Source organism: Pinus tabuliformis, chromosome 8 (genome assembly GCF_031772625.1).
Source record: "Pinus tabuliformis cultivar Carrire ecotype Pingquan chromosome 8, CPIR1, whole genome shotgun sequence".
NCBI lineage: Eukaryota > Viridiplantae > Streptophyta > Pinopsida > Pinales > Pinaceae > Pinus > Pinus tabuliformis.
The window spans coordinates 286,939,332-287,011,420 of NC_142294.1; the positions used below are offsets into that span (position 1 = coordinate 286,939,332).

The following is a 72,089-nucleotide window of genomic DNA, read 5'->3' on the forward strand; positions in this document are numbered from 1 at the left end:
AACAAAGACGGTGTTTTTCTATCACAAACCAAGTATCTCAAGCAGATCTTGAAGAAATATGGGATGGAGGATTCAAAACCAGTATGTACCCCTATGGTGACAGGATGCAACCTCAGCGCGAATGATGAATCGGCAGCAGTACATCAACCAACCTATAGATCCATGATTGGTAGTCTACTCTATCTAACAGGTACCCGACCAAACATTATGCATGCAGTGGGAATAGTTGGAAGGTTTCAGGCAAATCCAAAGGAAACTCATCTTCAGGCAGTTAAGAGAATCTTCAAGTATCTTCAACGAACTCAAAGCTATGGCTTATGGTATCCTAATGGTACAGATCTCACACTTCATGCATACACAGATGCGGATTGGGCAGGGAGCGTGGATGACAGGAAAAGCACTAGTGGTGGTGCATTCTTCCTGGGTCCTAGATTAGTATCTTGGCTCAGCAAGAAACAAAGCTCTATTGCATTATCTATAGCTGAAGCATAATATGTAGCTGCTTCATCTTGCTGCACACAACTCCTTTGGATTATGCAAACATTACAAGACATGCAAAACACTTGTACTCCACCTATCTCCATCTTCTGTGATAATACAAGTGCAATCAGTATTTCAAAAAGCCCAGTCATGCACTCAAAGACCAAACATATACCTATCAAATATCATTTTCTTCAGGAACAAGTGCTAGAACAAAAGGTCAAGTTGGAGTATGTTCCTTCTAAGGAACAAGTTGCTGATATACTCACCAAACCGCTGCCCAGGGAGACCTTTGAATACCTCAGGCAAAGGCTGGGGGTAGTTGATGCATCCTCTTGCTGTTGAATCTTGCCTGTTTCAGAAATTGTTGGTTGTATGCGAGTTTCATATGGGGTATACGCGTACATTCGGTGGTTTATGGATTGGTCAAAGACCAAATGGCGCAGGTTCAGGGGGAGCATATATTCTTCTAATAATGCATTGTTGGAATTATTGTAGAAGATCTTGGAGGAGCAAGTACAAAATGAGAACATGGATGCTGATCTAAATATTGTTGCTAATGTTTTGTCTCTATGTCTTATATTTCTTTTGTGAAGGTCATATAATGGCCTATGTCTGGGATGAATGATATAATGTACTTGGTTGTCATATGTAAATTTCTGATATAACCCCACTTGGTTGGGAGGATGATCCCCACTTGGTTGGGTGATGAATGTATGTATAGAGGCTTTTGGTGATAGGAAGGTCATTTATGGTGTATGGTGGATTATGGTTCTTCTTGAAGAAAATTTCTTTTGCAGATCTGGCCTACAGTCAGGGGGAGCACGATCAGTACAGTAGAGCAAAGTTTTCAGCATATTCTCAGGGGGAGCATAACCCTTTTCCCTTGATGACAAAGGGGGAGAATGACTTTGAGGATCTTGGGGTTGCCATCAAGTCCAAAGGGGGAGATTGTTGGCATTATGACTCAGGTTTGGCGCTATGGCACAAGTATTGTCCTTGATGGCAACTCACTCAAGTGGAAAATCATTGTTCAGGCTCTCATATAATAGAAAATGAGATACCCGCAGGTGAGCCTAACAAAAGTTGCGGACCCGCAGGTGCCCCGAACAAGAAATGTGGGCATACCCGTAGGTTCTTCGAACAAAAGGTGCGGACGTCAAATTCACTCACTTCAATGTAGAGAAGCACGCGCACGTGGGAATTTTTATGATTGATCCATGGTATTTAGTCCAACGTGTTTGATCCTATGGTTTTGGTCCGTGGTATAGCATCTAAAATATTGAACCCCGGTTTTGGGTCCCTTGTATTGGATTTCTATGGTTTTGATCCATGGTTTGTGTAAGGGCTTGCCTATAAAAAGGAAAGGAGATCATTTGGCTAGGCACTTATGTGTTGAATATCTTAAGAGGAACAAGATCTGAAATACTTGTAATCGGTTGATGAGATAAAATTAAACCTGAGCATGAGAAGATTGATCAATTGAGGGGTCGTGATCTCTTTGGCGCATGATCAGATCTGTGGATTTGACAGTCTGGGGTACAATTGAGGACTGATAAAGTGTTTATATCCAGAGGTCCGCAAGCGGGATACGGCTCAGTTGCGTAGTCCAGTAAACGACGCAGGTGCGGAGGTCCGCAGTCTAGTAGACGGCGCAGGTGCGGAGGTCCTCAGTCCAGTAGACGGTGCAGGTGCGGAGGTTCGCAGTCCAGTAGACGACGCAGGTGCGGAGGTCCGTAGTTCAGTAGAAGGCGTAGGTGCGGAGGTCCGCAGTTCAGTAGAAGGCGCAGGTGTAGAGGTGCGCAGTCCAATAGAAGGTGCAGGTGCGGAGGTGCGCAGTCCAGTAGACAGATTAGGTGCGGAGCTGCGTAGGTTAGACACAGCAGAAGTGCAGATATTCGCAGGTTTCTATTGGTGAAGTTGCAGACTTTTCTTGAAATATTTGTTGGCTGCCTTTTGTCTATTGCTGCAAAGTTCTGGGTTTCGATTACTGGTATTTCTTGTCTGGTTACTGCATTCTGAGAGGCTATTGGTTGATTCATTAGTTGATTGTAAAAGGAGATTGGTTGATTCACATGTACTTGATGATTATTTGATGTTCATGGATCCAGTCTGAAAATTGAAGAAAAGAAGTAGGTCAGCACCTATGTACTAGTAGCTCAGCTAGTACAAGAGCTAAGGGGGTTGTAGCTCCCTTCCAGGAGAGTCTGGAAAACGAGAGAGGGTTGTAGCTCTCTACAGGTTGCAGCTTGCGTACTGGTAAAGGACTGCACCAGTACAGAATCATTGTAAAAGAATTTTCTAATTGAAAGAAGATAGAGACACATTACAGCAGGTGGTTTTCACCCACATTGGGTTTCCACCTTATATTTGGTGTTCTTTGGTGTGACTGTCTGTTTTTCTTGTTCCTGTTCATTATTATATGGTACTGACATTCAAATTAATGGTCAACATCTGAAGAATAAATTAAATTATAAATCTAGAGGGAATATTGAAAAGAATTTGATAATACTGATTCACCCCCCCACCCCTCTGAGTATTATTTCAACATATATGAATGTTTTCAACAATTCTAGGTTTAACTAAAATGTCAATAGGAACCGTTCGAGAAATATTTCCCAAATTTAATTCAGAATCAGGATTTTGCAATGGATTCTGTGGTTCTTTGACATAATCAGTAGTAAAAATAGATGAAAAGTCATTTTCAAAATGATCAATCTCAGGTAAGAATGAAGATCTATGATGAAGATCTTCCCATGATAAATCATCAATAGACAAAATTTCACGAATTTGCTCATTAGTATGAACAAGCTTGGAAACATTTGTTGAATCTGAGGTTGATATTGAAAGTGATTCTCCATGGACCACATTCATTAGATCAATTTTGGTTGAACCAAGGTCGGAAAATGACTGTACAGCCTGATACGCAATTTCATAGGGACTCAAAGGGATAGCATCACCAAATGAATCCACCTCTGATTTGGAAGGTACAATCCAAGGATCATCCAAAACAATAGTGTTTAATGAAATCATATGAATGGTTGTAGTAGAAGGCGATACGTTAGGAGGAGGAAAAGAAAAAGTTCCTAGTAAACCAGAATCTTTAACTAATCCTACCGCAACATCTTTATAAGGGATAGTTGTTTTGCCGACATGCTGGATACTTTCAGAAGAGGTTGGGTTGGATGAAAAGTAATTTAGTTGGTCTATAGTTACGATCTTTCCATTATGAGGAAAATTTATAAGCCGAAAGACTGATGAAACAACAGCAGTCATAGCGTAAGACCAACTACGACCCAAGAGAAGGTTGTAATCTAGAGGGTAATCAACCACTTCCACATCTAGATTAACAGTTTTGCCTTCAACCCCTATAGGTAAATCCTGTAGAATGCCAAAAGGATGGAACCCATGGCAATCAAAAGCCTTTAGAATCATTGGGGATTGATTGAGTGTAGGAGAACCAAGCGATCTCCAACACTGAATCGACATAATACATGTAGAAGCTCCCTCATCAATTACAATCCTAAAGCAAGGTCTATTTTTTATTAACACTGGAATCTAGAAAGCCATTTGATGAGGTAAGTGAGGTGTACTATTTTCTAAATCGAAGATTATAAGGTTTGAGTCCTAAATATCAACAGCTCCTATAGCCGACAATAGCAATTTACGTTGTGCTGGACATGATTGCAGCACCTCCAAAGCCGACATTGCTGAAGGGGAGATAGTTAAGTCTTCAACAATGTTATAGTTCTGAGCAGCTCTTGCATGTAGATTGAAAGCTGACTTCTGAAGTATACCTTTAGCAGGCGGTTTGATTACTAAGTCTGGGTTAGGTTTCTCGATCTGTAGCGGATCAGAACCAAGAGTTGAAGTTGATGGGTTTGAATTAGAAGATTCTGCTTCCTTACCACCAACAGGACTTTTACTTCCATAATCTTGTGATCGTGTCGCAATCCTAACATGAGACATCATCATTATGGGTTCTTCTGAGGCATTTGAGGAAAAATCGATCATCTTACTATCTTGACTAGGAAAAGGATCCTTCAAGACAGTAGGCGTTTGAGAACCTTGATGATTTTCGCAACCTCAGCGCGATGAGGGCAGCCTCTTGTAAAATGCTCTTCGTCACAAATGAGACAAGGATAGTGAGGTTTACGTTTCTCGTCAGTAGATTCAGTTTTATTTGATTTCTCTTTCGAATTTTGTTTATTTTTCTTCTTCCCCTTCTTTTTACCGCTGGATTTTGATTTGGCCGTAGATGATTCTACGACATGAATATCGGCAGGAATTTCAGCAGAAGAGTCTCCTGTCAGGGAATCTGGTAAAGTTATGATAGGAGAAGAATTCTTTGAAGATTTCTTCTTACTTTTGGTGTTAATTGAACCAATCATACCGTCAGTGGCATGAGACCCTAAAGGAGCTGCAGTTATTTGATTTTGTTTTGGAAGGTAGGGGATTTTTTCGTGTAAAGTACCCAACTGCGTATAAACGAGGTCAAGGTACTGAGCTTGAGCAATTACTTGCTCTTCAGTAACAACTCCTGCCTTAGCTACATCCTTAGTGATTTTAGGTAATAATGATTTAACAAACCATTCTGCTAAGATTTGATCCGGAATAAAAACTTTCACTAAATGCCATCGACGTCGCCATTCATGAATATGATCTGAAATATATGTGGACGTTGACTGTTTTAATGAACTTAATAATTTCGTACCATTGTCATATCTGAAAGGCAACTGAAAATGAGTTAAGAACGAAGTGGCTAACTGACTAAAATTATAAAAAGAGGCTCACGGTAACTCAATGTACCACTTGGCCGCAAGACCAATCAGAGTGCATTGAAAAAGACGTAAACGAATTGAATCATCTATAATGGAGTTAGACGCACACCAGAGGTGATGAGCCATCACATGGTTTGACGGATCCTCTCCTGATTTACCTTCAAACTTTGGGATATCACTGGGCAACTTATTCAGCATTGGTGGCCAAAACGGAAGATAATTAATCGGATCATTCGTAAGGCGCGACAAATCAGGCAAGTCCAAAGTTGCAATGAATGGTAACTGACGGTTAGGGTCTCGAAAACCCTGGGTCATAAGACCAGCCCTAGGAGGAGGATATCTAGGATAACTTGGAATTGGAATTACATTTGGGATATTATATCCTCCTGGAAAACCAGGATTAACCGGACCGTACTGGGGTTGTTGAGGTTGCTGATAAGTATATCCAGGGTACGGTTGATACTGGTAGACTGGGCTTTGAACAGCAAGACCGAATTGGTACTGTCCCTGGTATGGTTGATAAGTAAATTGAGGTTTACTTGTGACAACCGTAATTGGACCAGGTTGTCCTATAGGCATCTAAACCGAAGTCTAAATTGTGGGTCCAGACTGAGGTAAAGATGCTTGAGGAGTTGATGCAGGAATAGTAGAAATCGGAGCTGCCGATATTCCAGAAGTAGGTGGGGTAGATTGAAAAAAATTTGCAGTAGTTGCAGCAGTCGTTTGAGGCGGAGTTCAAGGCGAACTAGGCCCAGACTAATGAGCTACACCAGGTGCAGAAGTTTGAATAGTAGGCCGGACAGGTTGCTGGGTTGAACTGGAAACCAAAGGTTGTCCAGATTGAGATGACAACTGCACATTAGGTTGCAAGATCTGTTGAGATTGAGATGGATCCTACACCATGTTCATTCCGGGGTATGGACCCATAGAAGGTTGAGCATATTGAGGACCATAATCGGGTTGAGGGTAGGGTTGATAATTCAAAGGTACATTTCCAACTCCTTGGACAAATGATTGACCTGAAGGTGGTTGGAAACCTTGGGTTGGGTACTAAGCCTGAGGTTGATAACCTTGAGGCACGTACTGAAACTGGGGTTGACCTTGAGGTATATATTGATACTGGGGTTGACCTTGAGGTGTATATTGAGTCTGGGGTTGACCTGGAGGAATGTATTGTCCCAAAGGAATGTACTGTCCTTGAGGTTGCCCCCCAGGCAGTAACTGAATACCTTGAGGTTGCCCCCCAGGTGGTAATTGAGTACCTTGAGGTTGCCCCCCAGGCGGTAACTCACTACCTTGAGGTTGCGGATTTGGAATAGTACTAGACATCATAAGAATTTCTTCTACACTCAGCAGTTATTACCAGTTGATAACCCATGTTCAATGGGTTGAGGAGATGCTCCTGAAAAAGTACCAGTGAGTGACTGATACCCAGAAGGAACAGAAGGACTGCCATACAAAAATGTTTCCGGTGATTGGGAAAACATGGATGACTGTCTCGACATATTCAAAGGAGGATAATAACCTCTAGGTGTTGGATGAAAAGGAACTCGAGGTGGTGAAAAACTAAGACCCAGATTTTCTAAAAAGTTGGTCAATGAAAGATACCAAGCATCCCTCCTAGGTGGACTGTAGAAAATTGATTCACGCTCCCTAAGTTCTAAAGTTGGTTGATTTTCAGGGATAGTTATACCTTCTTCCGGACTAACAAGTTCTTCAATAGAAATGAGTCTAGAAGGAAGATTTTGGGTAATGATCCTTCCTACCCTGGGTGAACCAGGACCACTGGAAGTTGTAGAAGCAAATCCTGAAGATGTAGTAGCAGTAGATTCAGTTTCAGGCTCAGAAATTTCAGGTTCTTCAGCTAATTCACTAGTAGAAGAAACACTACCAGTAACTTCAGAAAATGAAATTGGTTCGGAAATATACTCTGTTGCTTGAACTTGATAATCAGGATGAACAACTAAAGAAGATTCTCTTTCTTCTGGTGACCCAAATCTACTGTCACTAGGAGTTACAAGAGCTCGTAGCCCTTCAAGCTAGCTTGGTGAATACTCGGGAGGTTGCCCCTGAAGTCTACGGGATTGTCTCGGTAATTCAACCACGATTAAATATTTTAATTACTTCACATGCAAATAAAGAAAATCTCAATAAAACCACCTAAAGTCTCTAAAGAACCAAACAATTTGAATCACACGCCTAAAAAATCTAGGAGTTCAAACCACACACAAACAGTGACTTTTCGTACCGAAAACACTAGTTAGTGATGAAATCCAACGTCGTAGAATTCAATACAGAAAGAGCGGTTGGAATAGTTACCCCGACAACCTACTTAATGAAACAGACTGGCACAAGTTTCTTCACTAAACCGTCTCGAGTGAAGAGAACCCCCCAGAGAGTCCAAGTGAATCTAGTCGACGTCTGCTCCAGGTACAGTGGGATCTTCCCTCCACCGTCACTTTAGGAAAGAATCCTATAGATTATGGTCACTATGGTTACCAACAGAAACAAATATACCTAGGGGAACAGTCTGTGATCCGATACACACGCAAGGGCAGAGTAACAAAGCTCAATCCCCTTGAAAGCTCCTTGACATAATCCAAGGTTTACCAACAAGTGACCCCAAGCTCCTCGACAATGGTCAATCCAAGGTTTACCGTTTTTAATACGTGTATATCTTCTATCATTCCCAATGAGGAAGGATTGATTACCCCACTGGTTCATATATGATCTCGTGCTTGACTCCTTTAAGAGGAGCTTCCCATAACATAGATGTAACAATTGGAATTTATCTTCTACCGCAAGATATAGCTACTTGTTTGTTTTAACTATCTTGGAGAGTTAATTACTCCCTACTCCAAGATACTAGCCTAAGCTATGTTGGTGATAAAGAGCCTTAGAAATAAAAAGATTGCTATATAAATTTTACTTTAAGCGTTATTTTATGGTTGTTTCTTAAGTCAAAAGGTATGGAGATGAAACTTTATGGTGTGAAGACTCGACTCCAAAACACTAAAAATGCACCTAAGATGATAAACAATTCTTTTTCTTCAATGAATTTCTAGCTAAAGAAAGAGTTGAGAATGCAATTGCTTGAAAAACAAATCTTTCCTTAACATATAAATGAAAAGAAAAACTTTTTTGTCTTTTCCAATAAACTCAAAACGAGACTACTAATTATGCTCACGAAAAAATCCTTTTGCTTTTTCCACACTCAAAAACTACAAAAACAAATTCTTTCAAAAGAGATTCTAAAATTTCTAGAAAACACTCAAAACTATGAAAAATCTAATCTTGAGATCTACAACTTCTAAAAACCTAATTGAAGCAAAAGCTTAAAAAATTTCTTTTTGAGGACGTTTTACTTAGTTATTCAGCAAACTAAGGACTAATTCGTTCAGAATAACAAATTAATCGAAAAACACCCAGCTATGTTTTCTTTTTAAAAATGAAATTCAAAACTTTCAAACAAGTTCTTTCAAAGCTTTGCAAAGAGAAAATGAGATCTATTTCTCACCAAGGGCAGATTTCACAAATCGGTCAAACTCATTAAGAAGACCAAAAAGACCAGGGTAATCTAAGGTTTTTTAGGCTTCTAATCTCTGAGTTACTACAAAGACCAAACGAAAATCAAACCAGGCACGCAAAACTTCTAGAAGATCACCTAAAACCAAAATGCCAATGGAACTCACCTACAAGAAGTTTCTGACAAGACACATGCAGATCTGGGTAGAGGATAAAAAACGTAAACAAATCCTAATTTTAACTAGATGAAAAGACTTTAGGTTTTTCAAAAATTTGACAGGGTCCGTAGGCTTCTGGTATAACTAGATCCAGTACCGCTCTATGTAGTAAAGCAACAGTGCGAAGATGTCTGCACTGTGTTACAAACAGAACATGCGGTCCTCTTTCAAAAGCGTGAAAAACAAAAAAAATTCAGAATCTAAAAAACTACCCAATCCCACACACATCAAGCAAAAACCAGAAACAGAGAAAAAGTTTCTCAAGTCAAAGTAAAAGTAAAGGCAAAAAACCAAAATTCAAGTCCCCAGTAGAGTCGCCATTTTGTCGGCCGGATAAATCATTCTTGTGGACAAGACCGATCTCCCTAGTATCAACTGATATCTAGCGACAAGCAGAACAAGCAAATCTACCTTTCTCTAAATATTGCAATTTATAAATAAAAACCAAGAGGTGTTTTAGACCCTACCTTAAGTCCAACGCTAGTTTATGGCAGCCACGCTTCGACCATCCGAATGAGTTTCCTTTTGAGAACCTGCAAACACAAACAAGCACACATCAAATAACACCTGCATAGCCAATATAATAAATCATATTCATCATGGTGATCAAGGAATCCATGAAATAAACTATAGAAGATAGTTTATTGAGAAAAATAAACTTGATTGTATTAACTTTGAACAAAGAATAACTTTACAACCTTTGGTGCCTTAATGTTGTACAAGCTCCTCCCAGGGTCCAAGCAAGAATCTCCTCTACTTTGACAAGCCTCACACTCTTCCCAATGAGATCAAAAGGTATATAATCTCTCCTCTCAAGCTCAATTAGGAAGTCTAAAGTCCAACAGCATTTACCCTAAAAAATATTCAGCTTTCAACCTCCTTAGTAACCAGCCCAATGCCTCATTTTATAGTGCAGAGGAAGGAAGTTACAGGTCCACCTATGAAGGGATAGAGTCCTCCTTCAAAGGGATAAGCTTCTCACATCAAGGGGTTAGCTCCTTTAGGTATGGGATGCATGAACCTCAAAGGAGCGAACTTGCCACCTCAAGATTCCCTTTAGAAGCTTCCAGAAATAACCCAAAGTGAGTTTTTAAGAATATACTTGCGCCTTTTTTACTTTTACAGGGGTTCGCATCCATTACACAGAAACAGAGCGGGCAGGTCCGCAGGGGACATGACCAGTAGGTGCGGGACCACAGGTAATGCTAAGAGAAAGTGCGGAACCAGAGTTTTAGATATTTTTAAGGGCTTTTTCTCATTTTTCAAGGCTTGACATGAAGAGCTGAGCTTTAAGACTTGCATAGGAGGAAAGTATGAGTGGTGATAGACTCACACTGACCGCAGAATGTCATGGTGACAATATTTTGTGTAATAGTTGGGTAACCTATCAATACCCTAATTTCTAATGATTGGTTGGTTGATTGCACTGAGAGGTGTATTCTATAGCCCAATATGACCCCGATGTGTAAGTATGTCACGTTTTCAAAAAATAATGAAAATAATTTTCACTAATGTCGACTTATATATATAACTTTTTAACTTTATTAATGGACTAACATTAATTATTAAAATATAACTATGTATTTGAATGGATAGTAAATTATCTCATACTTTTAATATTTCCTTTATTATATACGTGAACTCAATGGATCATAAATTTATCTTTAACAAAAAAAAAATGCCACATTAAAATTCCAAATTAAGTGAAATTTTAAACATTTTTACTCTTTACTAAAGCCAATGCCATTTTTTAAATCAAAAGGAAAATGTTAATTCAATACAAAGAATCAAAAATCTTGCTCCAAAATATTTTAATATTTCTTTTAACTAAACATTTTTAAAATGAATCTTTAAAAGGAAAAACTATATCCTAGGGATATATAAAAATATTTAAAGACGTAAATATTTCCATATCAAAATTGTAATATTTGAAAATATTAACTTGATGTAGTTTTATTATAAATTTTGTTATCATGCCATGTAAAAAAACATCACTAAATTTAATATTAATATTATTAAATTTAATAACTTTGGATTAATGCAATATTAAATTTAATATAATATTAAATTTGTTATATTATAATATAATATATCATAATATATATTAAATCTAGATATATATGGAGGGAAGAACAAAGATATAGAGTGATAGAGATGGAGAGAGAGGGGGAGTGACAAGGAAGAGGAGGAAATACAATGAAGGAGATGAAAGAGGAGTGAAGAGATAGAGAAAGATAGGAGTGAGAGAGGGAGAGAAGGGTAAGAGAGAGAGGGGGGAAACACAAAGATGGAAGGGGGAGAGATATTGTCAAGGTCGAAGGGAAGATAGAGAGGGAGAAAGAGGGGGGGTGTTAGGGGAGATAGTGACAAGGTTAGAGAGAGAGAGGAGAAGGAACAAAGAGAGGACTTGAGAGAGAGGAGGAGAGACGAAGGGACAGAGAGATGGAGTTGGAGGGGGAAAGAGAGGGTGAACCAAAAAAACATAGAGATAGAGAGAGAGGGAGTGACAAGGGAGAGATGGAGAGAGAGTGTGTATGTTTTGGGGTGAGATAGAGAGACAAAGAAGGAGAGATGGAAGGAAGGGGGGAGAGAAGGAGAGAGGGAGGGATATAATGACAGAGTTGGAGGGCGAAGAGAGAGAGGGGGGAGGGAGATAGAGTGAGGTGGGATAGAAAGGAATAGAGAGGAAGGAAGAGAGAGAGGACATGACAGAGAGGGAGTTGGAGGGGGAGAAAGAGGTAGGTAAGAAGAAAGACATATAGAGATAAAAGTGGATAGAGAGAGATGGATGGAGTGATAAGGCAGAGAGAGGGGGGGAGAGAGGAGAGTAGGAGGGAAGATAAATAGAAGGGGGAGAGAGGGAGAGGGAGAGTAAGAGGGAGGGAGAGATAGATAGATATGGAGAAAGAGTGTGTATGTTTTGGGGGTGATATAGAGAGACAAAGGAGAGGCAAAGGGAGATAGAGATATAGATGGGAGGTGAAGAGAGGGATAGAGGGAGGAGGGAAGGAGGGAGATATAGAGATATATGGAGAGAGAGAGAGCATGTGTGTTTTGGGGGTGGTGATATAGAGAGAAAAAGAAGGAGAGACAAGGAAGAATATTTCTTGCACAAGGTGCATTGATTTCAGTGTAGACGATGATTTGTAATCCTATTTGATTGCTTGCACTAGATGCATTGATTTCAGTGTAGATGTTTATTTTTAATCCTATTTGATTGCTTGTTCTATATGCATTGATTTCAGTGTAGACAATGATTTCTAATCTTATTTGATTGGTTTCACTACATGCATTGATTTCAATGTAGAGGTTGATTTCTAATTATATTTGATTGCTTGCACTAGATGCATTGATTTCAGTGTAGATGTTGATTTCTAATATTATTTGATTGCTTGCATTAGATGCATTAATTTTAGTGTAGATGTTGTTTTCTAATCTTATTTGATTTCTCGCATTAGATGGATTGGATGTTGTTAATCTTGAGACTGTAAATTATTAAAAATAATTTTCAAGATTAGATGAAGGGGGGAGAGAGGGAAGAATATTTATTGCACTAGATGCATTGATTTCAATGTAGATGATGTTTTCTTAGAATTCTATTCAATTTGCTTGCACTAGATGCATTGATTTAAGTGTATATATTGATTTCTAATCATATTTGATTGTTTGCTCTAGATGCATTGATTTCAATGTAGATGTTGATTTTTAATCTTTTTATATTGTTTGCACTAGATGTATTTATTTTAGTGTAGATTTGGATTTCTAATCATATTTAATTGCTTTCACTGGATGCATTGATTTTAGTGTAGATGTTGATTTCTAATCTCATTTGATTTCTTGCATTAGATGCATTGATTTCAGTGTAGATGTTGTTTTCTAATCTTATTTGATTTTTTGCATTAGATGTTCTTAATCTTGGCGCTATATATTATTAAGAAAAAATATTTTCAAGATATATAGTAATACCTAAAAGGACATTATTAAGAATTAATTAATTGTGAAAAGTTGGGATACCTAGAATTAAAATGAAATAGATGTGCATAATCAATCCTCCTGCAAAGTGCAAATTAATCCTTGATAAGATCATCTCCCTTCTACATCACCAACTAATTACTAATAGACAATTACATATATTGAAAATATATTCAAATTACTAATAGATACTTACATATAATAATGTATTCATAATATTTATAAACATTCAAAACAAATCAAAATATTCTTGAAGGAAATGTGATAATTATTTGGAGAAACAAATAATGTAAATATTTTACAATTCTAGCCACTAATTAAAAAAATAAAAAATACATTATTTCTTGACTTTGCTGAATATACTATAGATAAAAAATCATCAAAATATTCTTGAAGGAAATAAATTATTTCAATCATTAGCAAAGAAAAAAATTATTTCAAGAGTAGTCTTGACACAATAAATTATTAAAACTACTCTTCAAGATATATTTAGTCATATCTGTAGGGACACTATTGAGAATTAATTAGTTGTTATAAGTTGTGATACCTAAAATTAAATGAAATAGATGTGCAGTATGAATCCTCCTGCAAACTATTGACAAGATTGTCTCCCTTCATCACCAATTAATTACTAATAGACAATTACATACACGTATAAAAATATAACACAACAACTATAACACTCAAAACATTATCATCCAAATCCAAACACATAAATACACAAACCACTCAAAGCGTCCAAACAAAGATGTAGAAGCCATAGGCAAGCAACACAAACTAAATTAAAGAAGAGAATGATATGGTCATGCCAAACAAAGAAAACATAATGCGAATTTTGAAGTTAATCTCAAACATATACACAATAATGATAATCTAAAAATGTGACATTGTTGTCCTCAACTGGAACTAGCTTAGATCCATCTAACATGGATCTGTCATGTGCCGAGAGGGATCAAATCTCTCGAGGTGCAAACCTTTCCTCAAATTCTACACTCCAAAAAGAAAGTTTGCACCTCGAGGGACTTGATCCCTCTTGGTGCATGATAGATCCAGTGTTAAAATGGATCTAAGCTAGTGATTATACCATCTCTTGGTATATGGTAAATATTTCAATATGTATTATTATATAAATTAAACATTACAACTTTCTTTATTCTTTTAGTATTAACCAAGTTTTCTACCTATGCCTTCATTATGATTATACCATCTCTTGATATATAGTAGATGTTTCATTGTATATTATTATATATTATATATTTAGATACGTACTTACATTTTTATGAGTTTTATTGAGATTTAGAGCGAGTGAGCTTACTCTTCATAAAAGCTCAGATTATTCTAGACCTAGATCTAAGATCTATAACTATGAGAAGAAAAGAAACGCCATGCCGCAGAATTTTACACCTTCAAATCACCATCACTTAGATATTTGAGATGAGTGAAAGTAGCTCTCCCTCACAAAAATGAAACATTACCCATTATGATTTCCTCACCATTGCTAGTCATACTAACACAATATACATCAATTCATCGCATTACTTATCATACTGTCAATTCATCACCCCACTGTTTAGATAAGCTCCAAAGCTCATCACCCCCACTGCTTAGATAAGCTCCAAAGCTCTCCACAAAGCAATAAGCCTGCAAAATTCATTTTCACAGTCCAAAAGCTCCAACAATATTCCAATCCACAATTGACAGGCATATTATCCTTCTTGTATTTATTCAGTTTAAGGTATATTATCCTGGTTGTATTTATCCAATTTAATAAAATATTTTGATGTTCTCCTTGATTGCAGCTATTTGGGGTCGGTTGAACATGGTTTCAACTAACAATCTTGAAATCAATGTGACATGTTACAGTGAAATAGATTTGAAAATTTGTATACAAGTGTAACAGATATGCCTCGAACTCTGAACTTGTCCAATATATACATGTAAATTAACTCTGAACTTGTACAATATATACATGTAAATTAGCAGATTGCATCCATGCTGCCCACTCTCTGTAGCTTTCACATTGCGCACACTCGTAGATGCCTACATCCATTAGCGTATTATGCCCTTCCAAGACTGGCAATTTTGCCAATCATGCTTTCCTAGTCTCAACCGCGTTACCAGATTCCAAGTCACTTATAGATTTGACGGAAGGCAGAGATGAAGAAGCTGCCGTTGTTGAGTCGTCCCCAGAAATTTGGGAAAACTGAACATCATTTGCTGCAACACTCTCGTTTCTTCCAGTAACATCCATTCGGGCACTTTCCTCTGGCTGGGGGATCCCTGACGGTTTCTTCGACAATGGGCAAAGGAGAGAGTGTCGACATGTAGGACAAGAAGCATTCGAAAGCAGCCATGTGTCTATGCAATCTGCGTGGAAACTGTGACAACATTCTGGTAATACTCTCACCTTTTCTCCTTCCATGAATTCTGCCAGGCAAATGGGGCAATCCAGGGCTCTGAAGGGGTGCCCTCTGTGGTAAACCGTGGCTGGAAGTGCTTCTAAATCCTCTTTCTCGATGCCAGATTGAGCTCTTTGGATATCCATGCGCCGTCGCCTGTGGAGCAGTATACAGCGGAGCAGGGCATTGAACCCCAAAACCCACAGTATTGAGAGGAACAAGGCCGCCATGAGGACGCCTAAGCTTGAGCCGAGTCTTGCCCTAGCAAAGTCGGGAGATACCTCTGTCATAGGAGCGGATGAATGCGATTCCTCGCTATCTTGCAACAATTTCCTGCCCTGAACAGACAATGAAAATGAAGACATACTCTGCATTTTTCTGGAAACGAGTTCCAATCACAGCGAACCTCGAAGGGGGTCAGGCACAATGGCTTCAGAAACCATAAAATTTTCAGTAATTCAACATGGGGACTGCCAATCCAAGAATATGACAACTGGGGACTGCAAATCCAAGAATATGACAAAAGCTAAAGCAAAGCCTGAGAATTGAGGAAGATTCAGTGCGTATGACGCACTCGAACGGGGATTTCTTAAATGGTACATAACTCCAGGTGTAGCTCGTATTCCACGAACAGATAAAGACCGGACGGAGGCGCCCACAGAAACCCAACGGACCCAGAAACCCTCCCACTCCGGATACGGCAAGACCCAGAATACTCTTCAAGTCGCTACCTGCTACAAACAAATGGATATTGTTTTTTAGTAGAGTTATTAAATATGTTTTGTATATGAGAGTCCAGATATAAAATTGTTTTATCTCAGCCTTGTCAGATTGAGCATATCCAAAAAAACCTTCCCTTATCTTCTCAGTGAATTGATATTTAAACTCTGATTAGAGAAAAGAGACTGAACATTTTTTCCCTAAACTATTCAACTTCCATATATTTCTCTCCTTAGACACACGGTGAATAATAAGATAAGTGAAGCTTCCATATTTCTCTCCTTAGACACACGGTGAATCATAAGATGAGTGAAGCTTTTAACTTCTTTTAAAACATAATCTATAAATACATGGTAACATCGTTGTTCATGTTTGATTTAAGAATCACCCAATATAGTTAATATATATATATATTTATTTATTTTTTCATTTACCAATAACAATATTATTAATTTTAGACTAATCAATTATATATAATTATTTAAACTTTTTAAATTTAATCAATTATACATAATTATTTAAATTATTTAAATTTAATTTAAATTTAATACATAATTCTTTGACCCTTCTCCCAATTTGGTTTAAATTTAATGAAATGATTATTTGAAAAAACTAAAATCTCTCTCCCTTCCCATATAACAAGATTCCCTTTTAAAGCCTTATCAAAAAAGCCCAAAGAGAGCTCTTGCTGCATCAAAAAATCCGAAAAAATCTCTTAGCAATTTGTTCCGGAAACACCTACCCTAATTAATTTTTCTCCCTTATCCTAAGGGAAATGATTCAGTATGTTGAACGGATGGTTTCATACTTCTTCGATGCCATTATTAATACATGAGTATTATAAGTCTTTGTTCTTAGATTCTTTACTCAATTTCTTAAATCTACTTCAACTGAATGTCATCCCAAGACATTTTTTAATTATATTACTATTTTTTTCCCAATCACACCTTTATCAATAAATAGTTATATTTATAAATTTAAATTAATTTATTAGTTATTTGATATAATTTATTATTATTATGATGATGATGATGGTTAATGTCCACTGAGACCAAATTTTGGTCTATAGGACCTAAAGTAATGAATTATTTAGTTTGATTTAAAATCTTATTCCTATGCTCAAAAAGCTTGGAGAGAAGCCTCCTAAGCTTACTATAATTTTAACATCGTAAGAGGCTAGGAAGGTTAGTATTGCAACAAAGATTATGACACTGAGATCTAATGTGGTTGTACACGAGGCACTCTAAGAGGAAGTGATTTTCATCCTTGATGTTCATATTGTCACAGAGATGACATATCCTTTTCATCGATGGTGTTTTAGGAACTGCCCAATGACCCGTTTCACTATGGCGCTCATGAGAGTTCGTTCTCATCTTGGCTATATTAATTTTCTTCTTTGAGCTAGTTAAAACTTATACTTTTGATCTTCTAGGGTGGGGTTTATGACCTCCTTATAATATCTTAATTTTCTTTTAGCTGCTAAATCTTTCCCACACCACATTTTTTCTTTGCACTTAGAAGTAAAAATATTTTTAATTTTATTAATGTTTTGTAATACAACATTCTCGTCGATCTCCCAATGGTTTAACCAAGCCCTGGTGTCTTTATACCAACCTCGTTTGAGCCTTAGGTGGTTTTGGCCAGAATTTAAAGCTAGCTTTAGGAAGTCTATGGTCTCCTATGTTATTGAGTTTGTGCTTGTACAACAGAAGCCTAGTCATAGCTAGGCTCTTGATAGGGGAAAGACCCACTTCTATAAGGATAATAGGATAGGGTGTATTGCTTTTAATTTTGAGGTTATACGTTATAAAACGATTCTGGATTTGCCCAATCTTGCTCCAAGATTCTTTAGAGATGCTGCAACCCCAAATCTCACATCTATATAAGATAATAGGAGCGACTAAAGTTTCAAAGAGGAAATTCTTTTTATCCCACATTATGAGGTTTTCCGTTTTGCAATTATTTTCAAGACCAAACAAGCTTTCCACCCCCATTAATCCTTTTCTCAATGCTATAGTTCCAGTTGAGCTTGTGATGAATATCAATTCCTAGGTACTTGTAAGACGACACTTCCTCCAAGTTACTATTGTCATACATAAAATTAGCGTAAGTGTCCTTCTTGGATTTGATAATCATAATTTTTGTTTTGTCAGTGTTACCAGTCATACCCATGGTAGAGCAGAAATCCTTAAGAAGTCTAAGTTGCTTATCAAGATCAAATGGGCACCTTGTGAGAAGAACAATATCGACAGCATAGAGAAGATGGATAATGACTATCCCAGCTAAGATCATGCCAGCACAATCTGCTTCCTCTAAACAACCTTCTAGCTTGTTGATGTAAATGCCAAATAGGGTAGGGGAGAGGAGGCAACCTTGTTTAACTATGATATTACACTTAATATCTTTCGACCACCCCTCATTGCTCTTTAACTTGGCAATTACATTCTTGTATAACCTTATAGCGGCAGCTCTCAACTCGAAAGGAACCTTTAGCTCTTCTAATCTATTCCACAGGTTGTTTCTAGGAACTGTATTGAAAGCCTTTCTAAAATCCACAAAGCAACAAAAGAGATTGGATTCATCATTGCGGCATTCCTCCAGAATGATCCTAAGCATAACGAGGTGGTCTGTTGTTGAGTGCTGCCTTCTAAAACCACTTGGCCTTTAGCCCGCTTACCTTCACTTTCAAGCCATATGCTCAACTTCTTTTCCAAAATAATACCATATAACTTGGATAAGAGAGGGTTGATCATAATTGTCCAATAATTAGAGGGGTTATTTGTATCCCCACTTTTAAAGATAGGGATAATGAGGCTTTGAGTCCATGGTTTAGGGAACTCTTTCTTGACCGCTTGATTGAAAAGATTGTGGATGTGGGGGATGAGGACAAGGCCTCCAATTTTTAAGATTTCTGCCTAGTAACCTTCAATATCCTTAGCTTTCCCATTTGCCAGGCGTTTATCCCAAAATCGATGTCTTCTAATGAGAAAACTTCTTTCGTAGTGAGCAAGGTTTCAAAGTTATCTGTGACATTTGAAGATTCATAAAGCTTTTTAAGATAGGAATTCCAGTTGTGTAAAGCAATTTTATTATTATCTTTACCTTTCCTAGTTAGGATCTGCCTCCAGAATTTCTTAGGAGCTACCTTAGAGAGGTGTAAGAGATTCTCTTGTCTTTTATAGATATACTGCCTTTTTTTCTTTTAGTTAGGGCTTTGTATGTTTTTATCTTGCCAGTTTTAAGAGATTCATCAACAACTTCCTTAATTACTCTCCTCGCACTTTTACAATCTTTGTCATACCATGATTTGGTTTTGCTATTTAATTTATTACTTGAAACTTCAATTGAGAACTTGTTAATAGAATATGAGAGGGTTGTAGTAAAATTATGATAGAGGTGTTCTAGGTTGTCTATACTAGATAAAGGAAGCAAATTAGTTTTTAATTCATATATAAAAATGAAAAAATTTCAATTTAACATATTTTTTAATTTTTAATACATAAGTAATTTTAAATTTTACTTTAAAATTAATCAATATTTTTAATAAAAAATAATATAAAAAATCAAGTTCTCTTTTTTGTTTGTTTGTCAAGTTGGTTGGTTTCACACTTCTTTGATGCCACTATTAATACACAAATATTACAAGTCTTTGTTTGTAGATTCCTTACCCAATTCCTCAAATCTACTTTAACTAAATGTCATCACAAGACATTTTTCAATCATATTATTACTTTCTTTTCTACCATACCTCTATCAATGAATAGTTATATTTATAAATTTAAATTAATTCATTTATTATTTGATATAATTTATTAGTACTATATAAAAAATGAAAAATTTTCAATTTAACATATTTTTTTATTTTTAATACATTTAAAGTAATTTTAAATTTTACTTTAAAATTAATCAATATTTTTAATAAAAAATAATATAAAAAATCAAGCTCTCTTTTTTGTTTGTTTGTCAAGTTAGTTTCTTTCACACTTCTTGAATGCCACTATTAATACATGAGTATTATAAGTCTTTGTTTATGGATTCCTTACCTAATTCCTCAAATCTACTTTAATTAAAGGTCATCACAAGGCATTTTTCAATCATATTATTACTTTCTTTTCTAGCCACATCTCTATCGATGAATAGTTATATTTATAAATTTAAATTAATTCATTAGTTATTTGATATAGTTTGTTAATATTATATAAAAATGAAAAATTTTCAATTTAAAATATTTTTTATTTTTAATACATCTAAAGTAATTTTAATTTTACTTTAAAATTAATCAATATTTTTAATAAAAAATAATATAAAAAATCAAGTTCTCTTTTTTGTTTGTTTGTCAAATTGTTTGTGATTCTCTAAGTTTGACCTGTGGCTTGAGGAGCCTTGACCCATGGGCATTTAAGTTGTCAAATCACCCAGGGATCGCCCCAACCTGAGTCACACCAACCCTTAGCTGACTCGAGGATCGCACCCGGCTTGGGCCACACCAACCCTTAGCTGACTGGATTTTTAGCACGTCTTCTCCCCCTAGCACAAGGCACAAACAACCTCGTGAGATTTGATCCCGGTTCACCTTTTTAAGAAGGCCCATCCTCAACAGATTGTGCTAATAAAACTTAACAACAAATCAATCTCTCTTATAGTCACTATTAAAACTATTTATAACAAATATAGATGCAAGAGTAGATGAGTCGATGCTACCAGCTATTTGAAGAAAAAGAAAGTAGGGGATCATCTCTCCTGTTTCAGAGTTTAAGCCAGGGGCAGGATGGAACGCCTCCTGTTCACATTGAACTGTTCAAACACAAAGAACTACCACCTCATTCTTGTTCACGTGGTAATGAAATAGGCACAAAAAACTCATCCTCCTTCCATGGTAACGTACTGAACTATTCATGCACAAAAACTTCCTTTTGTGTACGGGGTATCAACGACAGGTCATGTATAACTAGGTCTGAGGAATGTGGTAAACCAGCAAGTAGTCCCCTGAGCTATCCAAGACCAAATAATAGATCACACCTGACCCAAGCAAGTGAGCCTACTTTAAGACTTAATGATGTTGTTATTATGCTCTTGAAAGCTAGCAGTAAGTAAGGCTAGCAAGAAGCAAGCTCTAACTTATAGCGAATGAAAGAAGGTAGCGAATGAACGCAAGTAGTTTATGTTTTAATTTATATTTTAATCTTCTCATACACTTACATCAACGAGAATTGCAAAAGCAACAGTCCTTGGATTTCCATCAACTTTAACACTTAGTTAAATTGGCAAGCGATCAGAACCTCACGCCACTGGAAGTTTCAAATCCCACATTTGACACCTATGGAATTGCAACAATATTCATGAAACACATTGTTTAAATCTTAATAAAATAACTTGATAGGAAATTGATAATTTGACAAATTCCTGTAACAAAGCATAGATGTTTTATAGCGAAAAGTGGCAAATCTCACACTACACACCTATGGAATTGCAAAAACATCCTTAAATTTGACACGTAAGTACTTGCAACAATATCCATAAATCAGAGTATCGAATTTTAATGAAAGAACTTTGTATGATTTGATATATAGTTATGTGAACAATGTTTAGTCACTTAAAGAGATTTTTTCCTTTATTATGGTAAAATAAAGAGATTTTTTTTTCCCTTATTATAGTAAAATAAAGAGATTTTTTTTCATGCAGCAGCAATTGTTTGACTTTCTCCGAGTCGTTTCTAATAGCGTAGCCCATTAATGTTTTCAAATTCCAGTATTATATATAATGGGTCCTTTTATGTATTGGAGGTGTGCCGGATTATATATAAATGGTCCTTTTATGTATCGGAGGTGTGCCGGAATAGAGGCAAACACTTCTCCAAATACCAAAACAACCAAGTAACACTTGCAATGACATTTATTAATTGAACTGGAACACAACCACATTTTGATTATTTTCCATGCAAATATTTTCATGGTCGACTTTGGCCACCGTATCTCACCGCAGAAACGCAACAAGAATTGGAAGGATGGTTCTGCAGCCTGTCGATTTGGGGTGGGGGAACCACTACGCCTAATGATATTTTCGAATTGCAAGGATGGTTTTGCAGCCTATGGATTTGGAGTAAGGGAAACACTGTTGTTAGATGCTTGTTTTGATGCTAGTTTTGAGACCTCTACCTCTGTTACTGCTGTTGGGTAAACTACTACTGGCGCTGGATCAACGGATGTTTCAATGGCTGCTTTATGTACGGAAGAAACTGGATCAACTTAGTCGACTGGACCAACTGTTGCTATGATTGGGTCAATAGGTTAATGGACGACTGAAGCCACTAGGTCATAGGCTAACTTCACATATAGAGAATCAAATTGCAAGAATACGCATAGGAATGCAGAATGAAATAATACCTTAATGAATGTGCCAAAGTGAGAGAGATCCTGATGGAGGGCCTCAAGTAGCCTACTAAGGAAATCAGAGAGATCTAGGAAAGCCATGCAATGGCAGGTTAGTCTCGCTTCTGGATTTATTATGCAAACTATTTTTGTTGACCCTGCTTCTTGCTAATCTTCTGGATTTATTATGCAAATTATTTTTGTTGGCCCTTCTTCTTGCCAAGAATAGGAGCGATGTTTCATAATTGACTTAGTTCATCAGTATATTATTCTTTGCCGAACTGATTTTTGATCCTTAACTCTGTTGCCTTCCTAATCCCTTAACTCTATTGCCTCCATAATCCCTTAATGACGGGCAATAGTTGTAGCTAAGTAAATCCGACAATTAATTCTGGAAATTTCTTCATATTGTGCTTTGCCGAACTGATTTTTCTATGTTTTCGAAGCATTATTGTCTTTGAAATTTTATTTTTCTGATCTTATTTGATATTGAGATATACAGAAATTTTAATTTTCTGATCTTATTTGATATTGAGATATACAGAAATTTTAATATTTTATCAGAGTTTCCTGTAATATGTTTAATAGTTTACTTGGTGAAGATGAGATGAGATGGCGGGCCGAAGATAAGAAGAGTTGGCTGAACCAGAAAAGCTATTAATGGAATTACTGAAAGCTATTAATGGAATTACTGAAACTTGAATTACAAAATTGCACATAATTGAAATTTGAATTACAAAATTGCACAGAATTCAATCATATATGCTATTAAATGATAAATGATAATTGACCGTTCAAGATTGAATTCCCATTCAATCATAAATGAAAATTTATTGTGCAATAAATCATAGCAAAAGATAGCTATTAATGGAATTACTGAAAGCTACAGGAAAAGATACAGAAAATCATAATAAAGGATGCTAGTTGTTTTTTACCAGCAAGATTGGTCGTTGTTTCTTACTTGCAGGATTGGTTGTCCATTGTTCTTCCCTCTATTCCCAGTGCAGATGGTGCAATAGCGATAGGATGGGGCAATGAACATAGGCATGAAGCGGGTTGGTGCAATAGGATGGGGCAATGAACAAAGGCATGAAGCAGCTGCCCCAATAGGATGGGGCAATGAATAGAGGCATGCAGTGGATGGGGCAATCAACAGAAGCATGCAACGGGCTATTGCAATAGCGAAGCAGGTGGGGCGAAATAAATTCCATAAATTCCTATGCAGACAAGTGGGTACTCCCATGCAAAGTTTTAAACATGTAACAACCATGTGTATTCCCATACAAAGTTTTAAACATGTACCAGCCATGTGTTTAAACACTACAACTTTGGCAACCTGGTAAGATAAACCGAACATATGTTTTTAATTTCTAACCATGAAATGTCATCCAAACTAATGTTAGCATTAGTTTCAAACTGTCATTAAACTTCAAAATGCAAAGGAAATAGATAATTATAATATATGGTTTAGCCTCTTCCCCTCGGGAAGAGGCCAAATAAGAAGGCAAAAAAAATTGCATACAATGATGTGTTAGATACTTTGGTTATTTGCAGCAATCTGCATAATAAGTAGCGAAAATTAATGTAAAAACCCGCCATATCAATTACTATAGTCCCATGCCATTGCCAAATGGCAAGACTAGTAAAATTATATTTGTTCTCATTAACAACTGGCTTTAATTTTATAGCTAAATCAAATTCTATTAAAGTTGCAGTTTAACTTTATATGTAAAAATTTAAAATAAATATGATGAAACAAGCACTTTAGCTTGTTTTATTGAAATTATAAGTCATTTATTAAACGAATGGATGATCCCTGTGGTTTTGAAGAGGTTGCATTTTAGGTTCCCAAAAAAAGGCACCTCAACGGGGAAGAGGTATGACGGGTAGTCGCGAGTATTTATTTATTTCTTTTAATTATGTCGTAAGGCGTTCCCTCTGAGAAAGACATCCCTAAAATGTGACGTGTGCGATCCTAAGCCATTGATTTTGTGCGTTAGATGATTGGGGTGTTTTCTGCCGTTCGTTTAATCTGTTTTTTTTTATAGAAAAATGGTTTTTTTCCCATGAAAGGCCAGGCCTGGCCTGCTGGCGATGAGACTCTTCGCAGAGACTGCCTGCTGGTGATGAGACTCTTCTGCTGGCGATGAGACTCTTCTGCTGGCGATGGAACTCTTCGCAGAGACTCTTCATGTCTTTCTTCCCTGCATGCGTAACCTTGTGCTGTTCTATCAATAGTTGTACTCGTTTGCCCTACACGCTGCCAATCAACTTCACGGCACTACAGCCTCATCCCGCCAGGATACGATTCAGGCCGCGCAGGAGGTTTCCTTGTTACGAGTCTCCATAATCTGTTATTATTTCATTCATGTTTTGCCTTTGCCTATCAAACAGAAGAAATGCTAGCGCAGTCATTAGTAGACATCCCTTCTTCTTCGGCCCTAAACACAGGATATGTTTATCTTTATCCTTATTGCAATACACAACCCAGGAGGGCTAAGAGGAAACAGAAATACAAGCAACATTTTCAATCTGTTCATGTTTCTCCAGGTACGGAAGGCCAATGTTATCCACACAAAGAGTCTCAGAAGAGCACACTAGTAAAGTCAAGTTCTGGGTGCAAAAATGTAACAAAGAAAATGGAAACTAAAAGAAAAAGCTCACACAAATCGTATGGTGGGTGTATCCTAGCCATTTTGCAAGCTTTGGATTCTACAGAGAACATTGACGAAGCGCTTGAACCTTGGGAAGCAAACCTCAGTGCAAAAGAGCGAAGCATTATCCTAAAGGAGCAGTGGGACTGGGAAAGAGCAGTTCAGATTTTTAAGTGGTTTCAGAAGAAACAGTGCTATGAAGTTAATGTTATTCACTATAATATCCTGCTTAGAATTCTAGGAAGAGCACAGAAATGGGATCAACTGAAAAAGTTTTGGGAAGAAATGGTTAAAGACAAGGTCTTGCCTACCGCCACTACCTATGGTACTCTTATAGATGTGTATGGGAAAGCTGGTCTCAAAGAAGAGGCTCTTCTCTGGCTGGATCGCATGATATCACAAGGTCTCTGGCCAGATGAGGTCATCGTGAACACGGTAGTCCATATTTTGAAGAAGGCAAGGGAATCTGAGAAAGCTGAACAGTTCTTCAGGGACTGGTCTTCTAGGAAAATCTTTCTAGGAAATACTACAAATGTTTGTTCATCTAAATCAGAGCCTGATCGACAGCGACAGAAGGATTTCTTCTATATTAGTCGTCGTTGTGAAGTAAAAAATCATTTTGAGGACCCAGTGGGTAAAAGGGACTGCTCTCCAAATAATTTTCCTGAAGGAGTGCTCATTAAAGGGTTATTAGATGATAAGTGCATGGATCCTTGCAGAGAGAATGATCAAGTTCAGAGGCCAGGCAGTTCTTACATGTATAATACATTAATTGATACATATGGGAAGGCAGGCTACCTAAAAGAAGCTTCCAAGTTATTTTCTGAGATGTTAAAAGAAGGAATAAGCCCAAATGTTGTAACATTCAATACCATGATTCACATCTGTGGATCTTATGGATATCTTGACGAAGCAAATGCCCTTATGGTGAAAATGGAAGAGCTTCATTGCTTGCCTGACACAAGGACGTATAACACTCTTATAGCATTGCATGCTCAAAATGACAATATTGATAAAGCATTTTGTTACTTCACAAAGATGAAGGAAGCAGGGCTCGTTCCTGATACCGTGGGTTGTCAAACTATTTTATATGCATTTTGTATTAGACACATGGTCAGTGAAGTAGAAGCTGTTGTCAGGGAGATGGATGGATTGGGCGTTCATGTGGATGAGTACTCCGAATCAGCTGTTATTAGGATGTATATAGATCTGGGGATGCTTGAGAAAGCATGGGCATGGTTTGAAAGGTTCCATCTTGCTGGAGGAGTGAGATGTGAATGCTATGCTGGCAATATTGATGCATATGGGGAACAGGGTTATTGGTTACAAGCTGAAAAGGTGTTTAAGTGCAGTCAAGAAAGAGGCAAGGGTCAAACTGTATTAGAATTTAATGTCATGATCAAGGCCTATGGGATTGCAAAAGTCCATGACAAGGTTCTGAAGTTGTTTGAAAGAATGGAAGTTCAAGGGGTTTTTCCTGACAGATGTACATATGCTTCTGTCATTCAGACATTTGCAAGTTCAGGACTTCTAGATGAATCAAAACACTTTATTACCAAAAAGCAGGAAGCAGGGTTTGTGCCTAACTGTTCATCATTTTGTGCTGTTATTGCCACCTATGGAAGATTGGGTCGAGCTGCAGAGGTAGAGAAGATGTTTGAAAAGATGGTTAACGCAGGTGTGGAGGCAGATGTTTTTGTTTATGGTGCCTTGATAAATGCATTTGCTGAAGCTGGATGTGTGGAAGAAGCTGTACGTTACTTTCAAATAATGCAAAATGCTGGTTTTGCAGGGAACTCTATGGTGTATAGTTCTTTGATTAAGGTTTATAGTAAACGTGGTTTTTTGAAGGAAGCACAAGAAACGTACAAACGCATACAGAAATTGGGTGTTGAGCCAGATGCCTTTTTATCAGGTTGTATGTTTGACCTTTATGTTCGCACTGATATGGTGACTGAAGCATAAGAAGTATTCAAAGTCTTGAAGGAAAAGCAGCAGGAAAATGAATTTTCTTTTTCCATGATGTTGTCCTTATACAAAAAGAATGGAAGGCTTAATGAAGCCACTGAAATTGCAAAGGAAATGTTAGAATCGGGATTCCTTACTAACGTTCTTTCTTTTAATAGTGTCATTAGCCTGTTCATTGCAGATGGAAGATTGAGAGAGGCTGCTGAAGTTTTTCATCAAATGTTAAAACTAAAGGCTTCACCCAATGAGAATACATACAAAACACTGGGCATTCTTCTGAAGAGAGGAGGCATTCCAAGGGAGGCAGTAGAGCAACTCGATGTTGCATGTAAAAGTGGGCTTCCACATGGTATTCAGGCCTTGAGAATGACAATCTTTTCTGCAGTGGGGGTGCATGTTGAAGCTTTGGAAGCTTGTGATGAACTGAGAGCTTCTGGGTTGGATTTTGATGTGTCTTCTTACAACGCTATTATATATGCATTTGGTAGTGCTGGGAGGATTAATGAAGCTTACAACATGTTCATGATCATGCAAGCCAAAGGTCTTGAACTAGATACAATTACTTATGCAAGTATGAAAATTAGCTATGGGAAGCTAGGGTTGGTAGACGGTGTTAGGAGAATGTTTTACAAAATGAAACAGAAGGGTTTTCAGCACGAATTCATGTTCAAGGCAGTTATAGATGCCTATAAAAGTGCTGGGAAGTTTGCTTTAGCCAGATTTGTTACCCAGGAGAGGGAGTTCATGCATCAGTTGAAAGATCATGGTCACATTATATAAGATTATGTAGATCTGGTTTCGAGCTCCATTTCATGTGCAAAGCTTTTAAAAGGAAGCTGGCATATCCTGTATTCATGTTGTTGTGTCTTTTAACATTTTGTAAAATTGTAACAGGTTATTTTTTTTTGGGAAATTTAAATCTATGCTCCTTGTATAGAGAAATTGTGGATAAAAGGGTACTAGTAGTTCTTTTAGTGTATAACAAAAATGCAAATAAAAAGACATTGGTCATTCCCTCCTCCAATATAAATTAGGCTTTGAAAACAGAGGAACATTTGCACATCTTATCTTGATATAGATAGTGTTCCAGTGTTAAATATCTGCTAACTGATCTGATTGCAGGTTGCAGAGATTAAGGATCAAGATATAGTGTGTCATGTCAAAAACAGTGCAACTCTTGTTGGTCCATTGTTTAGAATGCATGCCACTCAAGTTCATATTGATCTTCCGACACTGAGTGATACAGATAAGCACGTAAGTAATTGCAAGCATGGATATTACTGTGTTAGTTTCCAATATAGTTATAATCTTTTTAGACAGAGGGTCCATGGTCATGACTGACTGGAATTGTTTTAATGCTGCAATTTCATTTTTAGCACATAGAACTACAATTGGGTAATGTCGAATGGTTTAGTTTTTTGTTGCAGTTGATGGGTCAAAATTCACTGTTTTTTCTAGGTTTTCAAGTCAGATATTAATGAATACTGGCCAGGGAAGAGTCATCAATGAAGATTTCGGAAATGTAAGAGTTACCTAAATATGGGTTGAGAAAAATGGTCTATGTGAAGCCCAATTGGTGTAGGATTTATGCCAATATTAAGAACGTACAAATCTTGTAGGTTGCATGGGCATAGATTCTCACTGATTTCAGAGATTATTTTTTTCCCTTTGGCATTATTTTCCATTCACACAGATTGCTTTGCTTTGTTTGGTTGTGTGTTGTTCATGAAATTGTGTTTTGCAGTCAGCAAAAGTCTTGAAAGTTGTCTATCAACTGGAAAAAATATCAGAAGCAAATTGTGACAGCATTCATAGAAATAAATAGCGAACAGATCATATATCCGACATTAACTTATCAAGAAATAAGATTCAGAACATATACAGTTTCCACAGAAATGGCAGTACTCTTCTATTACTTTGCTTCAAGGATAGGGCATTGTTTCAGAGAATATCCCTAATGAAATCCATTGAATTAATATATGAATTTAGGGTATCATGGTTCAGAACAACATAATGTTCAAATGTGAAGCCAATGAAATTATATAAGATTGCCCTGCTCCTTTCTTGCTAATTTTCCACCATTCCTTCAAATTTTTCAGTGGCATGTTTATTTCCCAAGTTAATGAAGCTGCCATATTACTCTGCAAATTGTTTTAGCAGATATGGATAATTTAGGCCTTATGATTTGTAAGTCAAAGTTATTTTCACATAAAAAAATCGTTGTTGATATGGCACTGGTTGTCTTCCTTCCCTTTTGTTCTAATGTCTTCTCTCTCAATTTGACAGTCTTCCTTGATTGAAAGAGTTGTGGGTACATCTGATCCCTGACAATCATTCAGTTCAATATTTGATGGCCTTGAAGCTCCTAAACCCCATTTCATGTTGTTCTTGCCTGTACAATAAAAATGGTCCCATACCAGTCACTATTTCTTTGACAACGACAGTGTAAACACAAGAAGTAGCATAGAGAAAATGACTTAAATTCAAGATATTAAAAGGAATGAATGCAAGGTTTTAGAGACAATTCAGATCGATCCAAAGAAAGATGCAGGAAAATGTAATATTTTATGTTGTTGGAAAAATGACTCTTGAGTTTTCATAGAAATTGGATTGATCAGACACTGATGTCTAATCCTCAAGTAGACCAGTTTCATCTCTGGCTCACGGTGAGACATGTGAAAATTAATATTATGAAGTTACCACCTACTATACAATTTCTAATTATTTTGGCCTCCTAGGTTTACATATATTCCCTCTATATATTTGTTTCAGTTCAATATTTGATGGCCTTGAAGCTCCTAAACCCAATTTCATGTTGTTCTTGCCTGTACAATAAAAATGGTCCCATACCAGTCACTATTTCTTTGACAACGGCAGTGTAAACACATGAAGGAGCATAGAGAAAATGTCTTAAATTCAAGATATTAAAAGGAATGAATGCAAGGTTTTAGAGACAATTTAGATCGATCCAAAGAAAGATGCAGGAAAATGTAATATTTTCAAAGGAAAATGGATCATGGCCCAAAAGGGCCTCTATACAGAGACAAGACCTATCATATATTCAATGGATAGCTGCTCTGACATGGAATACTTGTAACAGAGATGGAAACCAAATGGTTGCACCCTGCCTTGTTTCAATTTTAACATCATTCTTAGAATTCATAAGAAGTTGTGCACTTTTGTGCACAATTCTGCAGCACAACAATTATTTGATAGAATGCCTTAAAGAGATGTGGTGTCATGGACTAATATTGTAAAGGGATATGGTCAGACTGAGTTGGAAAAGGTTATAAGATATTTTACAATCTTAATCCCAATGCATGCCTTCTCATATAACAATCACATTGTCTAAGATAAATCAGTTTGTCAGATAAATTTTGTATCTTTTGGGTGAATTATGTTAGGGCAGATAGAATCTACCATGCATAGCTTCTCTTGAAATCTTCTACACGCAGCCTTAAATAACTATGCTCTTCTGACATTGTTTTTGTGAATATCCTAGCAAAGGAACATTTGCACATCTTATCTTGATATAGATAGAGTTCCAGTGTTAAATATCTGCTAATTGATCTGATTACAGGTTGCAGAGATTAAGGATCAAGATATAGTGTGTTGTCTCAAAAACAATGCAACTCTTGTTGGTCCATTGTTTAGAATGCATGCCACTCAAGTTCATATTGATCTTCCGACACTGAGTGATACAAATAAGCACGTAAGTAATTGCAAGCATGGATATTACTGTGTTAGTTGCCAATATAGTTATAATTCTTTTAGACAAAGGGTCTATGGTCATGACTGAATCGAATTGTTTTAATGCTGCAATTTTATTTTTAGCACATAGAACTGCAATTGGGTAATGTCGAATGGTTTAGTTTTTTGTTGCAGTTGATGGGTCAAAATTCACTGTTTTTTCCTAGGTTTTCAAGTCAGATATTAATGAATACTGGCCAGGGAAGAGTCATCAACAAGGATAATTTTAGGGGCGAATGTTCGCCGTTTGGCGAAATTAAGGGGTTTTAAATTTTTAGTGGACGAATATTTTGTATCATAGTACATTTTTACAAATCACCTCAAACAGCCCACCTTATTTTAAGGGAGAGGGTAAAAAAGGTAAATTTAGCCCTTGAAATTAGGACCTACAACCTTCCATTGGCCCATTTTCAAGAATAGGTTTTATTTAAGTGAATCCATTCGCCCATTTTCAAGAATAGGTTTTATTTAAGTGAATCCTATGGGCCAAATACCATATTTATAAAATAGGTATGGTAAATTAATAAAAATATAAATAAATGAGAGGTATGGTAAATTAATAAAAATATAAATAAATGAGAGGTATGGTAAATAAATAAAACATTTTTTATATTTACTCCATAAGTCACCTTATATACATGTAAGGGTGTAAACAAATAAAAATATAAGTAAAGTGGAGGTATGGTAAATAAATAAAACGTCTTTTTATACTTACTCAAAAGGTATGGTAAATAAATAAAAATATAAATAAACTAGACGTATCGTAAATAAATAAAACCTCTTTTTATATTTAGTCCATAACCCTCGTTCTATTTATGAAGGCTCAAGAAAGAGGTTTTATTTAAGTGAATCCTATGGGCCAGATACCATATTTGTAAAAGAGGTATGGTAAATTAATAAAAATATAAATAAACGAGAGGTATTGTAAACAAATAAAACATTTTTTTATATTTACTCCATAAGTCACCTTATATTTATGAACACTCAAAAAATGGGTTATATTTAGGTGAAACCTATGGCCAAAATACTATGGGACAAATACCATGGACTAGATTGTTATTAATACCGTGCAAAAAACCATTATTAACCCTAATATTAGAATTAATAAAAATAAAAATGGCACATGGTATTGACCCATGGTATTTACCAAAATGGCACATGGTATTGACCCATGGTATTCACCTGGAATGTAGCCTATTTAAATGGGGGAATTAAACCAGCATGTAGCCTATGCTAAGATTCACTAGGACTTTAAAAAGTTTTATTATTTAGTGAAAGACTCGCCAAGATCTTACAAGATTTTATAATTGAGTAAAATATTCGCCATGCCTGGTGAGAGATTCGCCAAAAAATTATATATACATATTATATTATTGATAAAATCGCCTTCCATTTTTCCTATATACCATGGAGATTCGCCCATTTATTATATTTATAAATTTAGGGGGGGTTCTTAAAAATTTCCCTGGTCATCAATGAAGATTTCGGAAATGTAAGAGTTACCTAAATATGGGTTGAGAAAAATGGTCTATGTGAAGCCCAATTGGTGTAGAATTTATGCCAATATTAAGCACGTACAAATCTTATAGGTTGCATGGGCATAGATTCTCACTGATTTCAGAGATTATTCTTTTCCCTTTGGCATTATTTGCCATTCACACAGTTTGCTTTCCTTTGTTTGGTTGTGTGTTGTTCATGAAATTGTGTTTTGCAGTCAGCAAAAGTCTTGAAAGTTGTCTATCAACTGGAAAAAATATCAGAAGCAAACTGTGACAGCATTTACAGAAATAAATAGCCAACAGATCATATATCTGACATTAACTTATCAAGAAAGAAGGTTCAGAACATATACTGTTTCCACAGAAATGGTAGTACTCTTCTATTACTTTGCTTCAAGGATAGGGCATTGTTTCAAAGAATATCCCTAATGAAATCCATTGAATTAATATATGAATTTAGGGTATCATGGTTCAGAACAACATAATGTTCAAATGTGAAGCCAATGAAATTATATAAGATTACCCTGCTCCTTTCTTCCTTATTTTCCACCGTTCTTTTAATTTTTTAGTGGCATGTTTATTTCCCAAGTTAATGAAGCTGTCGTATTACTTTGCAAATTGTTTTAGCAGATATGGATAATTTAGGCCTTATGATTTGTAAGTCAAATTTATTTTCACATAAAAAAATCGTTGTGGATATGGCACTGGTTATCTTCCTTCCCTTTTGTTCTAATGTCTTCTCTCTCAATTTGACAGTCTTCCTTGATTGAAAGAGTTGTGGGTACATCTGATCCCTGAAAATCATTCAGTTCAATATTTGATGGCCTTGAAGCTCCTAAACCCAATTTCATGTTGTTCTTTCCTGTACAATAAAAATGGTCCCATACCAGTCACTATTTCTTTGACAACGGCAGTGTAAACACAACAAGTAGCATAGAGAAAATGACTTAAATTCAAGATATTAAAAGGAATGAACGCAAGGTTTTAGTGACAATTCAGATCGATCCAAAGAAAGATGCAGGAAAATGTAATATTTGATGTTGTTGGAAAAATGACTCAAGAGTTTTCATAGAAATTGGATCGATCAGACGCTGATGTCTAATCCTAAAGTATACCAGTTTCGTCTCTAGCTCACGGTGAGACATGTGAAAATTAATATTATGAAGCTACCACCTACTATACAATTTCTAATGATTTTGGCCTCCTAGGTTTACATATATTCCCTCTATATATTTGTGTTACCCAAAGTAGCCCTGCACAAATTTTCTTCTCCTGCAATTTTACCCATGTTCGAGAGATCTTTCAATCTTTGTTGCAACCCTTATGTAACTTTAAGACTCTTGTAGATCATCTGTGTACTTGCTTGAACTCTGTACTTTTGAACAGTGACTTTTGTATGATTTTGTAGAAAGTTAAGATCTTGATGAACACTTGGATATGTTATTTTCTCTTATTGATAAAGGAAAGTGTTTGATGAAAATGGGGGTTTCATGCTAAGTCAGTCCCTCTATCTTCAGGTAGACAGGGTATTTGCTCAATAATGTGTAAAGCTTACCTTGTTTCAAAATCAGAAGTCAACATGAAGGCATTGTCCATTCCTTTAATTTTTCAGTGGCATGTTTATTTCCCAAGTTAATGAAGCTGCCATATTACTCTGCAAATTGTTTTAGCAGATATGGATAATTTAGGCCTTATGATTTGTAAGTCAAAGTTATTTTCACATAAAGAAATCGTTGTTGATATGGCACTGGTTGTCTTCCTTCCCTTTTGTTCTAATGTCTTCTCTCTCAATTTAACAATCTTCCTTGATTGAAAGAGTTGTGGGTACATATGATCCCTGACGATCATTCAGTTCAATATTTGATGGCCTTGAAGCTCCTAAACCCAATTTCATGTTGTTCTTACCTGTACAATAAAAATGGTCCCATACCAATCACTATTTCTTTGACAACGACAGTGTAAACACAAGAATTAGCATAGAGAAAATGTCTTAAATTCAAGATATTAAAAGGAATGAATGCAAGGTTTTAGAGACAATTCAGATCGATCCAAAGAAAGATGCAGGAAAATGTAATATTTTCAAAGGAAAATGGATCATGGCCCAAAAGGGCCTCTATACAGAGGCAAGACATATCATATATTCAATGGATAGTTGCTCTGACATGGAATACTTGTAACAGAGATGGAAACCAAATGGTTGCACCCTGCCTTGTTTCAATTTTAACATCATTCTTAGAATTCGTAAGAATTTGTGCACAATTCTGCAGCACAACAATTATTCGATAGAATGCCGGAAAAGGTTATAAGGTATTTTAAAATCTTAAGCCCAATGCATGCCTTCTCATATAACAATCACATTGTCTAAGATAATTCAGTTTGTCAGATAAATTTTGTATCTTTTGGGTGAATTATGTTAGGGCAGGTAGAATCTGCCATGCATAGCTTCTCTTGAAATCTTATACACGCAGCCTTAAATAACTATGCTCTTCTGACACTGTTTTTGTGAATATCCTAGCAGAGGAACATTTGCACATCTTATCTTGATATAGATAGAGTTCCAGTGTTAAATATCTGCTAACTGATCTGATTGCAGGTTGGAGAGATTAAGGATCAAGATATAGTGTGTCGTGTAAAAAACAATGCAACTCTTATTGGTCCATTGTTTAGAATGGGTGCCACTCAAGTTCATGTTGATCTTCTGACACTGAGTGATACAGATAAGCATGTAAGTAATTGCAAGCATGGATATTACTGTGTTAGTTGCCAATATAGTTATAATTTTTTTAGACAGAGGGTCCATGGTCATGACTGACTGGAATTGTTTTAATGTTGCAATTTCATTTTTAGCACATAGAACTACAATTGGGTAATGTCGAATGGTTTAGTTTTTTGTTGCAATTGATGGGTCAAAATTCACTGTTTTTTCTAGGTTTTCAAGTCAGATATTAATGAATACTAGCCAGGGAAGAGTCATCAATGAATATTTCGGAAATTTAAGAGTTACCTAAATATGGGTTGAGAAAAATGTCTGTGTGAAGCCCAATTGGTGTAGAATTTATGCCAATATTAAGCACGTACAAATTTTGTAGGTTGCATGGGCATAGATTCTCACTGATTTCAGAGATTATTCTTTTCCCTTCGGCATTATTTGCCTTTCACACAGTTTGCTTTGCTTTGTTTAGTTGTGTGTTGGTAATGAAATTGTGTTTTGCAGTCAGCAAAAGTCTTGAAAGTTGTCTATCAACTGGAAAAAATATCAGAAGCAAACTGTGACAGCATTCACAGAAATAAATAGCCATCAGATCATATATCCGACATTAACTTATCAAGAAAGAAGGTTCATAACATATACAGTTTCCACAGAAATGGCAGTACTCTTCTATTACTTTGCTTCAAGGATAGGGCATTGTTTAATGAAATCCATTGAATTAACATATGAATTTAGGGTATCATGGTTCAGAACAACATAATGTTCAAATGTGAAGCCAATGAAATTATATAAGATTACCCTGCTCCTTTCTTACTAATTTTCTCGTTATAAACTAGCCATTTGGAACTTTGATGTTACACATTCAAATTCTAGTATCATCCACCTGTTTAATTCTCACCTTGGGGCATCTGCAATATTTGACGACATAATGCCATTAGAAGCACATAGTTTGTTTGACTACCTGTCCACTAGTTAGTTTGTCTATGCTCATTATGGTAAATTCGATCTTACACCTTGAACATGCTTTACTTGTAGTTTACTAAATCCAATGGCTGATTTTTTGGGTATCCGACACTTGATTAATTCTCACCTCGGGAAATCTTTGACAAGATAATGCCCTCTAGAAGCTTATAGAATCCAATTTTTAACATATTTTCACTCTTTTTATCACTAGGAGTGCTTAATTCAAACAATGGTGAGACCATTTGGATGTTAGAAACCTAATGCTAATTTTCTATTTGTCCCCAACCTAATGAATATTAATATTGGTGATAGCATATCTTTAAAATGAACATATTAAGTTAATTTCCCTTATATAAAGGTCTTCCTTATTTATTCATAATCTTTGAATTTAAATTACATCATTGTTCTCATCCTTTGTCAAATGTTCATCAAGCAATGTCAGAAGACAATATTGGCATCCATCAAGGACCTTAGGATAAACCTTATAAACTGAAAGCATGCAGTCTGTAACTAACATGAAATCAAAGTGTCAAATAAATTAATTTTTGTATTTGCTAATTGTGGTAACCCTCCCTCTTCAAATATTAGATAGTTCAAGCTTTGATCTCATGAAATAAATGTAACCTTACAAATTGCAGGGCACTAGTCTATTTTTGTGCTAAAGTTTATTGTGCATCATGTGATTTGATTATGACAAGGTTTGTAATTTGATTTATTTATGTTGTTTGTACTTTGAAGGTTATTGCATCTTGGGGAGTTCGCAACAACATTGACTTTCTTTCTTTGTCTTATACACGACATGCTGAAGACATTATACAAGTAAGAAATATGACATAAAATCTACATTCTTGCTCATGTTCTGAGCTTGTGATGTTACTTCTAGCAACTATGATGGATCTCACATAAAATTTTCTGTCAAGATGTTTTTCTAGAAACAAGTTATAGCAACACCGTCCATGCTTTTCAACAGATTGTGCGCCAAGAGGGCATCCATGCCCTCTTCAGAGGAGTAACAACTAATATTATTTTAAGAGTAGTAAGAGCTGGAGTTCTTGCACTATATGATCAGCTTCAGTGACTAGTTCTGAGTAAGTCGAACATGTCAATATTGATATGTAGCGGATGCATGAACAGTGTTTGACAAAATGCCTGAACGGGATGTGGTGTCATGGAATACTATGATTGTTGGATATACTAAAAATGGGTATTGTCAGGAGGCATTAAGGCTTTATGGCTAGATGCAATGGACAGCTATAGAGGCGGATCATGTTACCTTTTCCAGTGTACTTGGTGCGTGTGCTGGCCCAGAAGCTCCGCAGCAAGGAAACGAAGTGCATGGCCATGTAATTAGAAATGGGTTTGACCTAGAGGACCCCATAGGGAATGCTCTTCTTACTATGTTATGAATGTCCTAGCTTCTACGCATGTTTATCATTCCCTACATTAGTGTTCCTTGGCCTTGATTTATACTATATTGGAAAAGGTTATGAGATATTTTACAATCTCAAGCCCAATGCACGCCTTCTCATGTAGCAATCACATTGTCCAAGATAAATCAGTTTGTCAGATAAATTTTGTATCTTTTGGGTGAACTATGTCAGGGCAGTTAGAACCTGCCATGCATATCTTCTCTTGAAATCTTCTACACATAACCTTAAATAATTATGCTCGAAATACCATCTATATCAATGAAATATGATCACATGACGTGTCACCATTGGCATACCACCCAACAACACTGCATTATGCAAATTTCTAGCAATACTATACTCAATGTAACCCCTATTCGACATTTTTTGTAAAATTATGGCCGATATGAAGAAATGAATCAGGTAGAAATTCAATCTGTCTTATGAAAATGTCACTAACTATCCAGGTATGTTTTTGCTATGTATGCACCCTAGATTACACCGATGCTATGTATGCACCCTAGATTAGACATCAAATATTTTACTAATCCCCTCTGGTTTTGCATTTTTCCATTTTTCTCTATCAAACATATGCTTGTCACAAAAGGCAAGTAATTGCTTATGCTTGCAGTCACACTATTTTTTATGAGACGATTTGCAATTAGCATTACAATAATTAGTGCAAGAACAGAGTCCATTCGAGAAACAATGGAAACAATTTGCATCTCTCACAACAATTCCCTTCCCGGTGATCATCAGAATGAGCTTTGTGGCATTGTGGCAACGCCCTCAAACGCGAAGGTTCTTGGTAATATGAATAGATGATCTATCCATTTGTTGATGATAAAAAATAAACACTGGTAAAGAGACAAAATTGCATAAAAATTTGACTTCTTTCTTCTATGCTGTTGTTTCTTATGTCATTTGCATAAAATTTTGACTTCTTTCTTCTATGCTATTGTTTTTTATATCATTGCCTTACGACGTTTCCTTTGCAACATGTGGTGCAAATGCTAGTTTATTCAAAGTCGAACGAGTTTTCCATGTTGCAAAAGAAAGAAACGAAAACAGTTTGACAACGCAAACGTAATAAATTTTGTTCTTACAAAAACTAAATATTGGGAGTGTGATGATGCCTTTTCTATTTTTTAACAAAACAGTCCGAGGAGTATGCATTTAAAATGGGGAAATGCATATATATTTTTTAAAAATAATTAAATTTAAATTTTATAATGGGAAATGCATATATATTTTTAAAAAATAATTAAATTTAAATTTTATAAATTTATAATAATTAAATTAAAATATAGTAATTGTTGTTGAGAGAAATTCTCAAGTTTAATATGGAAGAGTTATTGTATTATCTTATCTTATTCTATAAAAGTTTTGACTCCATCAAATTACATAAAAATTAAAAGTAAAATTAAGAATTATAATTATACTCATAACTATAATTATGATTATGATTATAATCATAATTAATTATAATTAATAATTAAACTAGCTTAGATCCGTCTTAATTCCCGATCTACCAAGCACCAAGATAGCGATAGAAATTGAGAGATAAGCAAAGAGAGATTGTGCACACTCAAATCACACTATGATTTATTCATCACAACGTTTACATATATATAGGACATAACGCACTAACTTCGATACATCTAGATCATGACTCCAACTCATTACATAGGAATCAACAACTTCTAGACTTGGGCATAGGGACTCATCTTGAAAACTATACATGACATGGAAGCATTACTTCCAACACCCTCCCTTAATGCTTACATGGAAAACACACATTACAACAACAATATGATATTTGTCTGACCGATTTTTATCAACACTCACATCCACTCTAGAATCTCACAAACATTGCTCTTTCTTCACCACCACATCTTCGAGTTGTCACTTGACCTCCATTTAAAACATAACTTCCTCTAACCATCATTGATGAACTTTGTACAATTGACGCTTCTTGATTACCTCGAAGAATATTAACCTAGATACTGAATATCTCTATGGACATGCTTCCATCCTAGTAGTATGCATCAACATACATACTTCTAGTTATATAGGTAAGTTGTATATGTACTGAGTTTATCCAATAGTCCATCATACCACGAACCTTTTTGACATATACACTTTCATACATATGAAGAAGACATATAGTTAATGTTCTTGAAGCACCGAAGAATGACAAGACACATTAGCATATAACATGATCAACATAACCAAGTCAATGACGTGTTCTCTCGACACCAAAGAAGGTTGAGAACCATCAACTTGAAGAATGTTTTTATGTTTATTAATTGGTCTTTCAATTTAAACCAATATAAAATACAAACAAACTAAGCAACTCCAAACATAAACAAAGTAAACAATATCAATGTATGTTCACTCTAATGGGCCTAGTTTCCCAATAATGCACCCACTAAACTATTAACATATCATGTATCACAAATTAAAATATCATGGCTGGATTCCAATTCCTTGGAGAATAGAATTCATGCAGCTAAGGTTGCATCAAATGTCAATTTTTGTAGTCTAAAATTTGATTTCTTTTCACGTTAAATCAAAGGTGCATCATATAGCAGGGCTTTCCTCCCATGCATGCCAATTCCATCCATCATATTGATCTGTGCTCATGTTTCGACTTTAAAGGGAAGCTGACAACCCTACAATCGATTGAAACACGAATCTTCTTTATTTTCCATCGACGTGTCTGCTCGAAATTTTCTTAACTTATTCATAAAGAAACAGAATCCAAGTGCCATAGTTGAAGCAAAATACATGGATGAACCGTTACTTAAATATGTAAGACCGGGCTGATCTTCAGAGGAGTCAAGAACATTGTTGAAATATTGGTCGTTCCAAACACTATTGTGCCAATATGTGGTGTCATTATTCCACATCAGCACGAATAGGACGACTCTGTTTGGATCCATCTGCAGGTTGAAGGGTCTAGGACTCGGGTCCCAAGGGCTCCTCCATGCCAACAACCTCTGGCTTTTAGTAACCTTCATGCCACACAATTATAACGTGTTCATGAGTCTAGTCCAACTTTGAATGCTACCATTGATTAATGCAGGAGTGGTTGTCACCATTGAGTACTGCAAGATCTCGATTTGTTCCCATGCTTTGGATATGAGATGTTAGAAACGTCATGGGCGCCTGCATTAAAACCTCCACTAGCTATGGGAGCATTCTTTTCAGGAACACTGAAGGAGTTAAGATCTGGGGAGTTAGTAAATCTCATTCTCCCCTCATTAATTGTGAGCACTGCTTTCATGGATTGGTACATAAGTAGAGGAAACATAAGCAACACAAGTAGTATGAAAGACAACATTGCACAATGGCTCAAGATCCGATCGTGGCTCATTGTTTGTTGCATACAGATCGAAAAACAACCACACATCTATATAACCCAACACAAATTTACCTCTACTTTACCAAGCCTGAAATCCAATCTAGCTCAAACACAGTGAATAGATCTACATAATAAAATTGACTCACACAAACCCTCGACACAACACACTATCTTACTCTATCTATTTACCTATAAGTAATCTTAAGGCTCTCTCACATTTTCCTGACCCTCCCTTGAGGGAGTCAAGTACCTTAATTGATACCATGATAGAAATTAAGAGACGAGAAAAGAGAGATTGTGCACACACAAATCACACTATGATTTATTTTCATCACAATAGTTACATATACTTAGGACATAACACACTAACTTTGACACATCTAGATCATGACTCCAACTCATTACATAGGAATCAACAGCTTTTAGATTGATGCCTAGGGACTCACAGTGACAACTATACATGACATGGAAGCATTACTTCCAACAAAGAGATCAAATCTCAATAAGTTACCTCTTTTAGAGTGAAAATGGATTTGAGGTATTCTTTCACTTGCTTGAATTAAAACAAATCACATAATCTCCAATCTCACTATGCTAAGGGTTGAAGTTGGTTGGAACTCCCTCTTAGTGCTTCGTAGATCCCAGGTTAAGATGGATCTAGTCTAGTTTAAAAGGTTTTTTGACATTGATAGACATTCTCCAACAGTATGGAAGACATGTTGTAATGTCCTGTCTTGTTATGTAAACAGTTTGAATTAGTCAAATTACATAAAAATAAAATGAAATAAAATAAAATAAAAATAAAATTAATTATTAAAATAAAATTGAGATAAAATAGTCAATTTTCCTTTGACGGTTTTTGAGCTCAACCCATGGTTTTTCCAATGATATTGTTATGTAAGAAGTAATATATATATTATCCCCAAGTGTTAGTTCAATTGATCTAGAGCTAGACATGAAGTTCTTTGATAAGGCAATGATCTGAACTTAAACAGGAACACAACAAATTACAGATATAACCATAAATATAGAGATGCAATAGAAATAACACTTCATTTTATTAATATCAAACACTGAAATATGCTTACAAACAGAATGCAAAAAATACTAGCTCAGGCGATGGTAGCTTATCTCTGAGAAAATATATGGCGGCTACATGCCTCTGAACTAAGTTACAATGAGGCTCAAGGGCCTTTTTATTATTTAACAATAAAAGAAAACCCTAACCCGAGGAGATGTAACACCAAGAGTTTATGGGCCCCGTTGGGGTTAGTTGGGCAACCAGCTTCCTAGGGTCGTAACTTGGTCATATTATCTCTGTTTGACACGTATGATACCTCGTTGGAAAGATCTCTTTGATGACTACAAAAATTGGTGTGATTTCCATAGGAATCACTAAGTAATGTTTCCAAAAAAACGTTTTTTAGGGCCTAAAAAAGGCTCTAGAAGTTCAGGACCCGAAAAATTGCCAAAAATAGTAAACTGTGCTACAGGTAAGGAAACTGAAAAACTGAAAGAGATAGTGGTGGGGGTCCAAGGGGGATAGGCAGGTGGCCACCAATATCCACCTATATCAGGCAACATAATAACCGAAGATGAGTTACCAATGTTTTGGAACTAATGGTATGGGGAAGCCTACACTTAGGTTGAAGACACATTGTTCGACATGGATGATATAAAAGTTTATTATTCCCATGATTTGAATGAATATTGCCAAATTTAGATGGAGCTAGTTGTTGTGGAAACATAAGAGGGTTGGGGGGAAGGCTTGGATGTGGTCTCGGGAAAAGTGTTCTTCTCTCCCACAACATCATCATTCTGTAAGCCATTTTTCTTTGGTTCAATGGATGACCCAAGTCTTGATTCTTTCCTTCATTCTCATCCCCTTAGTTGTTTGGATTTTGGTCACTGGTAGGAGATGGGGCTTGCAGTTTAAATTGGGATCTTATAGAGGGTTTAAATGGGGTTTAAATCAAGCCTCTATAAAAAAATTTGAATGATCTAAAATTAAGCTTTTACCTCATTTTAAAATTCTGAACTTTATTAGAATTTTTGTTATCATGTCAGGTAAAAACCTGATTAAATTTAATATTAATTTTAAAAGAATATTATTACTATCATTAAATTAAATGAAGATATGATATTAATATAAAAAAAATTAATATATTTTAATGTTAATATTAAATTTATTAATTTTGGATTAATATAATATTATTAAATTTAATAAATATAAAATTAATTATATTGTAAGATATACTAGCATAACCACTTTAATAAATGTGGTGGATAAACACCATAGGTGTCAAGAAAAGAGATTAACACAAAAAGAGTCATACAAGTTGACTCAATATGTTAATTTTATTTAACCTATTTTTTTTTTTTTTAAATCTAACATAATAAAATATATAATATTTTAAAATCCTAAAGTAATAATAACCTAAAGCTACCTTTAAAGAAATAAAACCTATATAGTTTTAATTGGAATACATGAAGCACTCTATGTATCTTTGATGGAGGTAGCAGGAACATTCATATTTTGGAAAATTTTAGATAATATTTCCATGGAAAATTATCATTTTCCCTCCAGGTGAATGTACAACACACATTTGAAATCTTGCATTTTAAATATGTATTATATAAAAAAATTAAATTGTTCTACGACATTAAAAAAAAAGTATTTAAACATAATATTTCAATTGTCATATTTAAAAAAATTTGAAACTTAAAGAGAGAGAGAGAGTGGGAGAGAAGCGTAAGAGAGAGGGGGGGACACAAAGATTAAGAGAGGGAGAGTAGGAGAGAGTCTCCGAGAAACAGAGGGAGGTCGAGAGATGGATTTGGAGGAAAAGATAGGGAAGGAAGAAGTTCAAGACATATAGAGAGAGAGGTGGAGAGAGAAAGAGAGGGAGTGACAAGGGAGAGATAGAGATAGAGTGTGTATGTTTGGGGGTGATATAGAAATATAAAGAAGGAAATATGGAGAGAAGGGGGACAGAGAATGAGAGAGGGAGGGAGATAGTCAACAGAGTTGCAGGATGAAGCGAGAGAGAGAGAGAGAGAGAGAGAGAGAGAGAGAGAGAGTGACATCTGGGAGATGTAGAGAGAATTGGGAGAGAAAGGAGGAGAGAGAGGACTTGAGAGAGAGGGAGAGAGAAATATGGAGTTGGAGGGGGAGAGACAGGGAGGTAAGAAAAAAACATATAGAGAGAGAGGTGGAGAGAGAAAGAGGGAGTAGCAAGGGAGATGGAGAAAGAGGGATGGAGTGAAAAGGGAGATGGAGAGAGAGGGAGAGAGGAGAGTAGGATGCAAGAAATATAGAAGGTGAGAAAGAGGGAGAGAAGGGGAAGAGAGAGAGAGGGATAGAGGGAGAGGGAGGGAGGCATATATATATATATGGATATGTTTAAACAATGTGTATGTTTGCGGGGTGATATAGAGAGATGAAGAAAGAGAGACAAAGGGAGATATAGATATAGATGGAAGGGGGAGAGAGCGAAGAAGAGAGAGATAGAGGGAGGGAGGGATAGATAGGTATATATGAAGGTGGAGAGTGTGTGTTTCTCGTGGGGTGAGATAGAGAGACAAAGAAGGAGAGATGGAGCGAAATAGCGATATAGATGGAGGGGAGAGAGAAAGGGAAGAAAATTGCTTGCACTAGATGCATTGATTTTTTATGTATGTGGATATTGGTGGCCACCCATCTATTCCACCTATACCTCCATTTAGTTTCATTATTTTCCTTCATTATAACAACATTTACTATTTTTAGCAGTTTTTTGGGCCTTGAAATTCTGGAGTTGTTTTGACCCCTTAAACGACATTTTTTTGAGGTCCGCAGTAGGCCCATGGCCATAGGCAAAGGTTTGTTGCAAATATTGTAGTAATCAGACAAATATTTCCAACAAGGTATTGTACGTGCCAAACGGAGATCATATGACCAAGTTACGACCCCAGGAAGTTGGCTGCCCAGCTAACTGCAACGGGACCCACAAACTCTTGGTGTTCCATCTCCTAGGGTTAGCGTTTTGGTTTTTTAGGGTTTTCTTTGTTGTTCAATAATAAAAAGGCCCTTGAGCCTCATTGTAACACATTTTAGAGGAATGTAGCTGCCACATCTCTTCTCAAAGATAAGCTACCATCGCTTGAGCTGGTTTATTTCCATTATGCTTGTAAGCATCTTTTAGTTCTTTGATATTAATGAAATGAAGATTTATTTCTACTGCATCTATGTGTCTACATTTATATCTGTATTTTGTTGCGTTCCTGCATAAGTCCAGATCAATGGTATTAGAGTGGCCTACTCTTTCTTTGTTTTTCTTTGTATGTCCTCAACAAGGCCAGGGCATAAGGATTTAGGGCTCGAACTGGTTGAACCTTTGTAAGGCCAGCCTCAGAAACCCTAATGACCTCCCATGGAAGAAGAAAAGAAAGATGAGGGAGCAGGAGATCCTTTCAAAATATTGCTTAAGGAATCCCTCGAGCGATAGAGGAACACGATGATGGATACATTTTCCCAGATCCTTCTGTGACTACCCACAGGCGGCACATCTTCATCCAACAACCACTCTAGAGGCGCCACTTCCTTTAAGGTACAAGTCAGCTTTAACATTCCCATATTTTAAGGTGAGATAAATGCAGACACTTTAGATAGATGGTTAAATATGTTGGGAGGATAGTTTTCAATCCATGACTTTTCTAATTGGGAAAATATTACTTTTGCACTCCTCAAAGTCGCCCCCCCCCATGTCAAGGACTAGTGGGAAACCTATTGTGAACAAAAGGACGAGAGAGAACCTTCACTGTTTTTAGCTGCACCCACTTGGAATTCTTTTCGAGACATCATCAAGGAATAATATTACCCTGTGAGGAGCTATGAAGATAAAAAGTTGTGCGATATGGAGGGTGAAAACATGAAGATGGGTTACACTTTTGGACCAAATGTGGCGATGAAATTTCAAGTTTTTCCTATTTTATTGAATTGAAGCCCTCAAAATTCATATAAGAAATGTGAGTTTTGATTCAGAGTAAAAAGACAAATTGTGGATAATTATGTTATTGTCCTAATGATATTTTTTGCAAAAATATTTAATGTCGTATAATATGTCAATTCTCCATTAAATGAAATGCTTTTCCTTGAAAATTTTTTCACATATTAAGAGGTATGTGTGTGTTAACGTCGCATAACTTAGTCTAAAATGTGTGTATATATATATATATATATATATATATATATATATATATATATATATATATATATATATATATATATATATATATATATATATATATATATATATATATATATATATATATATATATATATATATATATATGAGCTATGTTTTTCATATTAAAATTTATTTTTTTATGCAAAAATATATGTTTTTATTATTTTTCAAAGTTAGCGAAGTAATATTTCAATTTCATTTTGCAGATACATGTGTTCACGTAAGGTATTTTTCAACTATTTAAATAAATTGAAAAACAAAAAGTACCATTTTGAAGAGGACTCGTAAATGAAGATAGTGGTATTTTTTGAAAAATTTTCATTGTGTATATTTTACGATATTGATTTTTTATTCAACCTCTTTAAAACAGTTCAAAAAAATTCAGGCATTATTTAAAAAAAAATTAAATGAAAAATATCATATGAATTCAAAACTGTCGAACTCATGTGCCATTGGATAGATGATTCCTTCATGAATCCAACATGATCAACTCCGCCAACTAAGTACAAATTTAGCCCTAAGTCCGCTAGGGTACAAAATGGAGTTGCAGGAAATTTTGTAGAAGGGGTGCTGAAATTGTGGATTTTAGGACTTAAGAGGCTCAATCATGTACTTAAGGTGCTCAATTGAGCGCCTAAATTTCAAATTCAAATAGCTTGATCGAGGGTTTCGTAAACCCTCGATCGATCCATAAATGTGGTTAACAGGGGATTGATTGATTGTTATGACTCAATTGAGCCTCTATAATTGTTTTTTGAATGATCTAAAATTAAATTAAATTAGATTGAAATATTATTATTATTATTAAATGAAAAATGATATTAATATAAAAATAATAATATTAATATATTTTAATGTTAATATTAAATTTATTAATTGCAGGAATTTACAGGGTAAGTTCCTCAGACAGAACACCAAAAGGACACCGCTCACAACCAGATCGCAGATTAATACACTAGTATTTTGACGTGGTTAAAACCCTCAAAGAGGGAAACAGTCCACGGCCTGAGCCAACGTGGCCACTTCAGGCAATTTATTAATAAAAGAATGAAAATTTACATATGTTTCTCTCATTTATGGATTACCCTACAAATGACCCTCCATGCGCTTTAAATAGAATTCATGGACCAATCGGGTGTCAAGCCACGGATCAAGTGTTGGTAATACCGAGGAGAGAATGAACCGTCGGATCACTACATATCGTGACTGTCGGATTGTAAGTTACAAAATGTACAACGGTAAAGAAACACACTTTACCTAACTCTATACCTAACTCTACACTAGACCAAGTTGTACTTAACTATTTCCTATGTGTCGGAATATCCTAACATCCCCCCTTAAGAACAACTTGGGATAGGATTGAAGGATTTACAAATATGACACAATCGGAGAAGGAAGGAGGCACTAGAGCCTATCCCCCCTTAGTGACAACTTCCTGAACTCCAACCATAAATCAAAGTTTAGTGAACTTCGCCTCTGTGAGAGCCTTTGTGAACATGTCTGCAACTTGATCATCTGTTGAACAATATTGCACTTCAAGAACATGGTCGTGAATGAGCTTTCTGAGGAAGTGCATGTGCAGTTCAATGTGTTTTCTGCGATGATGTTGGACTGGATCTTTGCATAGCTGAATGGCACTTTGATTATCACACCAAAGTGTGGTCGGATGCTGCTGCTAAAAGCCAAACTCTGACAGGATCTGACGAAGCCACAAGGCTTCCTTACTAGCTTCTACGGCACCACGATACTCTGCTTCTGCTGATGAAAGAGAAATGGCAACTTGTTTCTTACAATCCCATGTAATAAGTCCTGAACCAAGAGTGAACACATAACCGACAGTAGACTTCCGATCATCAGGGTCACCAGCCCAATCAGAATCAGTGAAACCAACCAATAGAGGAGATGCTTCGGCACTGTAATGAATCCCAAACTGAACTGTACCTCGAACATAACAAAGTATTCTTTTAGCTACTTTCCATTGACTTTCACAGGGGTTTTGCATGAACCGAGCAACAAGGCCAACAGCAAAGGAAAGGTCAGGACGAGTATGAGTTAGATACAAGAGTTTTCCTACAAGTTGATGGTATAATGTAGCATCAACTTCAGGAGAAGTACAAGTGACTGAAAGTTTGACTCCAGACTGAAAGGGAGAAGGGGCTGGATTACAGTCTTCCATGTGAAAATGACGTAGAATATCACAAGCACACTTGGACTAGGAAAGGGAAATACCCTCCTTGGATTGCAAGACTTGAAGACCGAGAAAATAGTGTAAGTGTCCTAAGTCTGTCATTTCAAATTTCCTTTTAAGGCTAGACTTCACATGGTTTATAAGGTTGGGATCACTACCAGTAAGGATAAGATCATCAACATAAAGAACAAGGATGATAAGAGAGTTTCCCAATTTCTTGGTGTAGACAGTATTGTCAGAATGACACCTAGAAAAGCCAGATTCTAAAAGAAAGCTATCCATTTTGGCATACCAAGCCTGAGGAGCTTGCTTGAGACCATAAAGGGATTTCTTAAGTCGAAATACAAGGCTGGAGTCTGTTTGTATGAATCCAATGGGTTGTTTCATATAGATTTCTTCATGCAAGTCCCCATGCAAGAAGGCAGATTTAACATCCATCTGATGGACTTCCCATTTGAAAGAGGAAGCTAGGGAAAGAATAAGGCGGATAGAGTTCATTTTGGCAACAGGGGAGAAGGTTTCGGTGTAGTCAATGCCTTCAACCTGTGAAAAACCTTTAGCAACAAGACGAGCTTTATGTTTATCAACTTTCCCATCTGGTCCATACTTGGTTCTATAAACCCATTTGCATCTGACAAGTTTTCGTCCCTTTGGTAGAGGAACAAGATCCCATGTATCATTTGCCAATAATGAATGATATTCTTCATTCATAGCTGCTTCCCAATCTGGATGGCCTGAAGCCTCTGCAAAGGTGTCAGGATCATAATTTACTGGAGCTTGAGACAGTAAAGAAGAGGCTCTCTCGAACTGAGAACGTGTACGTCGCTGATCTGTAGGATCACCGGCAAGATCACCTGCTGCATCTCGAGTAGCACGAACCCATTTTGGAAGCTCAGGAGCTGAAGGAGGATCCTGAGATGGTGGGGGAGGATTGTCATCCTCACTTTCATCATCTGAAGAAGAAATGTTTTCAAAAGTAGAAGAGATAGGGAGAGGTGGCACAACCGCCGGACTAGGCTCGCAGGCTGATATATTTTCATCAAATTTTACATCTCTTCTAATGATAACATTTTTGGACTTAAATGGAATAAGTCTATAGCCTTTGACATCTTCAGAATATCCAACAAAAGTACATTTTTCACTCTTAGGTTCTAAAGCTTTATGCTTTTCATCTGGAATATGGGCCCACGCTTCACTTCCAAAAACACGAAAGTGACTTACATCTGGTTTGATTGAGCTCCATGCTTCTTCTGGAGTGATATTCTTTAAAGCCTTAGTAGGAGTGTGATTTATTATGTAATTTGCACAGTTAATTGCTTTTGCCCAAAAACTAAGACCAAGTCCTTTAGATTGTAGCATACAATTAGCCATTTCCTTTAAGGTGCGATTCTTCCTTTCAGCTACACCATTTTGTTGTGGAGTATATGGAACAGTATGTTGCATTTGAATTCCATTCTCAGTGCAATAGTTGATGAATGTGTTTTTAACATATTCTCCGCCATTATCAGATCTTAACTTAAGAATTTGATGTCCAGATTGTTTTTCAACAAAGGCCTTGAAGGCCAAAAAAGTGTTAAATACTTCACTCTTGAGTTTTAAGAAGTATACCCAAGTGCGTCTGGAGAAATCATCAATGAAAGTTAAGAAATACTTGCAGCCAGAGAATGACACAACTGGAAGTGGACCACATAAATCACTATGCACAAGCTGTAAAGGGGCTGAGGCGTGCCAAGAGGCACGTTTTTCAAAACTCTCCCGATGATGTTTTCCGAGTACACATCCAGAACAAACACCATCTCTGCAAGATACCATAGGAAGACCTGTCTGTTATAGACATTTTTGTGCCTTACAGCATGAAGCATGAAATGTCCATAATCTAAGGGATCCAAAGTCCCTAAACATGTTGTTCCTACCCCTAGAGGAACAAGGTCAGCAAACCACAGCACTAAATATCAGTTCTCCACCTGAAAACACTCAAAAACAAGGCAATTCTGGATCATGTCAACTGCTCCACTGAGCATCTGCGCTAAATGTCAAGAGCTCCACTGTCTACCTGCGCTGAATGTCAACTGCAAAGAAGGCTACCTACGCTGGGCGAGTTGGGGCATGTGGCACAGTCATTCCTCAAGGTGTCAATGCCCAGGAAGCTTCCAAAATGACACTTGGATCAGGGAATTCGACTGGTGATGAGTAAGAGGGTCTAGATCTCCAAGTGGAAGCAAGAACCTCCAAGTGGAATCAAGAACTGAAGAATAACTGAAGTGAGAAAGGACACTAGTCAGCTCTCAAGCTGACTCATCCTTTCTCCAAAACTCCTATATATAGAGCTCTCTCATGAGGTCTAAAGAGGCAGGAATTTTGTGAATGTAAGGAAGTGCTGTTGGTTTGAGTATAGAACTATTGGGTGATTTTCTTTGAAGGAGGTGAAGAGGATATTTCTTTCTGCTGGGAGGTGATGCTGGATTGGGCCTCTTATGGTTGTATCACTTCCTGAACTTTACTTCTTCCATTAATAAAGCATTTGAGGTTCTTCTATATGCATGTGTTCAATGATGTATTGTTATGCTTGTGTATTTGATTTATTCTAATCCTTAAATCAATTATGAATGTATGCTTCTTGTAGTTTCCCTCTCTTCTCATTTTGCAGGATCTTGGTGTAGCTGGACCAGTGAAAGAGCAAGGAGCTGGGAGCAAGCAGCAAGGAGAGAAGATTGGATCAATCATTAGCGGAAGACATCGGTTAGTGGATCTCTCTCTCCCCTCTTTTACATCTCATAAAGAAGTAATCTCAAATAGCTTTTCTTTGATTGTTGCTGAGGTACTATCACCCTTAGAGTGGGATAGGGTCATTCCGTATTGGATACTTTTCCCAACAACAAATTGGCGACTCCGCTGGGGATCGTATCTTGTTGGTTGTTTGTGTTTTTGCTATTCATTTCCTAAACACAGGGAGTACCGAATCGAACTGCATTTGGATCTTTCAAATGCAAAGTAGAGGGCAGCTACTCTAGCTCAGTTTCTGGGCATGTTTATGATTTGAAGAGCTGATCCACAAGGACTCTGAACAGCTCTTAGTGATAGCTTTTCATCCTCCTTTTCATCCTTTAGTGTGTACTTGATTGATAGCTTCTGATTTGGCCAAAAACTGTGAATTTTTGAGCAATTTGTAACCCGGAAACTAAGAAAAACGAAAGTTTATCTCTTCATTGCAGGCACTGTGAAGGCAGTCTGCATTTCATCGCAGGTCCCGAAGGGGCTACCTGCGCTGAATGTCAAACTGACAGTGTACTACCTGCGCTGAACCAGTTTTGCCTTGTGCTACTGAGTTTCCCTGCTGTTTATTGCCCTGTTTTCATCCTTGTTTTTGCAGCCTGTTATCAGTCAATGTACCTATCTGAAACCAACTTTCCTTGCCACTATTCCGCCTCGGTTGTATAAAGAAACTGTATTTGTTCTTTGTGTATTTCTTATGCCATTTGCAGTTTCCCATAACGAAAAGTGAACTAGTCTTGCTGTGGCCTCTTAGATCTAGACCTGTGATAAGTGTCGTTTTGATCTTAAGAGTTAGTTTGTTTGCTGTTCATAGCTGATTAAGCTTTTGCTTTCGTCATATGGTTTGAATTTATGTATTTCTAGTGTTGAAACAAGTAAATCTTAAGGTGTCTTTTGATTTTGGACAAAAGCTTGTTTGCTTCCACTTGAAATTGAATTCAAAATTATACAACAGCTTTCTTTTTGTATTACATCAACATTAAGAAAGAGAAAAGAAATACTTGCATTGTGCATTTTGCATTTGATAAGTTTGCTTGTTGATTTAGGAAAAAGTGCATTAGTGTGTGCTCTTTGATCTGTGTGAAAAGATGATGTCTTTCTTTTCCCTCAGTAGTTAAGATTTTCATAAGTCAAAAAGATTGAAAAAGCTTGCTTCTCATCTTAGACTGCATTTAGGAATTTGTATCATACATCTCGTGGTGAACCTTGAAAGGCAAACTTTAAAAAGATCAACTTAAAATATATTGAATGAACCTAACAACGCTTTGAAACATAACGCAAACACATAGAGGTCTAAGCTAGAGACGTGTTCCGGCGTCGTTAAACGTAGTGACTTTCGATCTCGAAGAAGGTGGGTGATTCCTCCTGAGAGTCGGTGGCACAAATACGGACTTGTGCTCCCACGTACTGTCGCGTATATATTGGGAGACCCCTATAGGCATATATCTTTTATCCTTAGGAAGCCGTGTCGGCCGCCCTACTAATCGCAATGCAGTGAACACAACATTCACGAAGATCGACCACCCGTACCGTAAAACGTATTCTGTGGTTTTGCGAAAGGTTTGGCACACCCTCTGCCTAGATCTCCAGAGCAGTTTCTTTTGGCCTTTTTCAAACTCTATAACTGAAAAAGTCCGTCTGAGCATTTGTCACTTCCGGCTCATTAAAACATCGAAGGAGACTAGAGTCATCTTTAGCTTTTTCTCGACTCTTAAAAAGTGAAAAAGCAAGTTGTGTCTAAAAGCGTCTAATAAAATTCATTCAATTCGGAAACAAAATTTCCCCTTTTAATATTTTGGTTGATCGAGTAATCCACAATCATGGAAGAAAGTCAATTGAAACCTCGTCGTTCGCGGAGGCTTACGAGTCAACCGTCTTTGTCTCCGAAATCGAAAACAGTACGGACAAAGCGAACTCGTTTAACCGGTTCAAAATCTCCTATAAAAGTTAGAACAAGTGTTCCAACTGCATCTGAGGTTCCAGTTACTCCAAACATTTCTAGAAACCCTGCCTCTATAGAAGAAGTTCAACAGCCACAGAAGGACAGTAATACTGATCCTAGTCTGGGGGCAAATACTTGTATAACTGAACCAGTTCCATCTGTAACCGGTCCAGAGAGTTTTGTTCCTCAAACAACTGTCGCTGTTGAAACAACCACTTCTTCGGCACCAGAAATATATTACGGACCTGACGGTCTTCCTCTTCCACTGGGTTTGATTGCGATAGAGGAAATTACAGAGGATCCGCAAGCAAGTACTCCAACCCGTTTTGGAGTCGGGGTCACTCTATTTCCTTCATCAGAAGTTAATCCACCACAAGTGGAGGTTCCTGTAGAATCGCTAGGCAATCTATTGGATAGACTTAAAATGTCTAAACAACCGTCATCATCTAGGACTGTGTCAAACGACAGCAGAAGCCCCTGCCGTCACTCCGACAATGTTTGCCGGCATACCAATTGTCCCGACTAGCTCACAACAACTAGAAGGAGTCCACCAAGGGACTATTTCGACAGTATGGTCTGTTCCAGTTTGTTCATCCGGAGTAATATCCGGCAACTCTTATGTTGAGACTCACCAAATTGATCCATTTGGAGGTCAATCTATGCAATCCAGTCCCCAAGGACAATCAATCCCCTTGAGTTCCAGATTGCTACCGTATGGGGGGCAATATGCCCTTTCATTACCCCCTCCGAGAGGGTACCCATACGTGAGTTCACAACAGTATTCAGGTTATACTGGAATTGCATCAAGTAGTTGGGTACCTATGCTAACTCAACAACCAAGGGTTGTATATTCTATGCAACAGTGTGTACCTATGACGAACATCCCAACCACACCGGCTATTGTAACAGTGTCACAAGTTCAAGCGATACATGTTTCATATCAACCTCAGATTTCTCAGGTTGTAATGCAACAGCCACTTGATCATGGGTCACAACCACAATCGCCAACTGGTGGGGCGACACAGGTCCAAACGGGTACAATTACCCCACACCTTGGTCCAACGGTTAGCATAGCACAACATAACATGGCTTCACAACCATGGCTAGTGCAATACCAACAACCGAAATTCCAGCAGGTGTACCAAGGTTCTGAGCAGCAGATCTTTGCGAATAGTGGACAACCGTATATCCAAAACGGTCAAAACCAACCAATTTACAGTGGTCAAGTCCACCAGCCGTATCAGTTATACCAACATCAATTACATTATGCTGGTATGCAAAGGCCCACTGCTCAAGCGATTCCATCGTACCCTGGTTACGCTTCGCCTAACCTGAATCAACAGTTACCATTCGTGGCAACTTTAGAGTTACCCGATTTACACCGGTTAACCAATGATCCGATTGCTTATGCCCCTTGGTGGCCAGCGATTCCTCATAAACTTCCATCTGACATTCCTAAATTCAATGGAAATCCAGGTGAAGACCCATCGAATCACGTGATGACTTTTCATCTGTGGTGTTCGTCGAACACCCTAAACGACGATTCGATAAGACTTCGCCTTTTTCAGAGGACATTGACAGGTCCAGCGGCTAAATGGTATATTGAATTACCTAGAGCCTCTTTCGACAATTTTAGTTCCCTAGCCACGACTTTCTTAACCCATTTTCAATTACCGATAAGGTATGAAACGGGAACAGAGATATTAACCAACTTCAAGCAGACAACTGCAACTCATATATCTGATCATATACATGAGTGGCGTCGTCGTCGTAGGATGGTGAAAACATACGTTCCCGATCAGCTGTTAGCTGAATGGTTTATAAAGTCGTTACTTCCTGCTATAACGGAAGATGTGGCCAAGGGGGGAGTCATAACAGAGGAGCAAGTTATCGCTCGTGCACAGTATTTGGACTTAGTTTATACTCAGTCCGGCACGCTCTACGACAAAATACCCGACGCCCCTAGACCGGAATTTTCAATTCCTCCCCCTCCTAAATCCAATAGTGACTCTCATGCCGGTGATGGCGTGATTGGCACGGCAAACGCGAAATCGATAAAGGCTTCGTCAAAGAAAACCCGTAAGAATTCGAATCAAAATGCAAAAGAAGAAATTCTTGCTTCGGAAGTAAATGCCGTATCAGCAGATAAGGGCAAAGAAACCAATCAACCAGGAAGCAAGAAGAAGCAAAACAAAGGGAAGAAGAAGAAACAGGGTGAGTCATCTCCTGGAAAAAATTCTTCAAACCCTCCTGGAAAAGGGAAACAAAATTATCCATGTCAAATATGTGATGATGAGGATCATAACACAAAGAATTACCCATTCAAAGCTGAGTTGAAGAGGTTCTTTAAAAGTTCCCAAACCTCAGCTGTGTTAACTGATCCATTTCCCAACCCAAGTCAAAATCTGGTTGATAGTGGAAATGCTTCCCCATCGCAAGTGCTTATGTTGTCGGTTTCAAAACAGTAGAATGATGCTTTGATTTCGACAAGGAACAAAGATTATGGGAATCCTCAGCTGTCGAACGAAAAAGGTAAAGATCAACCAAGTAGTTCGACAACAACTTCGTCAGAAGTTGTAACGCCCATCATCCCTGAATTAACAATAAAACCGCCAAAGGGTGTAGTACACAAGTCGACATTTAATCCTCGCGCCAGAGCGGTGCAACATTATAACATAGTGGAAGATTTGGCACAATCGCCATCCGCTATGTCGACTCTTGATCCTAAGGATTCCAATATTGTATCCTTTGATCACAAGGGATACGATCCTCAGTTACCAGCTCAACTAGCTTTCCTTATTCAAGTGAAAGCCCTCAACAAAACTGGTCACAGAACAATTATTGATGAGGGAGCATCAACATGTATTATGTCGATGAGTTGCTGGAAAACTTTAGGATCTCCAACCTTGTCGCGATCATCGACGACATTAAAAGCTTTCGACGGAAGGACTTATACCCCATACGGTATCCTTAATAACTTGAAAGTTGAACTGGGGGGAAAAACAGTGGAAATTGATGTTGAGGTCATTGATGGAAATCTTGACTACAACATCCTACTGGGTAGACCATGGATTTATGCCATGGCAGCTGTCGTGTCGACTTATTTTAGGAAGATTGCATTCCCATTTGAAGGAGGGATTACGATCGTCGACCAACAGAACTTCCTCCCTAATGGTTCACAAGTTACAGGAAGCATTCCCATGATCCATGAGAGCAACCATTCGCTTCAAGATATCGGAGTAGGATTATTGAAAGACCCCACACTGATGGGAACTTTCGCGCTACCACCTCCTTTTTACACAGGAAATGTACCGTTTGTAGCAACCTGCAACATGATATCTTCCACGAAGGTCGACATGGATCGTGCAATGGTTTTGCCCCCAAGCCCTTTAGAAATATTGTAGCAATCAATGTTTCAAGCATGGGAGGCAGACCCAAATCAACGCTCGTCAAGCGTTTGGGTAGATAGGTCTAGAGAATATGGTACCCCATTAGATCCTTGGTCGAAAGTACATGGGACTGACGAAGGAATCTTACAATCAATGTCGATTGAGGGGGCACCATGGAATGATCACCACCATCGTTCCCTTCTTCCGGAATATGAAGAAGATACTCAAAGTGACCTTTATCACCCTTCAGTTTTTGAATTCCTAACAAATACTGTAAATACGGTGGATTCCGAGCGAAACTTATCCAATATTGAAGAGACTATAACCATAAATATCTCGACTAAAACAAATGTTGTAGAGAATATTTATGTCGGCAAAGGTTGTTCCCCTTCAGAACTGGAAATATATAACGCTCTTTTTCGCAAATTTAGAGATGTCTTTGCTTGGTCATATGATGAAATGCCAGGCATTGACTCGAGTATCGTTGAACATGAAATTAAAATGTATCCTGATGTCAAACCAGTAAGACAACGGCTTCGGCAGGTGCACCCAAAGAAAGCCGCTGCCATTAAGGCAGAACTTGAAAAACTTCTCCATGCTGGATTCATCTACCCGGTTCCTCTAACCGATTGGGTATCGAATATTGTCCCTGTTATGAAGAAACAAGGGACGATTAGAGTGTGTGTCGATTATAGGGATGTAAACCAAGCTTGTCCGAAGGACAACTACCCTACACCCTTCATCGACCAGATAATTGATGAATGCGCCGGATGTGAAATCTTTTCATTTATGGATGGATTTTCCAGGTATAATCAAATAAATATCCGCCCACAGGACCAGTCAAAGACTGCATTTATTTGTCCGTGGGGCACATTCGCTTATCGAAAATTACCCTTTGGTTTAAAGAACGCAGGGGCGACTTTCAGAGGGCAATGAATTATGCCTTCCATGACATCAAGAACATTGTTCAACCTTATCTCGACGACCTTCCGGCTCATTCGCGAAAGCGGACTGATCATCCGCAGCATTTAAGAGCGATATTTCTACGTTGCCGACACTACAAGATAAGACTCAATCCACACAAATGTGTGTTTTGCGTCGGTTCTGGTCGTTTACTTGGCTTTGTAGTCTCTAAAGATGGGATTCGTCTCGACCCCTGTAAGGTTCAGGCAATCATTAATTTGCCTCCACCTTCAAATTTGCTTCAGATTCAGAAACTCCAAGGGAAAGCAAACTTTCTGAGGAGGTTCATTCCAAATTACGCAGAACTTGCTAAAGGTTATACTCATCTTTTGAAAAAGGATGTACCTTTTGTCTGGGACCAGGTGGCGCAAGCTTCCTTTGATGCTTTGAAAGATTGTCTAGTAAAAGCATCATTAATGTACGCCCCAGACTATCAAAGAGATTTTAACCTGTATCTGGCTGCAGCGGATACGACCATTGCGATGGTTTTAGTTCAAGAAGTCGATGGAATTGAACATCCTATCTATTATTTAAGTAAAAACTTAAATGATACAGAAAGTAAATATTCTTATGTTGAAAAACTAGCGCTTGCAGCTGTTCAAGCGATTCAAAGATTTCGACATTATGTCCTCTTTCAGAAAACTACCATCTTGTCAGATTGCAACCCCATGACTTATATACTGTCGCGACAGTTGCTGGGGGGCAAATATTCAAAATGGATAGCGATCCTTCAAGAGTTTGATCTGGAATTTGTAAAATCCAAGTCAAAGAAAGCTCTAGTTTTCGCAGAATTATTGTGCGATCTCCCATCGTTGTCCAACGATGAAACATCAGAAGAGTCAATCGTGGACGAAAGTTTGTTTCTGATATCTGTAAGCGATGAGTGGTATGGAGATATCATAGTTTATCTCCAAACCCAAAAGTTTAGGCCAAACACCTCTCACTCCGAACAAAAACGTATACGATACCAAGCAAAAGACTACATGATCGTCGGTGATACACTTTACCATCGTGGTATCGATACAGTTCTGAGGAGGTGCCTTACCCATGAGGAGGCCGAAAAAGCCCTGAATGAGTGTCATTCAGGCGCGTGTGGGGGCATCAATCTGGATATGCAACAGCACAAAAAATCTTACGAGCAGGATACTTCTGGCCAACCATGTTCAAAGATTGCATAATCGCAGTCAAAAGTTGCCATGCTTGTCAAATTTTTGATAGCAAAACCAGACGACCACCCGCACCTTTACAGCCGATAGTTGCTGTTGGGCCCTTCGCCAAGTGGGGCATCGATTTCATGCAATGTAACCCCACCTCGACCGGGGGGCATGGGTATATTATAGTCGCTGTTGACTATTTTACCAAATGGGCCGAGGCGATGCCTACATTGGATAACACTGGTGAAACAGCTGCCCTTTTCTTTTTCAATCATGTAGTCGCCAGGTTCGGCGTACCACAGGCTATAGTGACAGATCATGGGTCGCATTTTCGCAATCACATGATGGTCGAATTAGCTGCCAAGCTAGGGCTATCTCACGACAGCTCTACCCCATATTATCCGCAAGCCAACGGACAAGTTGAAGCAATCAACAAAGTCCTGAAGCGTATGTTGCAAAGGATGATCGAGGTTCATAAAAGAAGGTGGCACCTAATCCTGTACTCAGCCTTGTGGGCTTACCGAACGTCGGTAAAGAACGCAATCGGGTTCACACCTTTTCAACTGGTGTATGGCCTGGAAGCAGTCTTGCCAATCGAGTGCGAAATTTCGTCGCTTAAACTCGCAATTGATCTCCTCCCCAGAACTTCAGAAGAAGAGGATCGTTTCTTGGAATTAATCCAATTGGATGAAACTCGTCATGATGCCGCTTTGGCTAACGAAGCCCATAAGAAACGAGTCAAGGCTCAGTTCGACAAAAGTGTCAAACCCCGTGTCTTCTTAGAAGGTGATTTGGTCTTGCTTTATGACCAAGAATCCGATAAATTGGGAGCAGGAAAATTCAAATCCTTATGGATGGGCCCCTATATTGTTAAAAAGGTGTTAGCAAAAGGAGCCTACGAGTTAATGGATTATGACGGAATTCCACTGGCGCAGCCCCGTAACGGGCTGTACCTCAAGTGTTACTATGCTTAATAGTAACCTGCATGCTTTTGTTGTATTTTGTTTTTGCTAAAGTATTTGTTCTGGTCGAGTGATCCACCTTTTTCATTTGTTGCAGATGTCGAACCTTCTAGAGACATGTGTTGGATATGCCGACGGAGCGAGTCGTAGTTCGCGGAACCTATCCTCCGCAGCCTGGGCCATTTTTTATCCAAGCAGCGAGTTAGTAAGTTTCAGAGGTGTGTGTATTGGGCAATCAACGAATAACATCGCTGAGTATAGCGCGTTGATAGAACTACTCTCTGATCCCATCACACGTGGCATACGCCGACTAATTGTCAGGCTAGACTCACAGCTCGTAATACTACAACTCAATGGTATATATTCTGTTCGCAATCCAGCTATTTATCGCATGTTCCTAAGGGTTAAGATCTTGGAAAGACGATTTGATTCAATTCAATATCAACATATTTCCAGAAACTTAAACACATTAACTAACTCATTAGCAAATTATGTGTTAGATAGACATTTGCGACATTGATAAAAAGGACGCATCATCAATGATTGTACATATGGATCATATAAATCAACCAGAATAAAACTCGAAAATCAAAATATATATAAGCTGTTTATAGTTCATACATAATGTTCTGTAACCAAGACAAAATTGGTCATATGACCTAAAACTCAAAAAGATGCTAGGGGGCACCCTAGCCTAGTGGTGCTCATGATAGCACGTCACGGCCTGTGCAATCATGCGCAAGAGACGAGTCCATCGTCTAGGCACACCGGTAGTGTGTCGCTGCAGCTGTAAAGGTAACTCATCAATCCTCACATCAGGAATGCCGAGAGTAAGGCTCTCAACCTGCTCCTGCACAGCTGTAAGGGTCTCAGTATCATCAAGGTCGCGAAGAATAGCTCTCCTAGCAGGCTCCACTGCCGGGGCAGCAACTGGCGGTCTCGGACAAACTGCTGGACGGACAGGACCAACATCTGCATGCACCCAAGAGTATGATTAAAAGTCTTGATAGAATAAAGCACAGCAACATTATAAATAAGAACAGTAAACAGTAATATGGTCAAAGAGTTTACCAATAGCGCCCCACTGTTCGCCATCCGGTAGCACCAAATCCGGATCACCTCGGAAATCCATACCCACATATGGATACTCAGAGAAGACCATCTCCTGGCGCTCGAACCACCTGAAGAAGGCATCAGTAAAAGTAATCTGAGGTTGACCAGCATGCCTAGACATGTGATCGACCCACCTCTGCATGCGTGGCTTGGTCAGAGAAGGCAAGTCGAGTATAATGTACTGAGGCTGCATCAGTGGGATTTTCTCCAAGGCGAAGGCAGTCAGAATAGAACCAAATCCAAAGTTCTTCAGCTTCCCGTCCTTCACCTTGGTCAACTGACTTTTCATCTAAACAAGTACTGCATCACACCAGTTGAATACTTTCGGTTGGAGACACTCCAAGGCGTGCTGCATATAAGATCTGTTGGCAACATGTAGAGCTGCGCTACCGGCCATCCTACCAATGGTATACAGAATGAACATGAGAGACCTATCAGTAATCTCACAGATAACAATCTTGCCGTCTCTGCTCGGCTGAGAACCTTCCCTGCAATACTGGTGGACATAATCTCTCACGGAATCGGTCCCCCGGGCCGTACCTGACAAGGAAATGGGGGCACCTCGCCTTGACAATCCAGTCAAGAAGTACATGTCCTCTATGGTCAAGGGAATGGACTTTCCCCTAATCTGGAATACCTGGTTAATAGGATCCCAAGCATCAAGCATGTACTGCAGCAAAGTGATCTGTGCTCTCATGCTAGAGATACGGAAAAACTTCAACAGGCCACAGTTTCGCAGCACGTTCACCGTGACAGGGTCATGGAGGGCAATCATGTCCTCCTCTTCATGTTCTCGTTCTCGCCATGTAAGGGACATTTTGTTCAAATTTCCCTGCAAAACAAACAAGAGAAGTAGTAAGTTCCTGATTTTGATGAAAAACTGGCGAAAATTCATCAAAAAATGAGCTGGAAACTCAGTTTTCTGAGCCCAACGCGGGCAGAAAGTGTCCCACCTGCGCGGAAGGTCAGGCTGCCCTAAGGCAGCTTGACATTCAACGCAGGTTTCGAATGGGGAACCTGCGCTGAAGTTAGGGCGCCCTGGCAAAACCCCCGAGGTTCAGAAAGACTGAAAAACAGGCATAAAACTGGAAAAGGAAACCATGAAAAGAAAGAGCTAGGGTTTAGCTCCTACCTGGTCCAGACGGCGCCGAAAATCGTCCGCAGAATCTCCCAGAATCAGCTGGTGAAAATCAAGAGGAAAGAGGCACCTCCAGAGCTCCAATAAACCAAATGCAAATGAAATGGTAAAATGAGAGGTAAAAACACCTTTTAATGGCTTTTTACGTAGTTCAAAGCAAAATATTAGGGTTATAATCTCATTTTCATGCAAATATTATTCATTTCTAACAAAGTTTGTTGCAGCAATTGAAAATGCAGTACTATCCTTGAAAAGAGAAAAGCTAGTAATGGTAAAAAATCAAAATTTGACCATATAATCGAGCAGTTTTAGCATAAAGTTCATGCTCGTTAAAAAATAAACGCAAGATCCGAGCAGTTTTTACGCGGTCTTCATGCTCATTAAAAAATAAATAAAAGCAGTGAGCAATGTTTCCCCCAGAGTTTAAGCTGATTTTTAAATAAAAAATGAACCTATTCTGGTAAATAACCTCTGTGATCGTAAATTTATCAGCCATAAAAAGCCGTGGTCATGTTTTGCACCTGCCACCTCCACCGTCATTTGGCCGATCGTTCACCTCCATATGATTGTTTACCCATTTTGAGGAACAGCTGCGAAGAGTGATTTCACCTAGCCATCCTTGTGACACTGCCGTGATTGGAAAATTCCAACCTGTACCTGGAATCTGCTGCTATCCCTGTTTATCACTCGTTCCTCAAAAGACGAGTCTTCTTTGAGCTCTTTTCATCTGACTCGTAAAATATGAAAAGTTTGCCGAGTTTTGGCCTTCCAGCTCGTTAAAAGGACCGGAAGAGCTATCCCTCCTCTAGATTTTAATCTTTTTGGACCTGAGGGATTATTACACAAAAAGGTCGAGCGCTTGTTTTATTCGGCTCGTTAAAGTTATCGAAAATTCATCCCTTCTGTATTGTTTTATACTTTTTCGGACTTAAGGGATTAGATGACGAAAAAGGAATTTTGGAGTTAACTTTCTGTACCTTTTCAGACTCTCTAAAAATGAAAAGGACCGAGTTTTCCTTGTCGTTAGACTCGTTAAAATGATTAAATAGCGACAAACTTGTCTTTAGACGAGAACGAGTTTCTCTATCGCTAGGCTCGTTAAAACATAGCGATGGGCTTGCCCGAAGGGTAGGTTATAGAACAAGCATATGTTATCCTCCTCAAGCTTGACAAAAATAAAGAGGTACTGGTCAGAAATGACTGGGGAAAAATTGGGAGAACCTCAAAGCTGTAATGGTAGCGAGTCGCTCTTGAACATGACACTTTTCCTCTGTATTACATCGGGTTGGGTTGTTTCATTCACCGGTCTCATCACCATGGTCTCGCCAAACCATCCACATTTGGGGTAATGCTACCGATCCATCGCATCTGTGTCGTTATATGTTCAAGAGATGTTGTTCAGAAAGAGTCAACCGTGTCCCATCCACTGCCATACATTATCCTTCATCCATCCATGATCGCCACCCTGAATCATATGTCACAGATTGTTTTCACCTCCATTAAAATCATTAGCTCCGTTCCGTGTCACTGATGTGGGATTCATTAAGGCCCTCCTTTGACGGATCGCTCCTTGTTGACATCAGCTCATTATCCAAGGAGTTGATCTAGGAACAACCCCCTCAGTACTTTGAAGCTTGCATGCCTCAATGGCAAGTTTCTCACTTCAGGCGACAGGTATAAATCAATGACCTTCGACCGAAAGATTTTGTGTGGTGTTCGACGCCAAGTCCTTTATTCACACCACGTGAATTGTACTGCAGTACCTTGAGGGTCATTATCATTATCGGTGATTCCTCTTGCGCTTGTTAACGGTTTACATCATTGACCGGTAATCAAGCGATGTCTTTCCATGTTCAACTTCAGCGCAATTCTCACATGGATCGACTTGTACTTAGAGTGAAGATCGAACGAGTTTGAAGACCCCGGATCTAGTTTCATCCATCCGGGCTGCGATATATATTCAGGAAATATAAAGACATTTGGCATGTACATCACTGCAGCAGATGATCATCCTACTCAAAGGATGATAATTTCAGCAGAGAATTATCAGTCTACCATCAGACGATCATCTGTTCTATGTACCAAAATGAATTTATAAAGTTGAGCATGGGAATGCCCGCCTCAGCTAGATCATGAAAGCAGAATGAAAAATAATGTATTGTATTGTATTTTATTACAGGTCACCTCTCAGCGATTGAATGAACTTCGGATCCTCCCGATAAAGCATTTCACCCGATAAACGACCTCATACTTTAGGGGGCAACTGTTATAGACATTTTTGTGCCTTACAGCATGAAGCATGAAATGTCCATAATCTAAGGGATCCAAAGTCCCTAAACATGTTGTTCCTACCCCTAGAGGAACAAGGTCAGCAAACCACAACACTAAATATTAGTTCTCCACCTGAAAACACTCAAAAACAAGGCAATTCTGGATCATGTCAACTGCTCCACTGAGCATCTGTGCTGAATGTCAAGAGCTCCACTGTCTACCTGCGCTGAATGTCAACTGCAAAGAAGGCTACCTGCGCTGGGCGAGTTGGGACATGTGGCACAGTCATTCCTCAAGGTGTCAATGCCCAGGAAGCTTCCAAAATGACACTTGGATCAGGGAATTCGACTGGTGATGAGTAAGAGGGTCTAGGTCTCCAAGTGGAAGCAAGAACCTCCAAGTGGACTCAAGAACTGAAGAATAACTGAAGTGAGAGAGGACACTAGTCAGCTCTCAAGCTGACTCATCCTTTCTCCAAAACTCTTATATATAGAGCTCTCTCATGAGGTCTAAAGAGGCGGGAATTTTGTGAATGTAAGGAAGTGCTGTTGGTTTGAGTATAGAACTATTGGGTGATTTACTTTGAAGGAGGTGAAGAGGAGATTTCTTTCTGCTGGGAGGTGATGCTGGATTGGGCCTCTTATGGTTGTATCACTTCCAGAACTTTACTTCTTCCATTAATAAAGCATTTGAGGTTCTTCTATATGCATGTGTTCAATGATGTATTGTTATGCTTGTGTATTTGATTTATTCTAATCCTTAAATCAATTATGAATGTATGCTTCTTGTAGTTTCCCTCTATTGTCATTTTGCAGGATCTTGGTGTAGCTGGACCAGTGAAAGAGCAAGGAGCTGGGAGCAAGCAGCAAGGAGAGAAGATTGGATCAATCATTAGCGGAAGACATCGGTTAGTGGATCTCTCTCTCCCCTCTTTTACATCTCATAAAGAAGTAATCTCAAATAGCTTTGCTTTGATTGTTGCTGAGGTACTATCACCCTTAGAGTGGGATAGGGTCATTCCATATTGGATACTTTTCCCAACAACACTGTCACCATATTTTCTTTACATAGATGCTGAAGGGAGCGATAGTTTAAGTGACCAAATCGCTCATGCCAAAGTTTGCTCACTTCATCGTTATGAGCAACAAATACTGAGGGAAGATTTGATGACCCAAAGTTGTGAAACTTATACAACCTTGTGGAATCATCAGCAATGCCAGTAGCCAAAATCTGTTTAGGATCTCTTAAGTCCTTGATTACAACATCATGAGGTGAAAATTCAACGATTTTACCTTCACCTGAATGAGTTATCTGATATACAGATAGAAGGTTGCAGGATAAGGTTGGAACACATAATACATCATTAAACTGACCATTGTCTAGATGAACAGTTCCAGTCCCTACAACATTAAGAGATCTATCATCACCAACATATATATTTTTGGTGTTACAATCATTTAAAGAAGAAAACATGGCTTTGTTTTTGGCCTTGTGATAAGAAGCTCCAGAATCAATGAGCCACTCATGAGAATGAGAAGAAGAAGATACATTTAATGCATAGCCAGACCGAGATGCTTGAAAACCACATGCAGAAAGTGCCATTCCTGAAGATGAAGTTGAAGTTGAAGATTGCCCCAAATGGATGTTATGCTTCTTCATTGCTGCTTCCAAGGCTTCGATCTTCTTAAAGCATTTTGATTCTAAGTGGCCATCTCGATTACAAAAATTTCAATGTCTATCAGTCTTCTTCCCTTTGTTTTTATTTGTCTTATCATTTTGTTGAAATGATTTTTCATTTTGGGGCTGAAATTGCTTAGGACCCTTGTTTGGTTTAGGACCATTCTTTTTAGGATATGACTTCTTGGGATTCTTTGAATTTGGTTGCTGCTGGGTGGCTAACGCTTTCTTGGAAGAGTTTCCAAGATTAAGAAGACCAAGGTGTAAGAGTTTTTCTTTTTCTCTTATTAAAGAATCACAAAAAGAGTCAAAGGAAGGGGACTTGTAGTCTGTTCCTTGAGAAATGAAGGCTTCTCTTGTAGAATGGAAGGTGAAAACAAACACAGAGTAGGCTGGTCCCAACTTTGTAGGAATGGAATAGATAAGATTACTATCTTCTTTCTTAACTTTAACACCTTCCAAAAGATATCTAAGGGTCTTGAACTTGGACAAGAAATCTTCAATGCAAGAAAAATTATTAAGGTCCAATGTAAGCAACTCATTTTCAAGTTGATGGGCTCTAATTTCATTTTTAATGCCAAAAACTTTATTGATTTGTTTCATTGCTTCATCAGGAGAATCAATTTCTGCAATATGGAATCTAAGATCTGGAGAAATAGACATCCCTATCAGTCCACGTGCTTGATCTTGCCTATTTTCCCATTTGGCAGCCTTATCTTCATCCTTCGGTTTCTTTTCTTGGCCTGAGGCTATTCTGAAGAGACCTTTAATTTTAAGTAAATCCTCAATGTAAGCCAACCATTGGAAGTAGTTGGTGCTGTCAAGGGTAACTTGGTATTGACTTTCCATTTCAATGGAAACTGAAGCTAAAGATGCTGAAAATAAGTGTTCCAATGGATAGATCTCGAAAAATTAGGCTGGTTTAAAAAAAACGGCTCTGAAAACGACTTCCAGATGAAGAAGTTATGGCTTTTTGAAAAAAAAGTTGTTGAAGTTGTCGACGAAGTGCGGGAATGTGCGGAAATGAAAAAGTCCGCCCCCAAAAAATGGAGACTTGAACCCAAGACCTCTACACTCTTAAAATAGCTTTGAACCAATTGATCTATACAAAAAATTTGAGAGAGAGAGAGAGAGAGAGAGGGGGGGGGGGGGTGCTTTGGGTTGCGTGCTTGCCTTGAGAAAGCTCTTTTTCCCTACAAAACACAAAACACAAAACCAAACACGGACATGCAAAGAAAATGAACCTTATGGCTCGAAGTTAGCTTTAGCCGAAAAACTAAATATTTTCAAAAATGAACCTTGCGGCTCAATGTTAGCTTTGGCTGGAAACTAAATATTTTTCTCAATTTTTCTGATTTTCCGAGATCACCCTAAGGCGCAGGGAAAAGAGCATACGCATGAGAAAAATCCTTCCTTTCTGTTGCTGATTTTCCCAGATCGCACAGAGTCGCAGGGAAAAGAGCATACGCAGAAATGAAAGGTATAGATCCGGTAATAAAAAGGCTAAATAAACCGAAAACGAAATAAACAGAGAGAAAATAACAGTAAACTGCAAATAAACACTGTATACCTCCAGATCTTAAAAATGACGCAGCTAGGGCTACCGGAAACCTTTTCGCGTGAAACGAAAGGGGTTCCTCACTGGAACAGATGCTCCGAACACAACAGAGCAGTCCTCTCGGCCCGAAAGCAGTCAGAAACAATAGATCTAGGAAACGGCAGTCGGATGCAGTTCTACCGGCTTCAGATTTGGATCACCAACGGACGCAGCCCTCAAATAGCTCTGATACCATGTAGGAATTTACAGGGTAAGTTCCTCAGACAGAACACCAAAAGGACACCGCTCACAACCAGATCGCAGATTAATACACCAGTATTTTGATGTGGTTAAAACCCTCAAAGAGGGAAACAGTCCACGGCCTGAGCCAACGCGGCCACTTCAGGAAATTTATTAATAAAAGAATGAAAATTTACATATGTTTCTCTCATGCACGGATTACCCTACAAATGACCCTCCATGCACTTTAAATAGAATTCATGGACCAATCGGGTGTCAAGCCACGGATCAAGTGTCGGTAATACTGAGGAGACAATGAACCGTTGGATCACTACATATCGTGACCGTCGGATTGTAAGTTACAAAATGTACAACGGTAAAGAAACACACTTTACCTAACTCTATACCTAACTCTACACTAGAACAAGTTGTACTTAACTATTTCCTATGTGTCGGAATATCCTAACATTAATTTGGATTAATATAATATTATTAACTTTAATATAATATAAAATTTCTTATATTATAATATATACTAGCATAACCACATTAATAACTATGGTGGATAAACACCATAGGCGTCAACATTAATAAATGTGGTGGATAAACAACATAGGTGTCAACATTAATAAATGTGGTGGATAAACAACATAGGTGTCAACATTAATAAATGTGGTGGATAAACACCATTGGCATCAACAAAAGAGATTAACACAAAAAGAGTCATACAAGCTGACTCAATATGTTAATTTTATTTAACCTATTTTTTTTATAAATCTAACATAATAAAATATCTAATATTTTTAAATTCTTGAAGTAATCATAACCTAACGCTACCTTTAGAGAAATAAAACCTAGATAGTTTCAATAGGAAGACATGAAGCACTCTATGTATCTTTGACGAAGGTAGTAGGAACATTAATGTTTTGGAAAATTTTAGATAATATTTCCATGGAAAATTATCATTTTCCCTCTAGATGATTGTACAACAAACATTTGAGATCTTGAATTTTAAATATGTATTATATAAAAAAATTAAATTGTTGTACAACATAAAATATATATATATATATATATATATATATATATATATATATATATATATATATATATATATATATATATATATATATATATATATATATATATATATATATATATATATATATTTAAACATAATATTTTAATTGTCATACTTAATTTTTTTTAAATATAGAGTGAGAGAGAGTGGGAGAGAAGGGTTAGAGAGAGAGAGGACTTGAGAGGGAGGGAGAGAGAAATATAGAGTTGGATGGTGTGAGAGAGGGAGGTAATAATAAAGACATATAGAGAGAGAAAGGTGGAGAGAGAGAGAGAGAGAGAGAGAGAGAGAGGAGAGTCAGATGGAAGAGAGATTGAAGGTGAAACAGAGGGAGAGAAGGGAAGAGAGATAGAGAGTGAGTGGGAGAGGGGGAGGGAGGGGGAGAGGGGGAGGGAGGGAGAAATAGATAGATATGGAGAAACAATGTGTATGTTTGCAGGGTGATATAGAGAGATGAAGAAAGAGAGACAAAAGGAGATAGAGATATAGATGGAAGGGGAGAGAGGGAAGAAGAGAGAGATAAAGGGAGGGGGGGAGAGATAGGTAGATATGAAGAGAGAGAGCATGTGTTTATGGTTGGGGGGGGTGGGGTGAGATAAAGAGACAAAGAAGGAGAGATGGAGGGAGATATCGATATAGATGGAGGGAGGAGAGAAAGGGAAGAAAATTGCTTGCACTAGATGCATTTATTTTTTATCTAGGTGGATATTGGTGGCTACCCACCTATTCCACTTATACCTCTAGTCATTTTCATTAGTTTCCTTGATTATAGCAACATTTACTATTTTTAGCATTTTTTCAGGCCCTGAACTTCCAGAGATGTTTTGAACCCCTAAATGACATTTTTTGGAGGTGCGCAGTAGGCCCATATGCATAAGCAAGGGCCTGTAGCAAATCTTGTAGTACTCAGATAAATATTTCCAACAAGATATGTATGCGCCAAACAGAGATCATATGACCAAGTTACGACTTCAGTAAGTTGGCTGCCCAACTAACCCCAATAGGGCCCACAAACATTTGGTATTCCATCTCCTCGGGTTAGCATTTTGGTTGTTTAGGGTTTTATTTGTTGTTAAATAATAACAATGTTGTTGAGCCTCATTGTAACACATTTTAGAAGCATGTAGATGTCACATCTCTTCTCAGAGATAAGCTACCATCGCTCATGCTAGTTTATTTCCATTTTGCTTGTAAGCATCTTTTAGTTCTTTGATATTAATGAAATGAAGATTTATTTTTGCTACATCTCTGTGTTTATGTTTTCCCGAGCTAGTTTATTTCCATTTTGCTTGTAATCATCTTTTAGTTCTTTGATATTAATGAAATGAAGATTTATTTCTGCTACATCTCTGTGTTTATGTTTATATCTGTATTCTGTTGCGTTCCTGCATAAGTCTGGATTATTGGTATTAGAGTGGTCTACTCTTTCTCTGTTTTTCTTTGCATGTCCCCAACGAGGTCAAGGTATAAGGAGTTAGGGCTTGAACTGAACCTTTGCAAGACCAGCCTCGCAAACCCCGATGACCTCCCATGGTGGAAGAAATAAAAGATGAGGGAGCAGGAGATCCTTTCAAAATATTACTTGAGGAATCCCTCAAGTGATAGAGGAATGTTATGATGGATAACTTTTCCCAGATCCTTCGGCGACAACCGACATACGACACATCTTCATCCAATAACCACTCTAGAGGTGCCACTCCCTTTAATGTACAAGTCAACTTTAAAATTCCCATATTTTAAGGCCAAATAGATGCAGACACTATAGATAGATGGTTAAATATGTTGGAAGGATATTTTTTGGTTCATGACTTTTCCAATTGGGAAAATATTACTTTTGCACTCATCAAAGTCGCCCCCCATGTGAAGGACTCGTGGGAAACCTACTGTGAACGGAAGGACAAGAGGGAACCTTCATTGTTTTTAGTGCACCCACTTGGAATTCTTTCCAAGATGTCATCAAGGAAAAATATTACCTTGTCAGGAGCTATGAATATAAATACATAAAGTGGACAATGTTGTGGTAGGGAAGGGACCAAGACATGCGAGAGTTCAAAAATAATTTTCATACCCTTCGCACAAAGTTGGGTATCAAGGATTACGAGTGGAATTTGGTACTCAAGTACCATGACTATCTACACAAGTACATCTAGAATTAGATGGAGTGACTTTACATCTCCTTGCTTGGTGCCGCCTATCAAAACACTATCTATATTGAGCATAAATTTAAATAGAAGAAGTGAGACTTTGGATATGTGAATTTGAAGCAAAGAAAAGGTGCCCCCAAGCCACAGAATGAAGGAAAAACCTAAGGAGGGGAAACCCTATATAACTCGCTGAAGCTGCAAGAAAAGAGAAATACAACGAAGACAAAGAAGGACACACAGAAAGGGTGTGAGTTCCATAAGGTCTCCACTCACAACACAAGTGAGTGTTGAGCCAAGTAGTCACTGGTGGCCAAGTTGAAGGCTTGCAAATCAGATTCATGTTCTGACTCTAATTCAGAACCCAACAAGGGGAATGAAAAAGGCAAGAAAATTATTGATACAGAGCCTAGTGCCACCGTTTCCACCACCAAGATCTAAAATATTGAGCATGAAGATCCATAGGAGGGGGAGCGAATCTTTGAGTGATAGAAGTAGGTGTAGGGTTCTCCACTGCAGTTCATTGTCGAAAACGAAAGCCAAAAGAACCTCATTTCACTAGAGGTCATGAAGGGGTTGGGCTTTCCAACCACACCACACCTGCAACCATACACCATGGGGTGGCTTCACCAAGGACGAGATCTCTGTGTCAGCCAATGGTGTCACCTTCCATACAACATCAAGCCTTCACATATGAGGTACTGTGTGATGTTGCTCCTTTTGAAGTTTGTCATGTATTATTAGGCCAACCGTACTTGTGGAAGTTTCATGTTGTGTATGAGTCTAGGCCTCACATTTTTATTATTTCTTTGTGAAATAAGTTATATAGGATACTGGAGGTCGCACCGCCTACCGCCATCTCTTTGATCTCCGTGAAGCAATGCAATAAGATAATTTCCCAGACAGGGAAATTTTTCTTCCTTATGATTCACCGTCAGGGAAAGAAGAAGATTGTGGCCACATCCACAACCTCCAGACGTGGCTCTTTTTCATGGAAACAATAGATGGACAAGCTCATGGAGGAGTACAGGGACATTTTCACCTCACCCATAGGAGTACCCTTGCATTTTCATGTCAAGAACTCCATCAATCTGACCAGAGGCATGCTGCTACCCAACGAACTGATCTACCGATGCTCTGTTCTAGAGAACGATGAAATTAAGAGGAAAATTCAGGAACTTTTATAGAGAGGAAACATTAGGCCAAGTTCATCACCTTGTGGCATCCCGATCATGTTGGTACAGAAGAAAGAATACACTTGGAGACTTTATATTGACTATCAAGCATTGAATAAGATGACTCTCTAGAATATGTATCCAATCCCATGGATTGATGACCTTATGGACCAGCTCAAGGGGCCAAATATTTCAGCAGGATTGATTTGAAGTCCAGATATCACTTGGTGCCAATCAAACCCTCCGATATGTGGAAGATTGCCTTCAAATCCAAGGAGGGCCTTCTCAAATGGTTGGTCATGCCTTTCAGGTTGATGAATTCCCCTGCAACCTTC

The 72,089-nt window shown here is 37.8% G+C and overlaps 1 protein-coding gene and 1 pseudogene across 1 annotated transcript; one reads left to right on the forward strand and one right to left on the reverse strand.

Moving 5' to 3' along the window:
* Window positions 1-14,972: 14,972 nt before the first annotated feature.
* Window positions 14,973-15,846, reverse strand: LOC149235247 (RING-H2 finger protein ATL8-like). Its single transcript, XM_089372054.1, has one exon. It carries the CDS (start codon window positions 15,747-15,749, stop codon window positions 15,066-15,068), a length of 684 nt encoding a protein of 227 aa, XP_089228180.1. The 5' UTR covers window positions 15,750-15,846; the 3' UTR covers window positions 14,973-15,065.
* Window positions 15,847-24,862: 9,016 nt separating this feature from the next.
* Window positions 24,863-27,865, forward strand: LOC149235248 (pentatricopeptide repeat-containing protein At1g73710-like; annotated as a pseudogene).
* Window positions 27,866-72,089: the final 44,224 nt, after the last annotated feature.

Excerpts from the sequence above, each read along its gene's own strand:
- LOC149235247 (XM_089372054.1), bottom strand. The coding sequence starts at position 15,749 with ATGCAGAGTATGTCTTCATTTTCATTGTCTGTTCAGGGCAGGAAATTG.